General features: G+C 30.5%; 1 protein-coding gene across 1 annotated transcript; it reads left to right on the top strand.

Moving 5' to 3' along the window:
• The first annotated feature begins 12,961 nt into the window (after positions 1–12,961).
• LOC131845018 (prominin-1-A) lies at positions 12,962–39,179 on the top strand. Its single transcript, XM_059194035.1, has 18 exons — positions 12,962–13,946; positions 14,312–14,367; positions 20,829–21,052; positions 22,206–22,393; positions 23,728–23,823; positions 24,501–24,703; positions 25,489–25,624; positions 26,436–26,606; positions 27,354–27,453; positions 28,148–28,229; positions 29,498–29,661; positions 31,363–31,584; positions 31,954–32,069; positions 32,563–32,753; positions 33,452–33,610; positions 36,288–36,427; positions 37,189–37,245; positions 38,946–39,179. The coding sequence occupies exons 1-18, from the start codon at positions 12,962–12,964 to the stop codon at positions 38,977–38,979; spliced, it is 3,324 nt and encodes a 1,107-aa protein (XP_059050018.1). The 3' UTR covers positions 38,980–39,179.
• The last annotated feature ends 27,689 nt before the right edge of the window (positions 39,180–66,868 follow it).

The raw sequence follows: 66,868 nt of genomic DNA, 5'->3' as shown, positions 1-66,868 counted from the left end.
CTGTGGTAGTGCTAAGTAAAAATAATTACCAAATTTAATTGATTTAGTTTAAGCTGTAATGTTTAACTGGTCATAAGAATGTCAAGATGAAACATACGATTTTTAGTGATATCAAACATCAATAGACATTATTAAAATCAATAATGAAGTGCATATATTGAGTTAAATATACAGAATGTAATTTCAGTCAATCGTGATATTTTACATTATCAATGAATATGAAATATAAAATATTAATACTTAAATTACACAACAAGCGTGATATGAAATTCCTTCTATATATTTTAGGCATATAGAGTAATTTTTTTTTAGTGTGAACTATTATGATCGAACAATAAAATAATTAGATCCATTAAACAGAAAATCCGTGTGAATAATACTGGAATTCTTAATTAAGATTCATATTAGTTAAAAAATATATCACAACGATAGTAAACATATTTTGCCTTATCTTGTAACAATATCAGACGTGAACTTCTGAGCGAGCATTTAAATTAAATTGTTTTCAAAACAATGAAGGTTAAAGTTGGCGGCAAGTCTCTCCGACAATAAACCAACCTTCGGCCAGTTGGCACAACTTACTTGTATCTACTTGTAGAACAAGTTGTTAACTTAGAGTTGTTCCGTCGAGCCATTTCCATTGGATTGTTACTGAAAATAGAACATTGTACTTGGTTATCTTAGAACTCGGGCATTCTATTAAGTGGTTCACTATTTAAGAGAGCAGCTAAATAACATTCTGTTTTAAAACAGAATGTTGTCGTCCAGAATTATAGTACACCTTTACCTAGATAAATTCTGCACGAGATTTTTTACGAGGTCTTATTTATTAATTACACAACCTGCTCCGTAAACTGTATTCTGATTTGATTAGAGTTGAGTTAGTGAAATTAAAGAGTACATAGGCTATATACCTATAAATAATGTAATGATAAAATTACGATTTAAAAGTGAACATTCAGAACCTTCAAAAATCTGATCAGCATGTATATTGTTATGTGTGTCTATAGTATTCAACTATGTGATGTCGAGCTCTGCAAAGCATGGAGATTATATCAATATTCTCGCGTGAGAGCGGATTATATCCTACATTGGACTTATAGGCTTCATGGACTGAACGAGTGGAATAGTGTACATCGGTCTGCGTTGTATACTATTATAAGTATCAATTCAGGTGTACCAAAATTACACATTTTCTTCTTATTTATGCATTATAAACAAACAAATGTCCTTAGAATTATAATCTCCGATGAGGTATGAGGCAAGGTTTGCCTTTTTGAGGTATTGACTTTCTGATGAACAATTGACATTTTGCTCATCATACTTTAATGAATCGAGGTAGGAGACAAACTAAATCGTAAAATAAATACGTCATACGTTAGTTACATTCAAAGAATTTCATCTTATTTTTCAATTCCATTCACGCCATGATATAATACATGAATATTAAATTATCTCAAATCGGATTATTGTACTTATAGGATTATCGTCTTGTCTTTGTTTATTCTTTACAAAATCACATAAATATGACCCTAAAACGATTTGTAGCTAAAATTTATCTAATTGGATATATTCCAAATTTTAATCGTTATAGGGCCCTATTAAGAAACATCTAAAGTGCCCATTTTGGACCCGATTACAATCGCCAATAGCGAAGATGGCGCGTGATCGTTATATTGATGCGCTTTTATAGTGTTTGGGAAGCACATAACGTCACAGCAAATTTGTTTTTTTGAAGCAGCTCTATAACTCTGAAAAACAAATGAAATTGCCAATGTAACTTAATTAACTAAATAATCCACTATATAATAAACCAAATAATAATTTCCAAATATATATAAAATAAGTAAGGTTCAATATATTTTTCTTCTAAAAACATTTCTGACTGTAAAAACTGTGACTGTAAAAAACTTCTCTTCAAAGTAATTAACATCAGATTCCATTTTGGATTCAGTTGATATTGTATTCGTCTTTCTTTCAAATATAGATTATATTTACTTGATAGATTATTAAGTATACAATCTATAACTATTGTATTATTTATCTTTAGACTTTAGGTTCATTTTTATCGCTTCTTTATACGAAACGCACAAGAAAAATACTTAGATAAGAGTGTATAGACGCAACATGGCAAGGTCGCCATGTAAGGATGGACATTGGAAGGAGAAATGACTACTCCAGAGTTCGAATATAGAAGTGCTCTTAACACATTTATAAATATGTAATCATATTCGTAATAATTCATATATTTAGTATTAATTATTAAAAGGTAGTTGGTGTATACACATATATATCGTAATCTTGTTTTTTTATTCACTGCTAGTTTTAGCGATAGGGCGCTATTTACCTACCTCTTAGCTTGTATTGGCATCATCTATACACGATGGTAACTGTTAAAAATAAGCCGGACGGGTTTATTTCTTAATTCTTGCAATAAAATTTACTCGATTGAGAAATACAATTTAGTGAAATTATAATAAATAATAACAATAATAATCTCAGTACACTTTACACAGCGCCATCTAGATCTAAAGTTAGGTTAGCTATGGCTTGTGTTATGTGTACTAGATAACTGAAATCGTAGACATATATATATATTCGTAAATACATACATATTATACATAAAAAATACCCAGACAGGCACAAACAATTATACACATGAATACAAAGTTTATGACGTGCGAGGAATCGAACCCGCGACCAACAGAGGTAAGTCAGTGTGTAAAACCGCTTTACCACCGACGCCGTTGTATAAGTTTATTTTGAATATTTTTTGTATTATTGTAAAAATAATTTACTTATTTTATATGTGTGATCTACTATTAATTAATATAACAGTAAATATATAAATAATCAAATCGCAATATTGGTAAGTATATTCACTATAGTTCACTACTTTATAACATGATCACCTCTACAATATAGAGCCAAAATTGGAGAATGCCTGTCATTATCAATGTATGACACATTGTTAGGATGAACGACGATCGAACGGCTGTAAGTGCACTGGAATGAAGGCAAACCACTCCAGTGAACTGACTCGACCATCCGAGAAGTGGTCGAATGACATTAGCCAACAAACCAGTACACACTAGATGCAAGTGACGGGTAGACAAGAATAAAGGGATGGAAAGACCTATATTTGAAGAGAGATGCAACAAGGGCTGCGTTTTTAGATGTTAAAGTGAAAGATTTAATTCAAACATTATTATTAATTATTCCCATTAAATTTCTTATTATTATATATTGGTTTATATCCAGCGATATACAGACGATCGCGGAATGAGATTTATTAATGGTTAAAGTACTACAAGTGACGTTGTACTGAAAAAATATATTTATCTACTACCATCAATATCAATACATAACACAGTATTCAAACCATTGCAGTTGCAAAGTATATGCAAATTACATATGGCTCCATCCTACTCATCAAAATTATACCTAACAGTATGCTATCGTTTTTAACTTCTATGATATTCGAGCCCCGTAGGCTAAAAACAGGGTAGGCTTAAAATGCACGTAGATATCTATCTATTTATCTTCATGTCAGGTCCCTTGAGGACTAGACAGAGAAAATCCACGACGATATAAGATAAGTTGGGCGAATTGGTTTATCTACGTAAATAAACTTAAAAGCAAGTAGGAGTAAGTATAAGTAGGTACATGTTATCTGAATACTTGCCACTTAATATTCACTAATAAGAGAAATTCAGCTGATTTGGATAATTAGGCAAAAGTATATTTTTAATGAGTGTTTTTTGATATACTTTCTTTCAGTGCTCGTACGAGTAATTCGATTTAGGTGATCTTTAATAGTTATTAAAGATCACCTAAATCGAATTAAGTTATTTCTAAAAAATATTGTTATATCATAAAACTATATAACTAAAAACTATATAATGTAATGTATAATGCAATTCTCAGAAGTTTATATAATATTATTTGCCTATTCTAAATTTACAGGCGTTTTCTCTATGAGTAGCAAATTTAGTAAATACATATACATATAATGACGACTCACTAAACGATTACTTAAATGTGCATGGCAATAGTACGATATTTTTTATTTTATGTCACAAAAAAAAGTGAATAGTGTTTCATACTAGTTGTTCTAAACTGAATCAAGCTAAACTGGACTCTAGAAAAAACAAAAATACGAAATTTTATTTAATAGAAGAATTTAGTTACTTAAGTAAGTAAGTCAACTTGACTTGCAAAAGTGTCTAAATTATCCTACAAGAATAATTAATTTTTGTATTTAATTTGACATCCTGATATAGATGAGATGAGCATATACTGTTAACGCATCAATAAAGTAGGTACTTGATAATGTAAGTAGGTATTCAACTCATAAATACGTAAATAAATATACGAGTGGTAACACAATTTTAGATTCTGTAGTTGCATGAAACTTTAAATTAGGTATTTCTGTAGTTTGCAAAAGAAATAGACAACGGATTTTATTCTGCTATTGTTTGTATCCTAATCCAATTATTGGCAAGAACTCTTTAACTGATTAAGAATAGATTCAATGAGGCGTACGACTTCTCTTTGTCGTTATTATATACGACAAATTGGTACGTACTAATTATTTTTCTTGGACGCAATAACCTTTGTCTTGTCTAAGACATAATGACACAGATATTGTTGTTCTATATCTAATTATATTCTACATATACTAGACACTATACAATTATATTATATTAGTGATAACTACTTTTTTCTTATTAAAACAATATAATTATTGATAGAAATAAAAAACAAGGATATCTACTCTGTACTATGATACTCTAGGAAATGTTTAAATTATTATATTGAGGGAAAAGGATAGAAATAATTTTCCTTTTGTACCTCTTTCTTATCTCTGATCTTTAAATATTACGTAAAAAAATTATTAACGAAATTAATCTAGCTGTACTCTGCTTTTATGTAAAACAACAAAGTTATTTATTTAAACAATTTTATTTACCATGATTTATTCATTTTTAGCGGTTCATATCAATTTATATATTAAAGTATAAAGTGTAAATCTATCTTGTAAAGGTATTAAATGTAACATGAATACCATTGTCGGACATCGCCCTGAAGTCTTAGGGAACTAATTAAATCTGTGCGGTGCGCCAGTGGGGGTAGGGTAGTAATAGTAACACGGCGTACTATGGTACTTACTGTGGGTATTGTCGCACTAGCCTTTGTTTTCAACTTAACGGGAATGGTAACATACCACTTCTGTGTATCACGGGCATAATATAATGACGGAACGGCCGTTGTACTGTTACTTATTACTTGTATACATGCGACGGTTGCCATTTAGTGTCATTTTATCAGTCATTTTGTTTGCCATTCCGTTTATATAAAATAAAACAGATTACTTGTTAATTCGTATTATTATCTACTGATTCTTACGGACAATACAATACCTGTATTAAGTTCATTATAATGTATTAACAATCTAAATTATCTATATTATTATTGGTTTTACTGATTAATTTTCCAGCATTGGCAAGAAATAAGTTATCCGTAAAATGTTGTTATTAGACCAATGGAATTATGTTTAAATAATAATTTAAATAGAAGACCATTCCCGTTAGTGAGACTAACGGCAACTCTTATATATAAGAGAGTACATAATTTATTGTTTAATTAATTTAGACAAATTGCACAGCGCTTTTTAGCCTCAAACTAAACTAAGCTTAAAATATGTACAATTAATATATGATTATTTAAATCCTAATAGATACAATTAACATTTTGTGATAACAACCTGCGACTATAAGAATAGAATAGTCTTGTTAATAGAAATACATAGGAATAACTATATATATCCAACCTGTAGTAGGTAATATTGTATGTTCAAATGAGCAAAGCATCTTAGAATTGATTAGAAAATTTGAAAGTGATGAACAATACGATAAAGAACTTGCTGACTTAATACATAGTCTTTTTAACTATTGACGACTGGAAACATCCGCCGGCAAAAGAAAATGCTTCAAAAGGAAATTATAAAAGATATTAAGGTAAGATGAAGGAATCTTTTGTTGTTATCAAAATTATGATTGAAATGTGTTTGAAGATTAAAAAATACCTATTCTACTGGATTTCAATATATTTTTATATTTTTAAAATAATACATGGCTTCAATTTATAAGATGAAAATTTGTACCCTTCTTTCCTATAAAGATTTGTAGAATTAATGTCATACAATTTAGCTAGCTGGTATTAACCAAAAAATATTTAATATTTCATTTATTATATTATCTAATACAGCGAAATTGGATTACCTAACAACGCATAATCACGCATATACCTATAGTTATGAATAATAGGATCTTATAAGAACAAAACTTCAATTAAATAATTAAGATTCAAGTATCAACTTAGAAACAGCTGCGTGACAACTTCAGAAAGAATCAATAAAAAATAAATTCAATATTATACTCTATTACATTTATATTTTTTTATTATGCTCATTTGAGCATTTACTATATGTTATTGTCCATACATATAAATAATTCAATAAAGTCACACACATGTCCAGTCTAAATACGTTACTCAAGAATAGTAACTATAGTTAATACAAGAAACTACTACTAATAGTGATCAGTAGTTTCTATAAATAAGTTGAGTGAAAGAAAAGTTATGTCTAAGCATTAAAGTGTCCGCTTTTCAATTCTTATCCTGTAGGAGTAAAATAAGATATTTATAACAGTGGTATTTATAACAACGCTTTCAGTGGAATTCTCCCTACAAGATTCTTCTAGGCAGACCTCATAATGAGATTTTATGTTTAGAATAAATGACGTACTGCAACGATGGCATTTCTTTTATGTAGCTATTTACGTATTCATGTCGAGGAATCTCAAATGTGAAATCTCTTGTCAATTTTCCTTATTACTTCCTCCTAGATATGCATCAAAAGATGGGTATTGATATTATTAAATTTATTTCATTTGTACAGTTGGTAACAAAAGAAATATGTGGACGACTTCTGATACAATGCAATACAATAGTAACGTTAAATGTATTGAAACCATGAAATAATGTCTTTTAAAATTCTATCTATCTATTATATATTATTAACTGTTTTAATTTCGCTGACATTATTTCATGAAAGATTTATATTTTATGCACTACATACTTACCATTTTAATGAAATTTAAATAAAAGCTTTATCAAATACGAAATGTATTCATATTTTTTAAGTGTTTCATGCAATTAATACACTGATACTTCGAAATTTCTACAAAAATCGTTACTCCAAAGACCAAAAAAGCCGCAGAATACCATTAGTCTTACATAAAATTGCCATGGATTCTTAAATAAATATAAAAATAGAAAACTAAATATAACTCTACAATCTTTGAATAAACTCATCTAATAATACCTGTTATAATATAAACTTTATTTTGAGAACTATTCATGGACTGGACCTTAAATATATAAAAGTTCAATATTTAAAAGAAAAATTATCAAATATTGAATATACTGGAACAGACGTAAGAGATCGAATATGTATCTTTATGTGTAGAACAATATTGAAACAGAGAGAGTACTCAATAGAGACTTGAAGAGAGACCAAGTGGTATGAACAACCACCCGTGTCAGCAGCAGATAATAATTATTACAGTTTAAGTGGCGGAAAAGGGTTGCTCAAGCACTGGTAGCCTATGAGAAGGTATTTAGATACAGTATAATAAAATCCAGTGTCTCGATTCAATTCTGTCTTATTTATTTAGATGAATACTGAAGTAAACCGTATACTGTAAATGTTTATCAACAGATGAGACAATAGTTTTTTCGCCTACGTCGTAGTAAAAAAAAATGTGAGGTAAAGCACAGAATATATGAGATGGCAAAAAAAGTGTAATACCTACCACTAATTACATCAAATTATGAATAACTAACGCAGGTCAGAATGAGTAAGAGAATCTTTGGAACTGACTTGGCGTAGACATACAATAAGTTATAATACACTTAACTGTCGTTTCATTCAGTTAAGATTGAATGAAAGTCGATTCTGCATACTCCGTAAACGTGATTGCACGTAAGTTTATATGTATTATAAATATTTTAAACAGAAATAGTTGAAGCTTTAACATAAAAGCACTCGTCTCACTGTAATATTAACGATACTGTGTCTCCAATGACTTGAAAGGACAATGTAATTTGTAGGGACCAATCAGGAACGTATGTATATTCTGGCATTTAATGTACTTCACCATTTCTGTAAATACTTCTGATACGAGTAGGATATTGTTAATAATAGCCAGTGCATTTCAATTATTCATGTATATTATAACGCGGCCTCTTGGCATTTAAAATAGTATATTAAAAAATCTTTTTGATTTTGGAGCAATATTAATTTGGAAATAAGGCAAATCTCTTCTTACCGAAAATTAATATTGCCTTCTTAATATTACATAACTTGTATACAAAACATAATCTTCTGACTTTTTCAATACTGTATAATGTTAAAATAAAAAGATATAAGAATAAAATGCATAAAAGTAAATATCTTCCTACGGTAAGAATATGTTACGTAGCTGTATTTATTTTCCAATATCGCAAACTCTGTATATATTTTTTATTTTTCTACAGACCTTTACAAAATAAGGTGCATTGAATTCTTTACATTTCTAAAACAGATACTGCAAGTTTTCTTAAAGTAGATTTGCTGTAAGTATCTGAATGCATGTTGCAAGGGTACTACAGAACGCTAGTAAAGGAGTTTCAGATAGGAATCCTGCAAAAATCTATTCACTCTGAGTGATACGTAGCATACATATCTATACATCTTCTGGCAGGTGTAGTACTTCCGAGTATATCCTTGAATAACTTTTTTAATTAACACGTTGTGTCTTTTATACGTGTATCGGGATAAAGTAGAGATCTTTTCATACCTTTAGTATGTACACTTAATGCAAATATGTACTCATTAAGATATATTCAATTTTATTTGGTAGAGTATTCTTAATACGTTTATCTTAATTAATTGGACAAGAACCTCCATCGAGGGTAGTATAGTATGGAAGCAAAGTACAAGACTTTGCTTCCATATAATGAAATAACTTGTGTTGAAGGGTCAAACAGACCCAAACAGCTAAACAATATTTATCATTATACATTTATAATAATCACTCTATTACAGAATCTTACCCATTACGGAGAATAGAGTCCACATTACATTACATTATACGTTTATAATTCCCACTCACATTAGAAACAGGAATTTAGAACTAATATTTTTATATACAATAAAAAATTAACCGATCGTTGTTTTTACATGGACGATACATTATTAAAAATATTATTGAGGGATTATCAACATAACAATACAAACCAATGGTTATTAGAATTTTTGTCTTTTAGCCTCTCTGACTGTGGCTTTGTTCGCGCTAATCTTGAGTGGAGTTTTACTAATTTATCGTTAGTTTTTTTCCAATCAGTTTACAAATTATTAAGTTATACAGATATGATTTCCGAGCTTTAAAAGTGGATAAATATCTCTTAAATAAAAATATGATTACTTTTATTATTAGATACCTATATGTATATATAGAACAGTATGTGTAATCATATAACAATGTAGATGAGATAATTTGCATTGAATCTGTTGCTTTTCACATATGAACATGACACGGCACCGAGACCTGCTGACCTGATTCCCTTCAGCCACCTGTGACTAGTCAATTTACCTTTAAAAAATCTCAGAAAACCTCGGCCCGAAAGAAAAGCAGTATGTTGACTCAACACACATATAGCCAAAACAGCTGCGCGCCCTCGTTTTCTCAGCCACGCGAATGAGATATTTTTCTTCTTTTATGCCTTTGCCTATAAGGGTGAATCTACCGTGATCTTCTACGTGTTGGTTGTTACATTTCTAACTGCAAAATGTAGAGGAATGCTTAGGAATGGTTGAGACCCGACGCGATGTTTACGGTATTCAAATTGCTGTCACGTGCCGCGCACACGATTTATGCATGCAGCTACTATTGTAGGATTTGATAAAAAGTATTTTCATTCATGCATCGTTGACAAGTTCATTCAAGAACCTAACTTACTTTTTCATAAAACGTACTACTTTATTCAGTATTTTCTTTCTGCGTCTTATTATACTATCTATTTCAATAAGAGTATATATCTCATATAATAGGAGAGTAATATATAATATTAAAAGCGAGCTATTAGTGAGACTTCTTTGTAATATACCTACATCATCTACTTTATTTCCTTACAGATTATTTTATGAGCTAAAAGGTAACCTATATCCTGTTCTTGAGATATAATATATCAATATATTGTATCTTATTATTATGGTTTATATCAAATTTTATTACCAATCGTTCAACATTTTCGCGTAAAATCTTAAAAAGAATAAACAAACAGATAAACCCTTTCTATTTTATAAAATTCGTATGTAGTATGGAATTGTGTCGGCTAGTAAGGATTTAACAATTTAAAAATTATGAAGTCTAGCACGTTAAAACTTTAAACCATGGGTTAAAGATGCCGAGGGGTTTTATCCCTTATTAACAAAAAAATACTGTATTACTTTTTTAGTACTATCAAGAAAATACTTAAAATTTACACTGTTTTCACTACACATCCATTCAGAAAATGTCAATAACGCATTTTGCGTTGCAAAAATTCACAGTCATGAATGATTTATTTCAGAATATTGACTAGACGACACTATGCGACTTCGTCCTACATAATGCAAAAATGCATTCCAAATCCGATCTGTCGATTTTGCATAAGCAAATAAGAGATGAATTATTCACGTAAGACTTACTCGTACGTATCGGTGTACGAGTACGAAAATTTGATCAGTACAATGTCCCCGATTTTTACTTAAAATATTGAGCAAGCTTTTTAAATATCCACAGAAATATCACTTCAGGTAACATATTAGTAATTATGTTATGCTAGTTTCACCGCAACTTTGTCTGCAAGATATAAGAGATATATATATAAGAGATTGGGGCCATAGTGCTAGCAGCAGAAATGGTCAAAGCAAAAGATGTCCTGCTTATTGGCGACGTAAATCAACTCCCCTTTATAGATAGACATAACCTATTTGAAATTACCTACGAGCGACCTAACAAATCAGCAGGTATTACTAGGGAGTTTCTATGCACAAACAGAAACCCCTTGGATGTAGCGTATGCCCTAAGAGAAGTATACAACGGGATATACTCGACCAACCTCCGGACTAGGTCGCTGAGGTTCATGGAATACGACAGCAAAGTCATACCATCAGACCAAAGCAGGACTCTATACCTGGTTCAAAGCTAATATCCGAGGGATATGGAATGGACGAGGAGTCTAAAGTGCTGACGATTCATTAGGCCCAGGGACTGACATCGGAGAGGTTTATTATCATCAATGCTAGAAGTAAACCCTTGGAAGTGCATAGCAGCTACTCTCATGCCGTGGTAGCCATCACCAGGCACACAGGCGACTGCGTATATTATACGAAAAATCGAGAAGACGCAGCTGCTCGTTTTATACAAGAGGCCGAAGGCGCGACTCACTCGGACATTAGTGAGTACTCACTGCAAATGGCGATTAAAAATAGAGCCAGGGCGATCGTTGATGCGCTGATTGCGCTAAAATAATCAGCACATAGAAAACCGGAACAGCTGATGCAACGGCGGGGCGCTTTGGACTGGAAAGGCCGGAAAATGCTCGCTAAAAGTATAATAAAAAAAAGGAAAAGAAAAAAAAATTCCCGAATTACGACAAAAAGTGAACTGTGAAATTAACAATCAATAATTAAACAAAACCTGGACTATAACAAATAGTGAACTTTGAAAATAGTGTTAAAATAAGATTTCATATAATTGTATATGCAATGTAAGAATTCATAATGTAACAATACAACACAATGTAATGAAAACTGTGAAATTAGTAGTAGTGTAAGATTTATATAATTGTATATGCATATTGGTAAATGTAACTGGCTCCTAATAAAGATAGGTGATGCATGCATGTTGTCAACTCACCCGGCCGGCCAGCGGTGGTTCTGGGCCAGACGGATAAGGTCTGCCTCGGTGCCACTATTAGGCAAATTGTAACATCTCGGCTGGAGTTGTACAAAAGTGGAAATTAAATAAATATAATAATATTCAAGTAAATTAAAAAAGGCACGGACGAATATGTCTGTGGAAAATTGTATATAAAAATAAAAAATAAAAAAGATATAAGAGAAACTAATCAATTGACCAAAAATATGCATTAGCTTATGTATTTCTCTGTGCCAAGTAAAACACGTAAGCAACATTGCACAACAATAAGATATAAACAAAAAAACAATATGTCGAATATAACATGGGTGTATGAAGAAATATAATCTTTCTACTTTCTGAGATCTTATTTTACGAATAAAATAATTTTATTGTGTTATTTTTCAAACATAATTAAAATTATTGTCCTAATTGTTATTCCAAAATAAATATACACATACATCCATTTACATAAAAGTAATTATGTTTAAAATACTGTTGTGTAACGATGTTATAAATCTTATGGTGATGAAATCCGTAGATACCAAATTGAATAAAATATCATGTAATGGTTACTAAATTATCTCAGTAATCAGATATTATTTTCTTTTAATTTTAAGTTACATTATTGTCAATGTATGTATACACGTGCCTGACATACAAATTATGTCTTGGTTCTTAGATAGATGTGCAAATTATAAACAAAATCTCTTCTTACATACTGCAATATAATCGCTAATAGAATTGACGTCCTTCATATCGTACTCTTCACTTATAATCCCGTAAAGGCGCCGCTGACTCGTGATACGAACGTACAACGCAGCCGGGCAGACCACTAAGTGCCACAAATCCCCTGTACAGCACCCGCACTCGATAATTCAGTTCTTACCAACACCTACCACTGGTAAACACGTTCCATTCGGGATAAATACAAAGTTGAATATTTTTTGGATATGGCCGTGATAAATCTATTTTTTTCAATATTACTCGTAAATCGAGTAACGTCACAAACAAGCCAAACGACATTACATCCAGAGAGCGCCGTAAATACATTACAAGAAAACTCAAGAGAAACAGTTCTTGCCTTGCAAAACCGACGAATCCGTGCAACATCGGAAACGCCGCCTAAGGTCGGCGCCGGAAACAATCTGAATGCCGTGGAAAGTACAGTGTCGAACGACCGACATCTACCGCAACAGCATTACCAAGCAATCTCCGCGATTTACTCAATCAACACTAAAGATAAAAAATATGACGCAGATGTAAAAAATAAATCTATTCCATCAAAAGAAATGTTGCTAGAAAATCAAATTGCAAGAAGAAGTATTTTAAAACCACTAGCATTGATTAGGAATAGTTGTTTAGAAAATAATTTTACAGATAATAACCTTACTTTACTTGAAACTTCTAAACATATTAATGATCATAACAATGATATATTAATTATTCAAAATCGTAAAGAAATTGGAAATATATTGAACAAACGAGAAAATAATAAGGTAAATAACCCGACGACAATAAATACATGGTTTGACAAATACGATAGCTTAAAAGACATGAAGATGGAAGAGAGGAGACAACAGAAACAAGATTCGATTCTAATTAAGCGAATCACACAACCTACCACAACTACAGATATCATAACAAACAAAGAATCAACAACTACAGTTAAAATTACACCAATGACAAAAGAAATATTTAATGAAACAAGTGAAATAATGAACGTAACTCAAGGTACAACTTTAATTGGAAATAATATGAAAGCAAGTTATACAGAAGATTGGTTCGAAATAAATGATAAAAGTAAAATAAGATTTAATAGTTTGCCACATAGAGATAATTATTTGATACCAGAACTTAAACTAGAAAATGGATTCTATCCTTTCGCATTCATGTCTGATTTTTTTACACTGATTTATCCCTTCGATTTTCCAGTTGGTAAGTAATTTCGTTTATTTTCGTTAATATACGAGTATCTCATAATATATAGTAGACACTAACTAACATGTTTTCCGCAAGCTCATGGGATAAAATAATGAAGAAAATGTTAGTGCTCCTTGACAACATAATTACAATTATGAATTCATAATAAATATTAGTGATGCGAATAAAACTGAATAGTTAACTACGAGTACTTACTTATTTTATAAGTCAAGCTTATTACTATGTATGTTGTCCTGTATGCTGTTAGTGGTGTATAAAACATCATAATAAATTATAGCCTTACAAGAAAAACTAACCATCCTATCCCGTAACGGGATCCTGACGTGATTATACAGTACTTGTTGACATTTTATTTTCAGGGCTTATAAAGGATATAGTGTGGGGAAAATTCACATTTCCATATTCATTTTTACAGGTAATATTCATAAATCTTAATTTTTAACATCTTTATTTATGTCTTCTTATTTTCATTCCTTCAAATAATACTTTGAAAGAAAAGAATCCTAACATACAATTATTAATTTTTATTATATTTTGATAACAAATAATTAATAAAATGTAAATGATTAGGATTATATAAAACATAGGTACTAATAGTAGGTAAATAACATACCATTTAGTATTTTTAACTACTAACTGAAATATGAAATTTTTGTAGTTTTTTTAAACATCACTTTCTTATCACACGTATGTCGCTTAATTGTCTGGAATCAATAAATATTTAGCATTTCTTTCAAAATCATCATATTGCCATCTAAAACTTTTTCAAACATAATAATTTTCAGCGAAATCAAATGAATTCTATTTCACGTCAGAAATACAAGAAATCTCAAAATTTATATTTTCTTAAGAAATATTGCAAATAATACACGATTTAAAAAAAAAGGATCTTCAAATAAATACTACCTTCTCTGTTTATAGAAACATTTTGTTACATCTATTATTTTCCCAGGCGTTTAATTATGTTAAATAGAATTTATTTAATTGAATTTAACAAAAAAACATCCAATATTGACACATTTAATAATGTTTTTAATAATTCAATAAATTGTTAAAACATAGTTTCTAATATATTTTTAACTTGAAATAAGTCGTTTATTAGAAAAAAAATACGATAAATTACAATGAAGTAGAAACGTTCATTTGCATTATTTATTAACTATATATATATAATCAAACTACAAAAAGTTCATCTTTGGGCACCATAACAAAGAATTTCTTCACACTATCACTGACTCGATCTGCAGCTCTTTTTACAAATGGATCTCCAAATTCTTCAGCAATTGTTTTCCAATTCTCATTCATGAAAGAAAGAATACTGTTACCTAAAACAAAAATAAAATTAATAATGTCAAATATTTAGGAACAATGATTTGATGTATAGTATTATAATATATACAATAAAATTACGTATTAATTGAACATATTCTATGTTGCCAAAATCAAATCAATCATATAATAATATTCAATAGAATAATTCAAATTATTAATGATTTTTATTAGACTTAGTTTCTTCATTATTGTCATGTAGTTATAACTTTTATTTAAATATTTTTATTGCAACTAAAGCATACTTGGCATGTGAATAATTTTCATTAAATAAAATAGGCATTTAGAACATTAAGTTACCACATAGTGTGACAAATAAAATATGTCATAATATAAAATAATATAGTAAGAATACTTACTCAATTCTGCATTTCCTTTAAACAAATTTGTAAGCTCATAATTGATTCTCCCATTGAATTTATGTTTAAAGCTAAAGTTCTTTATTACTCGATAACTGACTCCATCACGTTCAATATCTTCAAATTCGATTTTAGCAGCGCATGATAAATTAACTGTAACAAAATTAACAAATATATTTTCAATTTATTTTAACCCTGCAGAGTTATTAATTAAATTATTGGAATACGATACTGACTTCATCATCGTCGCTATCTGCCCTAGGTACACCTTATACAGAGTCGTCTTCATGTTTGACTTGCTTTTATTGCTTAAACTTGCTTTTGCAAGCTGTGTTTTGATTTGAAGGTTGGTATTTGAGTAAAATTACAGAATATTACAAATTATGAATTTAAAAATGTGTGTACTTAGAATTGCTAAACCATTAGTAATACCACAGTCACCATAATGAGTTAAAACCTTCAGTGCTGTTTAAGACCAACGTCTACATACAGTAGACGTTGGTCAATACTACCATCAAATGGACCAATTTAGTTGATTGTTGTTGCAATTATAACAAGAAGGTGTAATTGATTAAATAACTTCTTACTTTGGTACTTTTAATATATGTGTGTGTTTAATGCATACAATTTTCTCATGTAAATTTTTAATAAACATATTCTACATTAGCTAACCCGCGCAACTTCTTCTTCGTGAAACTTACTTGATATTTACATAAATTATGTCTTAATTATATATATCGGTCAAATTACATACTTTTTTTATTAATTTATATCTTATGTATTATTATAGTGTTTAAACTATATCACTGAGCTTTCATTAAAAATTGTTTAGTATTTTTTGCGCGAAAAAGTAACGAACATTCATCATTCTAAAGTTTGTGATAGATGGATCTATGAGTATCACAAATTTTAGCGTTTATAATATTAGTAAGATTCTATTTAACTTTGCAACACCATGCATCTACATCATTATATTAACCATACTCGTATATGTAAATTTGTCTTACTCCAATAGCAGGAACTGACGGTTTCAGTTTCACGTGCTTACAGAAGCGCAGAGGGGATTTAAGTTTATATCCAAGTAGACATAAAGTTAACATAATATTAATAGAGGATATCGTGGCCTAGTGGTTTCCTATCCGTCTTCGACGCCAAAAGTCGTAAATACAAATGTAGAAACTTAGTATGACAATTTATATTCTGGACTAACTGTCCAGTGATGGAAAAAACCTATAACAAATCATATTACCCGCATAATGTCAATATGTTTGTTGCGTTCTCTATAAAGCAGACAGTCGACAACGCCTCTCACCATTCGATCTGATATAAGGATCGTATAAAACAATGTTGTTATTTCAATATTAATAATACAAATATAAATTCTACACATACCAATCTTGATTTTAACGTCTCCATCGCCATTTATTGGGAACATCATAATTCTTCCATGAGCCTTATAATACCCTTTAATTGATACGTCACAGTGAACTGACATCCGTACGTGGTAATTGTCTACTCTGAAAGTATGAATATGTCGCATGATTAAAATATAGAGTTAACTGATACAACGATAAATTATTGCATATCATTATAAATAAAGTAATTTTTATATTAATTACTAGCTACTCACCCCGACTTCGCACCGGTGTACATGTATTATATATATGAACCTTTTTCTAGAATCAGTATTTAGCGGATATCATAGGGCCGCTATTAAGTAAGTCTATCTATTAAAAGAACCCCTTCAAAATCGTTTCGTAGTTTTAAAGATTTAAGTATACATAGGGATAGATAGCGACAACGACAGCGACTTTGTTTTATAGTATGTAATGATGATGATATTGGCTTATTATATTTTAAAATTGTAATAACAAAGTTAGTTTCTAATGACATAAAACTTCAAAATAATAATAAATAGTATTAATTTCATGTTTTCTTTTTGGAGTTTGACTACTCCTATTTATTATTTATTATATGTAGTGTTTAATTATTAGTCTTTAAAAAAACTTACCTAAACTAACTACTTTTTTAAAATTTATATTCATTCATTTTATTTATTTATCAAACATTTAATTATGCATGTATTATACATATGCAGTTATACACTTTTATTTTATATCTAAACTTGATAGGTAAATACTGAAACAGCTCAGAACTTACTTCAAAGAATCAATAATACAGTTGCTCATTCCACTTAAAGTTGAATTATTTAGCTCGATTTTCAAACCCCCAGGCAACAAAAATTCAGTATGATTATTTGTTATAGGGTCTATTGGAAGGACCCCTAATTCTGGTATACCTTTGGAAAACTGAGGAAGTGTCTCTTGTACTCTCTTTATCAGACATTCTGATGTTAATTCGGGGCACGGATGTATATACGAAGCTGTAAAATTGATAAAAAATAATAATGAATTATTGCTAAAAAATAAGCTAGTCTATTTCAGAGAAACTATCCAGAAAAAAATCCCTATGATGTGATGAAGAAAAAGTAAAAATACAATGCGAAATCAGATATAACCTTTTATGGTGAGATGGTCATGTACTCACATCTACTAAGAATCTAGCAAGATATGTATTTACAAAAGAAGTACAATTTGAGTGTACTAGGAATATTGGTTACTTAAAATTAGAAAATAAAATGTAGTATATAAATCCAGTTAAGACTTTCTAACTTATAAGGCCTCCATATTTATCTAATTGCAAATATAAACTACCCGTTTATCAAATAATTTTAGAGAAGATAATGTACTGGCAAGACACCATAAAGCACGTTACTTTAAGATTATTGAAAGCGGGAAAATAAAATTAAATTAAATGGTTTATTTTAAACAAGATTCTGCAGTAAATATCTAGTAAAACAATTACACAAAGAAAGATTATTGTAATACAAAAATAAATAATATTTTATGTGCGAACTTACGAGACACTCTTCCTAAAGCTTGCCTCCAAGACAGCGTGCTGAATAATGTCGCAAAATATATTAATTTATACATTACGGTGTCTTAATAAACAATAGCAGTACTTATTCTCGTTGTTACTCGTTCGTAACTAAAGACAAAATTTACTATTCAATTCCTTTAATATTGCTTATATTGCTAATTGTTATTCCGTAATATTTATTTATAATATTTTCGACGTTTGAAATTATGGCGCTGTCATTAATTGCCTTTCAGAGTCTATAATGAAAAAATAAAGTCTTTTTCACTTACATAGTTAGTTCTTCAATATTACAAATGAGCAATCATCAAGGACGTATAGAATGCGATTTACTATACACTATATTTACTATTACAGCTACATATACTCTCCTCTTATTGTACTGTGCTCTATTTTTCATGTTAAACAAAAGTGATAAAAATATAATACCTAAAACTCTACAAAAACATTTGGTTTAAATTATATCACATGTTTTATAGAGCACTTCTGATGTAAAACATATAGGTAAAAATAAAAAAACCTATACTTTTACCAAATTATTAGATTTTAGTTAAATACTACTTGATTATGGAACCATTTTATATTTGTATTGATATGTGGTCTGAGATCTGTCCTAACATACTATAATCAACTAAATAGGCCTACGAAATCTTATGTTATTGTTGTTAGCATTGGATCACCATGAATTAATTTATAAAGACAATTATTTTTCATGCACAGTTTCAATTGCTTTTTAAATAGGTATATTTTCAGAATAGTACGTATAGATAGAAATTTGATACTCTTTTATAAACCTGTCGCCCGTATTAAGTTTAATAACTACGACAACCCTTGTGTGAACACGTTATTGACATTTTAAAAGGTCTACTTACTGGAACTCAGTACGTATAACATACATGGAAATGAAAATTTCATATACAGAAAACCAGATTAAATTATATATAAAATTTATACATACTTTTAAAAATTTTGATTGCCTATTATATTTGTTTTCGATAAAAATTTAACAGTTTTATTAATTATTCAAAAGTTTAAGTTCTCAGTATTATTGATATATGAAATATACCACTGCGATAGATGGATAAACAGACTAAGTTATACCATAAGGATCCTCTTCTATCTATTTGATTCAGAATACTAAAAATAATAACCATAACACCGCTAAAGCGTAATAACGCTGAAGGTACCCACGCCTAATTTACTGAAAAGCACATTTCTCTTCCGCTAAGACATATTAGTCATTTCATAATTACATCAGCTTTTTTCGGATTATATTTAAGTCTGCTGTGATTTATTGAACATACTTCTTAAACAACAGCATCGTTTGTCTTAGTCTTCTTAGCAGTATACCCAATGTAAAAGTACCATTCATATAATAAATGTACCACAATAACTCATTATGATTTCTCCACAAAACTTAACATTTTATTAGGCAATATACAACTCAACAATAATAAACAAATGCACATGAGTAGTATAGATTACATTATATTATACACCAACACCTGTGTCAGGAAACATTCTGTTGATAGATAAAATCTTCAGATAATCGGGAACGTACAGACAGACGCCTCTGGGGACATTTTTATGTAGAGATTAGTAAAAATATTACCTGCCTACAAAGTGGTATATAGATGTATAATGTAAAATATTTAGCTATATAACATATCAATGGTGTAACATAAAACTAGATAACTGAATATTTTACTTGGGTATGAATTAAAAGTTATTTTCACGTAACATTTTTGTTACATTTTTGTCACCCTCCCACTTATTTTAGTACATTCATTTTTCAACTAACCAATATTTTGTTTTTTTTTTTTTAATTTTGAACATTTTATTGTTTGTTAGTTGCACTAGTGTTACCCACTACCCACATAGCTATTCCTCACTGTTAGAGATAAGTCCACCTTTGCCAACTTTGTATATAATTAAATTTTCTACACTATTTAAAAGTGCAATAAAGAATATATATTTCAGTTTTATTTAATTTAATTACTGTGTACATATATATATATATATTGTTACTAAATATCTTCACTAAAACATTAAGTAATCTGTGCTAAAATTAAATATAAATCAACGATTGTTTTTTGCAAGTAGGTTTTACCGATAGGTTCAAATTCCTTAATATTGGTACTACTATATATTTTTTTCAGTAATAAGATTATTTTTGTGCAACAATTTTTTTTAAGAGGACAACTTTAGTCAGGAATATCATATTTATTAATTTAATATAATTTCATTTCAGTCAATAAAAATTGAATCAACCTTTCTTGGATTCATAGTTATATTCGCTTGCATAGCGTTAATTATGCCATCGTACCTCCTCATCTTATGTTTACTCTCAGTTTTTTCAAAATCAAGATGTGATGATGAAACAGAAACTGGAGCTCTATTCCCAGACGAACATGATTCAGGTTGCAATGAAAGATCATATACCTCTGTGACACTCTTCGTTGTTCTACTATGTTGGTATGTCAGTTATATACACAACTAGTATATATACAATTCAAGGAAGTAAATTCACATTTTATTTTTATGCAAATATATTTATTTTATTCATGGATCACTGGTTCTTACTAATACTATGTAATATTATGTTATCTGTGTTAATACCTACCTTAGTAATGGACCTACATGAATATTTTGAATTTTAATTTTAATATAATACTAAGTTATTACCTTTTTGTGCCTCAACCCTAGTATTAAATCCATAGCCAAACATCATGTACAGTTAATAATTGGGGCGAAGAAGGACATAGAATACCATATATCCAGAAGAAATAAAATATCTTGGAAAAACTAATTATAAACACATTTAACTTTTCAAATGACAATTTCACATAAAGCGCTATGTGAGAAGAGCTACTGAAGTTACTGTATGTCTGTGGAGACTCTAGTACGTGCAATTAATTTTAAAATATTAAGTTGCATCACATTAAGTTAAAACTTCCTTACTTCATCGTTCCCGCATCCAGTGATGAAGTTACGTATAAACTTTATTTAAGTGCAGAGACAATTTCGTAATAGTTTGTTGTTTCAACTGTAATAGGCACTCTGTAAACTGCCGCATAATTGTTTATTACAAACCTACAATATAACTGGGATAAAGTATTTTTTTAGTTTATTCATATCTGTAGTAAAACCGCTTAGTTTAGGAGTAAACGCCTTTGTGTATGTAATATGTCCAAGATTAGTAATTTATTAAAATAATATGAAAACGTCTGCCAAATAAATCTCGTCACACTCTCAAAGAAATATGATACCTGAAGTAGGCTATGGGCTATGGTAACAGTTTACCATCAAATGGACCTGGATGGAATGTATGCTTGTTTGCCACCTACGTGGTATAAAAAAAATATCAGCCAGCAATTTGATGGTATTGCAAAGGTCCTAAAGAATTCAAGCTAATACATAATTAGATCTGCCTATAAATATACCCTTCTTTATATTTAGTTGAAGTTGATGTTTTTTACGTTGGTTCAGACACAAAAAGTAACCAAATATCGTCAGGACATGATATTTAAAATTAAACTTAAACATAGGTTTATATAATAGTAATACAGCACATGTAATGGTAATTGATAGATAATAAATACCTATAACAGTAATTGTTACTTACCAGCATTTTAATATCCGGAATGGCAATAAGCAATGAGCAAGCGCGTACAGCAGCGGAAGAAAGTCGCAACGTGGTGAATTGCGCTTGCGCTGATATTGCCTCCTGGCTCTCTGCAGCTGTAAGAGATTTACACCACAGTCTCATCCCGCCTGTTGATCTCGTGTTAGATGCTTATGAAGAAGATCTTAACAGTGAGTATGCAATAGTAATTCTTAAACTTGCCTGTTTAATGCACGACACTATTATAATTAATGGGATATACATATATTATGCAGTAGTCGGATATTACGTTGGACAATCTAGTGAGGGTAGTTGGTTGTCAAAACTGCTGACACTGCTGATGATGACAAGTCAAAATCTTTACAGTGAACATACTATTTACTGCATGTATTACAATGGCTTAATTTGATGCACCATCCCAATTGTGTACCTATAAAGATATTGTATATATACTATAAACAATATAATGTAGAGATACACTTAGTACAAAAGTCGATTTTGTGAGTACCTTAGTGTTTTTCGTTGTTAAGTAGCTTTGTAGTATGAGTAGATTTGAGAGGTGACATATGGCAGTAAATTTAATGGCTACAGGGATATGACATATTAGTCCCCCGGAAGTCAGGCGTTCCATGATTACGTGATGCCCGTGGAGATTTTTGTGACAGTTTTTTTTATTTTGGTACAATATAAGTTTTTCCATTTTTTAGAGAGAAACGTTAAGCAAAGGTACCTGTGTACATTGTCTGTAGATGCAGTGCACACCTGCTTATTGATATGATCTTCATCTATGTGATGGGTCTATTTTAATTTTAGTTAACAATTACATTACAATATTTTATGTTGTTACTACGGTAATCATATTTATAAAAGCACATACTTACGTAGTAATATATACAAAATGTGAGCCAAAAATGCTCAACCCAAACCAACTTAATATGTGTTTGTATTTTATATTTCCATACATGTTTTATCACTAACGAGCTCGTCCCGGGCAAGTGCTATATCCTCCTTCTAATGCGAAGGGCAAACCTCGAATTTCCGGGAAGAATTTGATGAGATACATTCAGTGATCCTAAAAAATAAACTGTTATATAAATATATTTTGTACAAAAAATAACAGATATTTTACCACAGAATACTATACTATACTATACTATAATATACTGTAACTGTATATTACTTTTTGTGTAGGCATAAACCATTTCTATTGAAGAATAACGATACACAGTATTTTCTAAGAAAACAAGTTTTTATATAGGCTTAGTAAAATAGATCGGTATTATTTAATATCAACCGATACTTTTAGGTCTGTAAGCGATCTATATATAACCAAAGGTATAAATCCGGTTGGCTAGCGTGGTATAACATTGAACCTATTCCTTCATATACCTATCTAGAGAGACTGTAGCACAAAGTGTCATAAACTTGTTACACTATTGTAAACTTTCAGAAATTGTCATGTTAAAGAACATCTTAAATTGAGACTTAAAATCAATATAATTCTTTATTAAATATTCATTCATAGACATAGAGCTGCTACTTGGTGATCCTATACAGCATTCGATTGCATCTGAAAGTGGAATCGACCTGGTATTCGACTCATTAGCTGATATCATAGAAGGTATGTAGACACTTTATTTTAAAGTACTTCTTCGAAAGGAAATATGTTGATGAGAAGACAATAAACAATTACTTTATTTACATATTACATACGTAATATTATTATAATTTTAACTATGACTGAAGAAGTATAAATTACTATCTACCTGACATATGACATTAATAGTAACGTAAAAGAAATAGGAAGCTATGAATGATAAGGAATGAAATATGTATTGATGACTATTAGGTATACACGATATCTCAAAACAGTTCAAGTTTTATTTATTGAAATCCTTTTTTTGAAAGACATTTTTTATATTGTAGATATAAAAAAAAGTCGACTTTTTATAGTTTAGCTTTTTATATATTTGCCTCCAATCACTTTGTATTGTTAGCTATTTTTGGTAGTGGTCTGTGATTTGGAAGTGAAATTACAGGATAAGAGGCATGATATGTTAGTTCTTTGGAATGGCAACATATGAGTGGTTTTACGGGCGTCACATAATATATGATGTTTATAGTACGGTTCATGCTTACTATTTAGGTAAAAAAAATCCAATAGTTACTGAATAGGATAGAATACCCCAAAATAATCATTCAATTAAAAATTAGTTATTACACAGATTCATTTCTATAAAAAAATACCAACAAAATTCTACCACAACCTTCAGTGTCTAATATACCCTTATCTTTCAGAAACCGAGGACCTTTCTACAAAGATATCGTCTTTACGCGGAGTTAGCGTTCGAGCTGGAAACTTAGCAGCATCTGCGGCGGAGAGGATCAAAGAATTGGCTAGACAAATAGAGAACATGAAAAAAAATTGTATCTTAAAAGATGCACCCTTGTGTGATACAATCAATACAAATTCATTAACGCTCAAATTGAAGTTCGAATTGGTAAGGTACATTTAATTTTTGAAAGGCACATCTACCATATAGAAATGACTTTTCACGTTTAAAATTAAAATGACAACAATTATCTACAAAGAAAAACAAGTGCATTAAATATTCTAAGCAATCGTTCTGAATAAAAATTTCTTTTACTTATTGGACATCAATATAAGTAATTTTTATTCAGAATGATTGCTGAACTCAAAGGATTGCGAAAGGTAGGCTAAGAGGACTATTTTTGAAAAAAAATGTTTAGTTATAAAAAACATAAACTCCTTTTTACATTATATAACAGGATTTTTTATTCAGTGGTTATTAAATGTACCCGCCTGCGTTACTCGCCTATACTGACTGTTGACGGGGCATCAGTGAGGGATGATGGGATGAGATGAAGTCAGGTCAATTAGCCTTACGTGGACTAGGACTTAACTACGATGGCTTCCTGGGGCACCGTGGAAATCAACCTGACATCTTACATTGCTAGCAATAAGGCCAATAATCTATATTACTGACAATCCCTTCCCCTTACCATAGTTATTCCAATTAGACTAAACAATTAATAAGAAAAGAAAACAATCAATATAAATGAACGATCAGTTGGGCTTCAAGTAAACTGATTTTTTCTTGAGAGTCATTAACGTACTCGTATAACAGTGCATACAGGAATATCTAACATTTTCCTTTATATATTGTTCCTGTAACGTATCTATGTTTGTAAATTAGTAATATTGTAAAAGTGATTTCGTTCATTGCGGTGGTGGACATTCAGATTTTTCGTATTTATTTTGCAGATACTCCAAGAGCAACAGTTGTTGCAATTGCGTTCACTAGGCGTGGATAACATGACCAATGCTATCTCCGCTGCTAGGAAAGAGTTCAAAATGTTGCCATCCGCTGTATCAATACAAACAGAGCTAGTTAGAAATGGTAAGGATTATATTTCGATTAATTTTGGGTCAGATATTAAACATATAATTTTCTGTTGACCAACATTGTATCGGTCGATATATTTAGGTATATAATAAAATATTATAGTTCTCTAAAGTTGCATATTGTTTCTAGAATTTCAATTAAGCAAGTTTTTTTTTGAGCTAAATACTTTATGTTATGGGAAATTTTGTACAATATATCACTGCAAACTTAAGAAGCTATACTTTTTGACCCTTTTACAGTTTTATTATATGAATACTTATTTCTTGTGTTCTAATTGCCTTGAAGTGTCACAGAATAATAATGTTAATCTACTATTAGTAAGTATCAAATTATCTTATACAAAATGAATGACCTCCATTTTCTGACGTACGTAATATATACGTCGTGGTATATGTAAAATAAATAATTTTATTTCACATAATATAAATGAAATATAAGTTAAGACATTACAAATTAACGACAGTTGATTGACAAATGACGTAAGGATTATATTATCTGTAAGTAACAGGTACTTAGAAGAATCTGTTGCTGTGATTTCTGACTTTCTTTTGTTTTTGTCCGCTTTTTGGAGTTTCAAACAGTTGGAATTTCAATCAAATTGGGGATATTAACAAAAATAGTGATATTTTGTTATTGGTTTTTAAAATATATTCGTAATAATTTTACTAAGTATATATTCCATTCTATTACAATATATTTAACATTTTAACATAGAAAACTTAGCTAAAGACTTTGCGATGTTTTTTGTTCAACACTGGTCTATATAAATGCATAAACTTGTACATATGTATTTATTTATTTCCAGATATACAACGAGATGTAGAAACTCGAAGAGAAGCCATTCATAGCTCCTCGAAGATACTTAATAATATTGTTCGTTATTTAACATCAAGATTACACGATTTAAAGCGAAGATTGGATACTGGTCTTGATAGAATACAAAAGTACGACTTTTGGCGATGGATTCTTATGTTAGGTAAATAGTTCTATCCTTTTGTATATACATTATATTCATATGTTTCTGTGAAAGTAAATTTAACTTGTAACGACAGTATATACACCTTTATGGCTTTAACGAGTAGATATATTGTAAGGAACATTTTTAATATTAAAATGTATGACATTATTAGAACAACATGCTTTTAAAATGTGTAAAAATAATTAGTATATAGTCATCATATTTATTCTCTATTCTATTTTCTCGTATCAACTGCGTTTTGATATTTGTTTTCGGTATGTACTTTCTTTCTTATACTAATTTAATTAATCGATTTTACATTGTGCGATAACATTAAATATAACATATAATAATATATCTCATAAATATAAATAACAATGCGTAAAAGAATAATATGCCTCGTCATTTCTTGCTTTTTACTTAAGTGTAATGGAAGAACACTGACGGCCCATATGATTTTAGACATCAACAGATGCTTATCAAAACCCGTCATTTCATATTATATAATACTATCCATATTCCTATTCTGGAGGAATATATACCCTGTAATTTCACTGTCATATAAATCTTTCAAATCATAACAGAGGTTAAAAGCCAGCTACATGCAAACAATTGTACTGTATGTACATCTAACTCGATCATAATAAATCCTCCTCTAATATGAAAAACTCGTACCCAATAGTCGCATGAGATAATACCATGTTATAATGATTTCTGAAATAGATTAACGTAATATTTTATATACTACATTTTTTTAAATTACAGCTTGCCTCACAGCTTTTGCTTTTGTAATGCTAATGTTATTACTTAGTATGATTTGTGGATGCACCCACGCAAAGGATCACGGCGTAAGGACATTACAAGTGTAAGTATTTTCTTATCATATTATCCAATATAATTATTATAATTCTAAATTTAAATATTCGTAAGACGCTACAATACTTTTCATTTACATAATGATTCATCAATTGTTTACGATAAATTGATAACTTTAAATTCTATGTTAGTACATTTATGTAAATACATACGAGTATATTATTTTTGATCCCGTAATGGGAATCAACCAAACAACCCGCCTCGTAGCAAATGATATACATATATATGGACAATGAACATATTAAAAAAATACAGGCTATTATGAGTTTCCATTCCTGAGAACTAAAGTATTATGCTTACATACCCTGTTAATTTGACTCCCATATGGCTTTAAACCGGAATACAGCTTGCTGAACAAACAGCTAGAACGAAGTGGAACTTACGAGTACACCTACGTGGATACGCATATATCTAACTTTGTATAAAGTTTCCTTCTAGTAAATTTACGATTGGGTTGAACTTATGTTCTAAGTTTGAACTAACATTTGCACCATCGCACAATCCTAATTTTTGAGTAAGATTAACACAAAACATTCACCATTACAATACGTTTAGCATCACCTGCGTAAATCATTATTCATCCTTTTTGTAATCGATTTGACTATAATCCGTATTATGTACCTTATTTTTCTTGTTTATCAAATATTATTTATAGGTACTTTAATGTAATGATTTTTTCATAGGTCTACAGTATGTCTATGTTTTGTATCATTGGTGTTGTGGACTGTAGTCTCTGCGACATTTATTATTATGGGACATGCTGAGGTAATTAATTTACTTTATTTTTATAAACATACACTCGTAAATATGATGTTAGGCTTTATATATAAAAAAGAATCGTTGTAAAATGGAAGATATAATAGCAAATAATTCAATATAATATATTTGCTCATATAATTGTACAGGCGTTGTATATTATTCTTTTCGTTTTCTATAACGTATGTAACTTTAGTAATATTGAGTATGTTTTAGCATAGATGGACTAAAATTAGACTTCCTTTTAAACTCTTGGGCGTGTAACTTTCACGTAACGTTCCTTATTACGATTAATAATTTAAAACAATGTAAGGACGTACCTACTTGTTCTTCACGTACTTGTATGAAAGTAGATAATATCAATATTTGCATTAAATAATTCGCTGAATACAAATACCACTGATTCATTAATAATTTCCACTTACAATTCTATAAATTGTAATAGCTATGGAATTTAAAATTTAATCCCTTAATTTATTGCATTGAATACCTACTACGATTACGAGTAATAATGTTAAATGTTATTCCAATTTGAGTTTCATTTATTTATACGCTATTAGAACTTAAATAAATCACGAATTATATTTTGATGCTAATTAGTTATTATGAACTCCATTGCTGCTCATTATGATTGCTATTGTTATTATAAGAATATTTTGTTTACTGAGCGTTAATAATTAAATAGCGGTGTGGCTAAAACAGAATATAGGTATTACTTTGATGCTCATCTGTATCTCAGTATACAGACTATTTTGGTCTCTATTTACATCTGTCTATAGCTATCTACATATAATAAGTAAAAGTATAAAACTGTATCTCTGATTGATGAATAATCTTATATACAAAATTCTCGTGTCACAATGTTAGTTACCATAATCCTCTGAAACGGCTTGACCGATTTTTATGAAATTTTATATGCATATTCAGTAGGTCTGAGAATCGGCTACTACCTATTTTTCATACCCCTAGGGGATAAGAGTTGTCCACCCTTAACACTATTTTTTATTTTTGGGCAACTTTTTTTATTTATAGTTATTTATAATGTGACATTAAAAATACAACTCTAAATTTTCACCCTTCTATCACCAATCTCTATTTTTTTATACCGTTATTAATTTATATGGCAAAACAACGTTTACCGGGACAGCTAGTAATCTATAGATTTAAGAAGGCATTAAAATTATTTTACAATACGTAGATAATTTTAGTGTATATTCATTCATTCGTCACAAGACCTTTATACATTGGTATGTAATAAACTTAAAACGTTTTCTCAGGTGTACGTTTGTCACGCATTATGGGACGCACCCCAATATGAAACACTTGTAGCTCTTCTAGATAGACCTTCACCGTTGCTGGAAAATGAGGAGGGTATTTTCGATGGTATCTTTAGAGAATTAGATAATGTAACAGTCGACGTGTCTATAAAAGACGTATTAAGGTAACAAATTATGTAATTTAATCTTTATAAGATAATGAGTTACTTACAGACTATAATGCTCTAGTCTACAACATGTATTTTCTATATGTAGTTAAATTTCTAACTAAATTTTCGAAGAAACTCTAATATATAACTAAAACTAGAAATAGCAGTTTTATCGTGGTAGACTTTGTAGAAAGACTCGTAGATAGACAGAGTTACCCACGTCATTTACGTGGGTAACTCTGTTTATCTACGAGTTTCAGCTGCTATGTTTCGGTTGAAGAGTGAGTGAAGGCTGTGAAATTACAGGATAATAGGTATAATATCTTAGTCATCCAGAATGGCCAAGCATGGTACCACGGGCGTCGCATAGTGATATCATAGTTCTACATGTGCATAAGAGACGGTTACCACTTGTCATCAGGTCGGCCATCACCTTCTCTGTCAAGTAAGCTTAACCCTCCATAATAGAGGACACAAATACAACAACTGAAATATTTGGCCTGTTAAGTTTTACATTTCACTACGACATCAACAGTTTAACTTTAACCACCCTATCTGAGAAAAGCAGTTGTAAATCTATTATAATATCAGTAATTCCAAAGTAACAATTTGTTGACTATGAATAACTCGAAGAAACATTACCGGATAGGGAAATAGGTTATTTACTGACCGGTACAAGCAAACTCAGAGCGTCATTTTAATAAATGTTATGACCTCAAATTATGAATTATAGACAGTCCTTTAATGTAGGTGACTAAGAAACGCCCTTTATAACAACTAACGACCTTCATTTAGCAAAGAGCATTAAATAACTGAAATTTTAATAGTCAATTCAAAAAATATTTGTTCATGTAGTATTTGTTGTACACATATATATTGTGATAAGTTAAGTCTACGCATACATTCAGTTAAATCTCTTTGAGACTCGGCTTTTAAAGTGAATTATTACGTAGTTAAATATTACATACTTGATAATATAATTGTTAAACATGAAAGGCTATGAAATTGTATAAGTAGCTTATTTCGGGTATTTGAACGCACAGTCCTGTAAATTGTTAGCACTTTAAACTCCACATTATTTGACACAATATAAAGCATTTAGATTAATTCAGAATTCAAAATACCAAAATCTAATTTAGAGTTTAATCCCATTCTCTAAATTGGTTTTACTATAAATCCCTAATAATACTAAAATACATACGTTACGCTAAAATACGTAATTAAAATGTTATAGTATACTGCAATTTCAAAGCTATATAATTAAAGTGCATTATATTTTATATTTAATTAAATATATTATTGATGAATTAAACGGCCAACACTAAATACCGTAATGAAAAGGCTGTATGTGAAAAAAAAACTTTTAGTGGAATGATATTCCATTTTAACAGCTTTCTGATGGAAAGTATCAACTATCGACTATATACAAGAACTCCAATACCTTGATAACGTCGTCACGAGATGTCCGTAGTAACCCTCGCCGGAGGAATATAGTACCAAGGCTCACTGTCACACCCCTCAAAGCGAATACAGCTTATAAACAAGCTACTTAGCTGCAAAAGTAGGTGATAAAGACGTACCCACAAAGACACCAAGTCTTCCTTACTTTATGAAATAATTATTATATCAAAAGATTTTAATTTCGTAAGATATAATAATATATTTTTTTCTTATATTACGAAAAACATCTATATAATTTTTTTGTGTCTTGTAAAGGGACTGTGAAAAGGATCGTCCGGCCTATCTAGTATTCCAACTAGATAAAATACTCGACGTAAATAAAGAGACGTCATATTTCGAATGGCAAGAACTACAAACAGACCTAGCCAGACTGTCTTCTATCATAGACGTGGGATCACTAAAGACGATATCCTTGAAATTTAATAAACTTCTGAACAACATGCTTATAGTTTCTAATGTTAATTTAGCTAATTACAGGTAATATACATTTTAGCTTATTTTAATGATAAAAACTGTAACTCTGCTAAAATAAATAAATACCAAATCATAAGGCATTGCGATTTATCATTCGGTAGCGATAGATTAAATATTAGGTCAAATAATGAAATTTTAATAAAAATCCTATATCATGCACTTAATACTGAACTGCATTAACTCAAAAATTTAAAACATAACTTTAATAGTTTTGCACTTAAAAATTCAAAATGTCAAGTCATTTCTAAAATTAGTATTAATTACATAAAATAGGCAGAAGTTTAAATTCAAAAGTATCTATTAATAAATAAATATTTTTAGTACTAAGATTTATACTATATTTTCTTATAAATTTATATTTTTGTACGTAAGAATGGAATATAACGGAGCTGTGGTTGGCAAGGATTTGCCATCATTAGTAGACCAACTTGAGAATATCGCAGCTCAAGTGTCAGACCTCACTACCGCAGGAAGATTGGAGACTTTGGGTGAGAAACAAAATTGTTTACTCGAATAAAATTAAGTTCTGTATGAAAACGTACGGCTCAAGAGTTGTCTTATCTACAGATTATTTTATTTATTCTGAAACTCCATTAGTTCTAAATATAAAATTACTAATAATAATTTTATTAACGTTACAATATTAACAGAGTTTTTATTATTATATATACACATGTTCACAAACTGATGTGATACATAAACATATAACTACAAGTCAATAAATTTATAGGCTCAATTTTTTTAATTACGGTATTACCATATTTATTCTTATTCGACTTATTGTAATTAACGAGCATATAGATTGTTATTACAGAAAATGAACAACTTTGCATTAATTAATTCGAAATATATTTCATTATAATAATATATCATAGTATTAATACGCATTGATACAACTGGACAAAGTATTTTATCTCATAGTCTGTGACCAGTATTAAAATAAATTCTTATATAATGCTCTATTTTTATTTCATGTATTAGCTACAAGAACACAAAGATTGTATCTATCGAATATCAAACCACTGGAGCAATTGCGAGCTGAAATAGTATTTAAACTGACAGAATTAGAACTTCAATTGATGCCATTCAGAAGAAAACTAAACATATCACTCAGTCACATCCACACAGCGCAATATTACATTGATAATCAAGGTGAAATTATTGCTCAAAAGGTGAATATTGTCTTCTAAAATTATTAACGATTCAATGGAATACTCAGTCGAATAATCTTGGCTAATATTGTTATGAGAAAGTGAATATAATAATAACCTTGAACAATTCTCACAGCATCATCTAGTCCCAAGTTAAGCAGCGTTTGTGTTACGGATACTAAACAACTGACACGAATGGTTAATTTTTTTTTTTGTTATTTAATAAATAAAATAAAAAATCACACATCACTCTTTTTTTTTGCTTGAATCGAATCGCGATCATTTGAAATAACGTGGTATTGTACATCGCTGGACCACATAGGCTGTTTTTTTTTACTGCATAAGTACTAAATCAATTTTTTTTTAAATTCAAGTAACATAAATTTTCAACATTGGAATATAATTATAATTAGGCAGTTAATACATTATCGTCTGCGTCTCACTCTCATGTATATCTGCCGAACACCTTGTATTTTAAACTGTGTCCCTGTGTTTGATGTGTTAGGTAGGTATATTTTCAATGCCCTTCTTACCCTAAGAAGGGCATTGAAATTATAGGGCACGATATTTTACCACGGATATCACAAATAAGTTTTGTGACGTCTGTAGCGCTTTACATATCTACGACCATACTTGCCACTTGTCGTCACGTAGACTGTCAGCTTCATAAACGTTTACTGAATTGATGTTGATAAATACGATGGCTTACTCTTTTGCAGAAAGTTTCAATGTATATATCGCGTTTGATATCTCATACTGCTGGTTGGCGAACACACGTTCTTCAGTCGGCTGGCAAACACGCGGCTCGATGTAAACCTCTATTCGCCGTATATTCTGCAGCGAGGACTTTGTTATGCACAAGATATATCGCTTCTATGGTGAGATTTTTATTAAATAAACGGATTTTAAATATTAAAAGTAACCCTTTAATTTTGTCAAGCACCTTTATGTCACAAAACAGGAGGGTAACATTTATTTTGTCTAACAAAAATATCACTTGAAAATATCATTTAATGTTTAATACGGTAGGTATTAAACATTAAACGATAAACAAGTCAAATATTCAGTTCACCTACGACCTCTTGGGTGTATGTCCGAGTCTACCACTCTGACCACTGTGTTCTCAAACAAACCTTTATGGTATATTAAAAAAATATTGTTAATTTTATATTATAATTACTATATTACAGCTAACTTGAATCTATTATTATGTCATTGAAAATATCCATACTAATGTATCATGTGAAAGTTTCTATCGGTCCGTTTGTTCGTTACCTTTTTACGCTATACAGCAAAACGGATTGTAATGAAATTTGATATAAAGATACATACACCTACATGTGCATAACGAGGTCGAATATTGGGTATCTTTTATTTTAAAAAATAATCTGGAAGGGCTGAATATGGGAATAAAGTCTATGCAGACGATGCCACGAGTAACAGATGGTAATTTATACTTGTTCAATTCAATTTCGTCTAGTTTTACGATATTATTATGTTAATCCAGTTAAACATGTGCAAGAAGTTAATTATTGTCGGAGATTCTAGAAAGGTGCCCACCTTCATAAGAGTGATTTAATTTTAATTGCGATAATCAATATGGTATTGGATTATTTATTACACGATTTCTTCTCTCAGCTAATCTACATATAAATAAAATTGTAGTATCTCTATATTATATTGCAATGTATCACTTATGAATGGATTATCTAGTTATGTATTAGTAAGTCGTAGCTGATAAAAGTTTAATACCATGAATTATGCCCAAGAGTTAGTGACTTCAAATCTAGCTGACACCTAATAAAACATTTTGTTACATTTCTGTATTACTCTCCGGTAAATGTTATTCTAATAACAAATGATAAAATAATTCTAATAACGCCATCTGAGACGTTAGATTCAAATATAAACAACCTAAATTTGTGCTTGTCAAAACTGTCTGGGACAACAGTCATGAAGGTATTGTATCTGGCATCTAGTGAAGTGAATACTGGTTACAATTAGAAGTCAATTATAAAAAAGATAAATAGACATATTAAGATACAATAGGCGGTTTTATCGCATAAGCCATTTCATCCATACAATATTTGTGTACAAAAGAGAATACAGAAAGTGATAGTTGGCGTAAGAATGGACTAGAGAAATAAAAAAAGGCATTGCAATACTATATATAATAATAATAACTAATATATACTCAATTAGTAAATGTAATATTTTCTGGTCTACTTAGTGATACTATGACGATTTTCTAGTTTGTGCTGTGACTAACATGCTTTAGGATTCACGTCGAGGAAGTTGCAAAACTAGTTTCCTGATGAAGTATTAACATAAACAATCTTCCACAATTTACTAAATGGTCAGACTAACTGACCAAAGCAATTAGTTATTTTGAATATTTGTTGTACCTTCTAGTAAAGTGTGTGTATAATATTTAGGTTAAGTAAACAATAGCTATGTAAAAATAGACAGTAGGCATAGATATAAATATTTAGAAATACTAAAAATTAGTACAATTAAATGAGAGGGCGACAAGTCCTACATGAATAAATTTTTTTTTTTATTTTATTTCATATAATTTCATTGTTTGCAATTAGTAAATTGCCAAGTCTAGTCCTTACGAATATTACAAATTTGAACTATTTATAACTAATTATGCATTCGACTACAATCCAATAATAAGAATAAGATTATTAGTCAGATGTCCCACTGACACAGTCGACATATACCTGATGTATTCTCACGTTCATAATTATATACAATACATAAAAGACAGGCTTCCTTCGATGTGCTAACCAATTTTACGTCAAGTTTCATTATGATATCGTTTAGCCGTTTTGTCTTAAAATGTAAACAAAGAAGCAGACTAATATTTCAGATATATAATATTACTATAGATTCTTAGTTACTTAGAATATATTAGGTATATATTTTTACTTCAACATCCCATTCAGTAAGTATATAATTCAACTACAGTATGTACATAGATAGCCATCTTTTAAATTTCATCATAACACCAAATCATAATTAATTGGACTTACAAGTTCAAAACAACTAATATCAAAATTCCTTTCGATTCAATGAAGTGTTGAAATTGTTCATAAACTTTAATGTTTAATCGTTTAATACCTGTAATCTCCAATTTATAAATCATCAAATTGTATTCGTGAGTTTTCATTTAACATTTATTTACACTTTGTCGAGTTGATGACTCAGAAGTTAAGCCTGCTCTTAAATTATTTGCCAACAAATCTGAATTTTAACAATCAGAAACAATAATAGCTAAACATCATTACGACTTGAAGTTATATAAATGTTATTGTAGATTGAAATTTTCTTAAATGGTGGAAAACACCCGTGAAACACCCCCCCCCCCCCCCACCTTTTATACGTTAAAATTAATTTGAATAATATTGCTTTTTAATTAATTATGGTAATGGTATAACTACCCCTAATTATGTATATCTTTTTAAAATTCCTTAAAAACCGCTTACATGTTTATAATGTACATAGTATGTGTATAGTGTTAATTATGATTTGATTATGATGATTTTTCAGCACGGCTGGTGGGTGTGTGGTTTACTGCTAGGCCTTATATGGTGTACAATATTAACGCCATTATGTGTGAAACTCTGGCGAACATACAGCTGGAAGATAAGAGAACATGAAGCCATGGCTTTAACAAATTTAAATTCAGGGTTTGTATACGAGTATTCATAATGAACAAAGGATATTACTACCAACACCTTCATTATTGACATAGGCAGAATTGTTGAATACTTCAACATATACATAAATTTTATATAGTCTCCTAAGAAGAAGTTGAGATCTTATAAAAATACTGGTTTCCATAATATCTACAGTAATTTCCAAAAAGGTATGCCTTTAGATTTTAAAAAAATCTCCGAAATGGGTAATGAATCGACAAAGATATCGTATACCGTATACCCGAATACTACATTTTTTATTTCAAATCATTGATAATAATAAATCTGTTAATGCGGCGATACTCGATTCTCTCTTTTGCTTCTGCATATCTTATAACTACATCTAATATGATTACATAGAAGTAACTTACCTATCGACAAAAATATAAATAAAAATATCACTATCATAAGTCATTCAGCGAGAATTTCGTAAGAAGTGTATTAATATTGGACAGTTATCATTTGTATAGTTTAATTAATTTAGACTCTTTATAGATTAATAAAAGCACAAAGATTAATCAATAAATTGTGATATAAGATTATCTTTATCACTTTAAGGAAATAAAACATTTCAAGTATTAACCCAATAAGGCTTTATTAATTAAATACAAACAAATAACCTTGTAGTACTTACTATAAGATTGCTTGATGTCGCCGCCTTTTGTATTTTTAAAAATCGTAACACTAGTTACTTATATTTAAGAAGCTTGTCCGGCCTCTCTCTCTCTAATATAATATTATTTTTATTACAGTCAACAAGAAACACCAACAACTGCGCTTTATGATGGCAGTAACTGGAATACTCCGGGGTATTAAGTTTATATATATATGTTTAAATTAAGCACATATCATATTATTTTACCCCTCGAAAGACTAAAGTAAAAAATAAAATTGGAAACTAGACACTTATAGACTGAGTACATATAAGATGTTATTCCAGCAATTATTTCAAATTTAGAATTTCATTATAAGCAGAACATATAACTGGCCACATAAAAAAAACTTTGTTAATGACTGTCCATGAAAAAAACACTGATAAGAAACCAAAAATAGGTTCAAGATACGGTAATTTCGCCATAGATTTAAATATACTCAACAGAATGTTGAGTTCACTGCAGCATCGACATTTAACAATGTCTCTGACTGTTCCATCCGCAATAAAAGTCACACTTAAACATAAATGATCATTCCTAGAATCATTTTCTTCTTCAAAAGTAATAATTTTAGATAGTTACCTACTTGTATAGACCTCATACCTATATGAGTGTGCCTACTATGAATGGACTATAGACACTTGATCAGATATCTTGTCACCATGACAGTCACATATTTGCCTGCCTCATACACGTCCATCAACTGTCACTCGAATCAGCGTCATTCGACATAAACAATCATGTAGTTAATTAACCATATAATACGAAGTTGCTTTATAGCTACTTATTATAATAATATCTATATTAATTTAAAACAAAAGTCAATTACCTTAACTTGCCAATAAATATGTATTTTGAGAAGTGTGAATTAGTGATAGTTATAAATTTAAGATGTTATAAATCTTAAGATATATGATATCTTAATAAGGTTATAAACGCGAAAGTTTGTAAGTATGGATGTTTGTTACTCTTTCACTCAAAAACTACTGAACGAATTTTGATGAAACTTTACAGTCATAAAGCTCATAAATCAGAATAACACATAGGCTATATTTATATTTTTAACTAACGCGAGTGAAACCGCGTGTACAGCTATTCGTATATAAAAAAATCTAAACTCTTAAGATATCGTAAAACTTTAATCTTTTAGCTGTATTTCAAATAAAAACAAGGCTTTGATTACTACTTTATACACTCCAGGGACGACCCAAATTGAGACCAAATCTAAATAAAAAGAAAAGTAAAGAAAACTTATTTCTCAGAAGTCATTCTTGGAAATTGTATTAGATACGTATTTCATTATCTATATCAGGATACTATACTCAAACTTTTAAAATATACATTTGTCAAAGTGGCTTTTTTAATGGATACATATGAAAATGTTCCGCAAACAGTACTAACGGTATATGCACCGGACACCAGTAGAGAATGATACCATGTGGATTTGCAATCTGTTATCCCATTATGGAGCCTTCACCAGGAATTATTCATGATAGTGAGAGTGATCATGTGAAGGTCAATCTAATTAGTGGTAGTGACAGTAGGTCCGCCTCGGCGAAAGGGAATTGTTAGTAATGTGAACGAATGACTTCATTGTGCTATATTGTGCTATATATGTATATTGTTTTGATAGACCCTAGTTTTAAAGTACTCCTGTATTCCATAGTAAATAAGTAGTGTATTGTATAAGTAAATTAAGGTAACAAGGATGGAATTTAATATATTTATTATTTAAAAAATGTATTTTGTCAGGTTTACCTCGGGTTCACTATTCCGCCTCCATACTCGGTTCATGCGTAATCATACAATATATAGAGTGAGAACGTATGTTAATAAACATATAACATTCTTTTCAGACCACCGCCACCACCCAGATGTGACAGTTGGTGATAACATAAACAGAAGACATTGTGGTACAAAATGAATCTCTCAAGTTGTAGCTATACAAGCTGACAATATTTCAGATAACAAAGTATCTACAAAATTGACATTTCATAGGGAGTAATCTTAAAATATCCAACGATATCAATATAATTGTAATACATAATTAACATAGACTTCACTATGCAACTTGATTGATGTGTATGATTAGTCTGAATAATACATTAATTTATCATTAATAAATGTAATAAAAACATGCACCTAGGTCTGTGTTTTTTATATATTTTTGCATGAAGTCTTTTACATATTTTTGATGTCTATCTATATCGATAATAATACCTTATATTTTTAATGAATTTAATTCATATTTTATATCAGTTGTATTTGTTACTATATACCTATTCTGTAATTACCCACTCATTTTTACATACCGAGTGTCTTATACAATGTAGACACGCAAAAAGTAGGTAGAATATATTTGAAATTCAACAACAACTTATTTCAGTCATGCATTAGACTCTAGACTTGGTTGAATTTCAAATTTTTTATATTGCATTATGTGACTGTGAAACGAAACATGTGCGAGTTTGTTACGACCAATATTACCTACTTACTTGTATACATTAATGAAAGATGTATTTTATAGAATATTTTCGTAGTAGCTTTGAGTGCGACAATCAGGTGGCCTATTTTGTTATACGAAATTTGTACCTAATTCATTTTTTTATGATAATGGCATTGTCGTAGGCGGGTGCCTACGCTAACGGTATGCTCTGTTGGCCACCAGTGAAGGATGAGCATGAAGTCAGGTCGGTTAGCTCAATTCGTTGCTAATTCACTAGTAGGTTAAACTGACGTGGTATATTATTAGCAATGGCCCATTTTCTCATTACTAATAATTCCCTCCCCTGTTATAAATAAATTTCCATATACAACAATAGTACACAAATCTCTATTTCCAGAAAAGGAAAGGATTTAGTGCACAATTGCCACGCTAGCCAAGCGGCTTAGTAGGTTTTACTTCAATTTTCCATCTCATGCGCTGGCGTATTGTACTTTATTCGCAAGTCTGCTCTTACGACATCCTATCATCTCCAATGAAAAGAGTAGTGACTCATATACTCTTATTCAAACACCACTATGCAAATGCTGATATAAAAATATATTTAAACTTAAGTTTAAATACATTATACAAATAAATAAGTGTGTGTATGTTGTCATCCTTAAAATTTTCATTAACAATGGTAACGGATGATATATTATATAATATAAATCCGGATTAACGAAAATAATTTATTCGTATGATTGCGGAATGATTAATGGGAATGAAAGATTTAAACTGGTTTTACTATGGGACACTTAATTAAATTTTTATATAATTACTTTCCGCAGAAAATATTTTCATTTAACACTATTAATAAAAGAATAAGGCACTCTTTAATCCTTTATTAATGGTATTTAAAAAAATAACAATTTCACTGAAATATACACTATTTCAACTTCAATCATTTGACTGACCTAAAAATTTCAATTCAAATCAACTTTGTTTAATAAAATTTATTACTTTGGACTACAAATGTCTATTTAATATACATCGTATATTCAAGTGTAGGCATGTTATTACAGTATGTATATGTTATAAATATACATCACGCCTTTATGTTGTTAACCTTATAATTTGCAAGCCTTACAATTCGGGTTTATTTTTAGCAGTACTTGTTTTGGCATCGATACCGCCCAATGAATAGAAACCCCTTACAACGTTTGTGCAACACATCATAAACCTAATTAGTGCTATAATCTTATCAATATTATTGATCTAAATTTAATGATCTGAGGCGAATTTACTACGTACGTATTATATTTGAAATATTTAATTAAAACGTTGAATGTTCATCTATTACAACCAGATAATTTATTAGTTCTTTCGTTTATTTTCTCGTCATATAAAGTGACAACAGTTTATTATTTTAATATTTTTATTTATAAATTAAAAAGTAAGAACAGATTAATGATGACAGAGTAATGTACTCGTAATTAAATTATAATAATTATTTTCATATCTATTGTAGATCTGCAATTATTTTGAAGTACAAATATTTCGAACCGTTACCTATATACATTGACAAATTAATAAATGGAACCTGTATTATTCCAGAGTAACTATTTTTTATATTACATATTAATATATTAATAGATACAAGTCATAAAGTTATGAATACCCGAGATAATCCACCAGTGACTTCCACAATATTGACATAAATATTAAAATATCGTAATGGGCTAATATATAAAAGGTAAATATTACTTATTGGGGCATAACGGTAAAGCACACATATCACTAAAAGGAACCGGAAGGTGTAAAGAACATAATAGCACACCATCTGACATTTAAGAAGTCTGGCATTGAGCCAACGTTTATTGGGCACAGGGCATCAGGGCTGGTACTGTAATATAATCATATCTTCCTGTGTTTCAACAATACACTATTATTTTGCTTCATTTAGATAGGATTCTATTCGATCGTCGTGTAGTTTTAAACAGAAAGATTAATATTATAAAGAAGGGGGGTATCTTTATTTGAGGAAATTTAATAAATTTTCACCTAACTAACCTCACTCACAATGAAGACGAATTTCTTGACTCTCGAATAATAATTGTCATGACAGATGAAAATATAGTAAGTGTATTAAATTCCTTATATACCTACTATATATTGTTTATATTTTAATAATAGGTTACAATTCCTGTGAGTTACATTGAGTTCATATTTAGTAATTTCACTGGCTTGAATTATTTTAACGTATCTAAATCTACTATATAATAATAGAAAGAATAGACATTTCCATATAAAGAATTCTGACAACCCTGATTGACGTTGTCTACCTCATTCTGTTTACTTGGAGTTCATATTTTATTCGTTGCGATAGCCAAATGGTACAAACAGGTATCAGCTATTTCCACACATGTACAGTTAATTACGATATAATGGAATTAAATCCGTAGAAGTAAACAAATATTGCAGTTGTGACAATAATTAAAAGTGCACCATAATATATGATACAATATTTTAAAAAGTTACATAAGTAGTATTGAATCGCCCAATTTCAATGTTTTCTTCGCTATATTTACGTGAAATTTAAAGAATAGGCTTGAAATACAGATAATTAATCAAATCCAAACTAATTTGATCGTTACTTGTAATTAGTTTAAAATGGAATTGAACATAGAAAAGTGTTTCATCACAACTGTTATTACACCAGTTATTTTTGTGATACTTTTCTATTTAAGATGATGACATACTCAAATAATAGAACGTCATTTAGACTAAATAAAAATCCACTTCAAAATTTGCAAGCAATAAAGGACACACCCGGGTAACCGCGACTAGTGACATAAACATATGCAAATGTACAATTATAGTTGCGCAAGCGCAGCTCAGATGTAATGATCCATCGCCAACCGGTTAACATTTCTCGTGGCCTTAACATCGCCGAATATGTTTCGACACACACAGAGATCAACTTGGCTTTATTGTTGGTCATTCTCGTCTGCAAACCTCTGTAACCGCGTCAGCTGATCGATACAAATTTCGTGTAGAATTTTCATTGTAGGTATTAATATTAAAATCAATGTCACAAAATTATTTTTTGTAAAGCGTTTTTGCGTAAATCTACTCAAAATACAAAATTCTAAGGAAACACTCAATAATATAATGTAACATTAGATTAAGTAAGCAAGTTAATATTAAATGGACACTTTATAAAAAAAATTACAAAAAAATATCACTAGTAAATAAATAAATTCCGAAATAAATACTTACCCCTAAAAATATTACATTATTTATTTTTTTACTTATGTACATGTGGTAATATCATTCATAATTACATAGTACAAAATTTACACATGTTTACGAAATAAAAATAAGAATAGCAGAAAATAAGATAAATAAAAGCCTAGTAATAAGTCATATTGTAAAAAATGCAAATATTGTAAATTTTTAAAATTATAATATCCCTGTTAGATTAAGTGTAGTATTTAATAAATATTTTTGTTCAATATTGTGTGTATTCCGTAGTTACAAGTGAAATGTACATAAAACAAAAATGTAGCAAGTGTGGAACTACTCAATTTATTTTCTTGTTTTATTCATGAAGGAAAACAGGCCTATTATATTATTGTAGTCTCTATTATATATATTATTCTAGTATCTAATACAATTATACAATTATGTCAGTGAGTTCGTGATGTTAATAGTTCAAATTTATTTATATTAAAATGGACACAATAACTACAATACTAATTCTAACTATATAAAGAAATTTCATAACACTTTTGACCGTTGTACCTACTGAGTGCATCACCTTGGCATAGAATTTTAAACAGCTAGTTATTATAAATCTGACCATTATTATTATGCTAATATTTCTGACCCTTGTAGATAATAGATGCCTACAAATCATACAATGATGTTCGAAATTACTGATATGAGAGGGATAGAGGGGATTGTAATGGGGACTAGTGGTCCCAGGTCCAGACTTGACGTGAACCATCATGTTATTTATTAGTGAATTACGACGGGCTAATAAACCTAACTTAACGCTCAACCTATCATCTTCCACCATGGTTCTCCATACCAGCGTATAACTATTGTTAGCGCAGGCCGTTACATTATTTAACTAATCACCCATTAAAAATATTGTCACTAGTCTACATCACATTAAGTGAATTATAAAAATATTAAGAAAAAGGTTCCCTTGAATCACCAGTTTCAACATTATTATATTTAAAAAATCGGTCCAACGTTGGCTACAGTATTTTATGGAGTCATTTAGGAAATATATTATACTTTACCGCCTTCTGCAAGTTAATAGATGCCAATTTCTACACGAGCGGAAATCCTAAAAAGCTCTACCTCACGCTTACAATGTATTGTAAATAGGCATTTATATTTTACACGTGTATGTAATATGTGTAACAAGGTTCTAAATACATAATTTACTTAATCAGGCAAATAACAGTTGCGAAGTAGCAATATTTTTTTACCATTGATAAAGTACATTATTCGATATTATTTTATTATATTTACCTGCCATACTTGCAATTTTTATTCATGAAATTACTGATGATGTAATTTTTTTCTAATAATTAAATCTTTTTACAGTTTTTCTACCACTACTCTATATGTTCTTTGCTCTGCTCCTTCGTCTGACCATATCCTAAAATCTTTTATAAAAGATATAAATTTATACAATAAAGTTTTATTTATTATGTATAAAAATATGTATAAACAAACGATAACATACGATATATAAACCATGCATTTTAGAACATTGACCTCAACACGTGCACGATAATTCATATTCTAAGATGATAAATTGATGAGTAGAAACTACCTTGAACTCATGACTCAGTGGCACAGTTACAAGTGAGTGCATCTCCAGGCTACTAAACAATTGCTAGACGAGCTAGCTTACTAAAACAGCCATTCAATATAAATGATAGTAAATGAAATGGATATGGTAATAATATAGATATAGCAGCACATTCGTCGTGTTGCAAATTATGAATTATTACAATATGTATTTTGAATTTATTTAAAAAAATATATCTATATACATCATTTATCTGTAGTACCCCTAACACAAGCTCTGCTTAGTTAGTGCCATGTGAATTGACCAGGTTTATTATTATTAATAAAAGTCATTGTGTCCAAAAACAATTATCAATACTCGTTAAGAACGGTTTAGCACACCACTTTACTTCCGATGGTCGCGGGTTCGATTCCTCGCACGGTGCAAACTTTTATGTTCATGAGTATGTATGTTGGTATCGGTTGGATGTTTTCGTTAAGAATTGAAAATTAATAATACTGTGTGGAGAATCTGGGACTTTTGCTTTTAGTAGCTGATAAATATAGCTTCAATAAATATTAAAACAATAATTTATATTACAGTTCTACGCATTTAATATTGTTATAAAAGGGATAAGTTTTCTGGACATAGCAAAATGTCACTGCTTACAGTTGAATTGATTACGTAATAGTATGCCGTATCCATAGATTATACATATTACCTTATTCGTTGAATGAAGATGAGTAAGTACCTACCTTGAACCGAAGTGCGGCTAACGACCTGCTCCCGCACATCAGTTGCATCATAGGCTAATGATCTATAGTTACTATACGATGGCCGGTCAACGCACTTATAGTATTTGATTCAGTATGAAGACGATTAGATTATTAAGATCATAAATTTGATAGTATAATTAATTAACAAAATAAATGGAAGCTACACAAGAGAACACTAAATTAAATTAATAGTTTTTAATTAGACAATTAGACCATTATCTAAATCAACTGTAAAAGATATACTTTAACTGTATAAGCATATTATTGCGGATGTACACATATAACTTTTAAATTTTATCAAATGAAGTTGTAAATATTATTTATAATTACGAATAAATCAACACTTAAATGCTAAAGTAACGATGTCTGTCATACATCGACAAATGTACATAGTTACGGGATAAATAGATAAACACATGCATTGAATTTTTTTCACATATTGGATTCCGCGCGAGTACGAAACGTCAAGAAACTGCTAGTAATATATATGTATTTACGTATAATTACGCTAATATATAGTATACAGACAATGTACATAACATAGAATATAAATATTTCTTTTTTTTATTTCTAATACATCTAAATATATATTAGACAAAATATGTAGTTGGTACTCGTGGTTCTAATGTGTTGGGAATATTTAGTGGATGATATTTAACTTTTATAAAAAATATTTCTTCTTTCTTTCTTCTTTAAATCTAACATTTCTTATAAAGGAAGGATTTTAAAATTTCCTAAGTACGTTGAGTATAACTATAGCTTGAATATAAACTTACGCCAACTTACTTATACACCAGCTGCATTTCTATTTACTGCACCCGCTACAATGTTACTCAGAGTCGTTCAGTGCATTTTCTTTTATTTCCTTATTTTATAACTCCAGATACCTATTGATCCCTGTTTATGGAGCAGTGCCATTTTGTTATCTGTTTATTACATTGATCTTGCCAAAATGGATAAGTTTTAGATCGGGATTGAAACACCGATGTGAAGCCATAAACTCTTTAATGATAGTAACTATGTTCTAGAAAATATAAAAGTCTAACTACATATTACCTGTAAATTCTACCGTGATAATCAATGAAATATTAAAGTCTCTCATTCATTGTTAGGAATTCTACCTGACTTAATACAATGAATCAATTTATACCTCATCATTCACTCAATTAGTTCTGACAAATCATGCACAAGTTTTTCGTTGGACTTGCTTGGAAATCTCCATTTCAAATCTCATTATTTTTACATCTGTCCCTTCACGTAGTCATGCCAGCGCTGTATTACACAACAGCTAGACGGGCTTGTCTGACCTTTCGCTACAAAAGTCTACGTACGATCTAGATTGGTAGATAAACACATGTGTCGGGCCCGCCCGGATAGCTTACGAAATTGCATTTGAACTACCTTATGTGGATTCGATGTAACACAGTGAAATTGTATCTGTTTATGCATATAGATAATACGTATATGGAACATATTTATGGATAGCAATAAATTTTTTAGTAGTAATTAACCTAAAGGGTAACAGTTTGTAATGTCATGATATTTATTACTTTCCCTTACGTGAACCAGCTTCTTTTATTATTTCAAATCGTATAAAAGTACGCAAGTACGATCGATTTGACATCTATTTAGAGTCCAAATAATCGGCCAAAATAATGTGTGAAAAATCAGCCAGACCAATCGGATCCCACAACTTCAAGAAATACGCTATTTATATTATATATTAGACGGTTTTTAACTGATATCAAAAAGTTATAAATTCGTCTATATCTTTCATATCCACATATGTCATGTTACTCTATAATATCATGACTGCTCAATATTTTTGAAGTGAACGTCCTTGATTGTTCCGAAATATATTTTTTTATTCTCGATTTTATTCAAATTTATTACGATTAAATTAAGTTCGATAGCTCTATTTAATACATACATCCCTATTTCATCATAATTAAATTGCAACCGATTAAAACTGGATCACCAGTGGTTCATAAATATTTTAAAGCGTTTGTATGCGATCGTAATCGCGCAGCTGCAATAATCTTATACTAAATATTTAACACAAAATCTTCAAGTCATTCACACAAATCATAAATTGCTCGATATGTACGAATCAACTTGATAATTAATGCAACGTAACGATTAATAGACTTGTGAAATAATTATAGAGATATATAGTTACCTATATATTTGTCATGTAGGTAAGTGACCCACTTGCAACTGTGGCTGGATTTAGATAAGTAATAAATAAATTGTCTAGTATAATTCATCTTTTGACGGCCACAGTAGTCTAGCGGTTTCACACATCCCTTTACTTCTGATGGTCGCGGGTTCGATTCCTCGCATTCCAAGCATTTGTATTCTAGTCATGAGTATGATTGTTTGTGTCGGTCTAGATGTATTCAATGTATATTAAGATCTATTTACAAATATCTAAGTATTTATATTAGTTGTCTAGTACCCAAAAAACAAGTTCTGCTTACCGTGGGACTAGATGGCGCTGTGTGTGTGTGTGTGTACAGGCTTATTTCTTTATTTAATAAATAAATAAAGAGCAAATCACTGGTTACTATAATATATTAACAATATGCTGTCCCAATATTTTGTAAACTTTACCTCATAGTGTTCGTATGAAAATATTTAAAAATAATACTTTTTGAATAAATTGGTCATAGATGTACCACAAAAATATCAACAACTGTTGTATGTTTTGCTTTAGATTTTTTAAATAAACGTCACTGTACTATTAAAAATAAATGAGCACATTAATTTTGTCATTTATAAGAAATATATAACAGAAATAAACAAATATTGGAGATAATTAACAAAATCTATTTTATCATATTGCATTATTTAACAGTGAATAAACCCTCTTAAACAACAAATTTAACATAATTAATGTTTATTTTATTAATCTATTTCATTTATCGAGTATAGTATAGTAGTATTATATACATAGTACTAGTAGTAAGTAATAATTTATTCTATTTAACAAGTTAAATTAATACATTTATTGAGACCCTTTCTGTTAGAAAATATAACACAATACAAGCTTTCCATGCAGAATATTATAAAGTTGGAGTTATGATAGTTGGTGGTTATGAACTAAATTAATACTCACGCAAATGTAGCTCTAGGCATTAGGATCTCATTATTAGACTAAAATAAACTGTGAATACTGTATAAAATAAATTTAATAAGAATGTTACTATGGCTTTATGCTACATACAATGTGCATATTAATGTTTTTAGGTATTTTGTACCTATTTTATTTATCCCGAATATGAAATTATGGATACATTAATTTTATTACAGTTTGAATATAATATAATGCGAAATTTGCTTTGTTATCAATTGTATTATAAAAAGGTGATTATTCAAAGAATATTAATATAAGCACATTTGAATAGTTTTTTATTTTTATTTAGCGCCAGAATAATGAGGAGGAACTGTTACAACAGCGCAAAATGCTGTTCAATAAATTATTGACAATCAGTACTGTCTACCAAAACTATGTACATAATAAAAAATTAAATAACAATTGTTAATAATAATATATTTTAATAATAGTTTCACCATTATTTAATGTTAAATATAGGGTAATTGATACAAATTACGACATGATTTTAGTAAGTATTAAGGAAGTAAATATACGAAATTACAAGATCTAAGGCATCGCACCTAAGGACTCTGGAATGGCAACTCATGCGTGGCATATGATTACGTAATGTCCGTAGTGCTATTCAAGTGCTTACTATCGTAGGATTGATTTGCCATTCCAATTGCATATTATAAAAATACTATTTTACATTTAAATTTATAAATCAATTATGTAGTCAGTGCAAAATTAAGACGATTAAGAAAATAAGACGACAAAATCTTATTTACATTTACCTATATAGTTTTCACAATATAAATTAGTATTACTACATTAAAAATATGTTTTGAAAGCACTATTGCTATGTAAATTAGACTTATATTTCTACAAATTTATACAAGATGTCTGTATATTGATATGGTTTCTCTTAATATACGTTTGCTATATATTATGCTGACTTCAAGTATATGTATTTTATGTAAATTTATATAATACATCTTTATATTTCCTTTTTATATGCACATAAATATGTTAAAAAATTTTTTTAGTATCTGCATTTTTTACATAGTAGTCACCGTTTAATGTAGGCTATTTAGAATTTTAGATAAGTACCAGTCTCATAAAGCGTAGGTATATTTGTATTTCTGTGATACTTTTAATATTTATTTTAATTAGTGGCATAAGAACCAAGTTATAATTTATACCTACATATATTTTGTTTTGTACTCATGCGAGGTCATTCTTTGTTGTCATTTAAATATAGCAATTAACTATTATGCTCAGTAGTGATCATCATGTACTTATATAATTAACAATAATACCAAACAACATGGTAATTATTTTATTTGTATAATTTTAGGCGCTCAATCACGGAAATACCTTATTATAGCTAGAACTATCTTCAACAGATATTATAAAGAAATCCCAAATTCGAAATTCAATAACGAAACTATTTCAAATACAATAAGGTTTATATTTCATTGATATCAAGAAGTCCTATGGACGGACTATTTTTTTTTTGAGTAATTTTGTTAGAATTCTAATTTTGTATGTTTATTCTATTGATTAGAGGAAATAAATGAGGAATGCAAATTATATTTTATGAAAAATATATCTATATACAATGATATAGACACATTTATATTATCAAATACAGTAGGTAATAGGTGTTGTATTACGAATCCTTATAAAGTAATAAATAAAAATAGAGAGTGGACTATATCATTACAAAAGAAAATAAGTAATGGAAAAGGTAGCAAAAATAAGATTTCGACCTGGATGAACGTCTTGAACGATGAACGCTCCGAACACCCCAAAGTAAGCAATGTAACACCAAACTTACTCACCTTTGCTCAGAAACGTCCCGATGTGTAGTACTGTTTAGTGGCCACGCACTTTAGAGCGTATTATTTCATATTGTAATAATTAGATCAATATTTTTCTTGTTTTATATAGTTAAAAATACGGGGCGTCCTTTTTATTCCAATTCTTATTTTCAATTGTTTTTTTTTTCTAAATTCGAAATTTAAGTGGTCACATGCGTTTATTTGTGGCCAGTATTACCAAGCGGCCTTTGCTCTAGTAAGCAAGCCGGTGATACAACCTGCTTAGACTAAGGAGGTTCGGAATACGGAACAATATGCAAAAATAAATTTGTTTGTATATTTGAAATAGACATGAAGACAAGAGCAATATGTAATACTTTTATAATTGTGTAAATTCATAGTTACTGTATAGTTATTGTAATATATTAAATTACATCATAATTTTGAATTTTTTAATGTTAATTATATATGTAATTTTTTAATGTTAATTAATTATATATTAAATACTTATTTCGTATTAATAAGTCATTTAGTGACTAGCGATTTTAAATTTGTTTTACACATCTATCTAGTCTAATCTAGCATGTACAATTCTAAGCAGAAATATATGTGTGCGTAATACATTTCATTCACTGATTTATGGCAATTATAATTACTGTAGTATATTGGCCACCAGTGTGTAGTAAAAAAAAATATGTGAATGTTCTTTTGCCAATAATAATAATAGAGAATAGAAATATTTTGTTTTAATAATATAAATTATATACGTATTTCATAACTATGTTAATTCGTATGTATGTAGATATATCTACTTTTGGTTAAGTACGTATTTAACTGCAAGGCTTTAGATATATTACTATTAAAAATACGGTCAAAAGTGATCGATAGAACTGATAGAACTGTATTAAATAACAGTTAATATATAGATATTTACTAATATTTAACACAGTTCTATCGGATAGTAAACAACACCTTATGAGTGATTAAGAATCAAAAACAAAGATACAATTATAAAAAAAATCATAAACATTGTTATTCCAGTACGCAAAGGAGGAAACTGCAACCTATAAGGATGCTCTCAAATCGTTCCGAGTGGGGATCCGACACACGGCCCCAATGACGGACGAAATGATGAGCATGGTGCGCTCCTCAGTTCTCCGGGAAGTTGGCAAGATCACGGAAGCTGGGAAGGGCCCTCGATTTGTAGGTTGCAGTTTCAAACCTGGTTGGCTGCTAATCACTTGCCAGAATGAGCCGACCAAAATATGGCTGGAGAGCATAACGCCCTCCCTAAAACCCTGGGCCGACGCAGAACTCTCTGTGTTGGACGAGAGAGCGATGCCCAAACCAGCCATTGGAACGGCCTTCATCCCCAGTTTGGAGACAAGGTCGGTCGATGAGGCACTCAGAATGCTGAAGTCCCAAAATGACTGCCTAAATTCCGAACTGTGGAAAATACTCAACCGTAAGGCTGAAGAGAACGGTACAGTCCTGACCGTATCTCTGGACGAGCCTTCGGTTGACTTCCTCAGAACACAGGACTATAAAGTCAACCTTGGCTTTAAAAAGGTCCTGTTCCGGGTCAAGGGGATCTCCACGCCTACACAGCAGCCTACTTCGGACGGTAATGGAAGATCTGCCACAGAAATACCCACACCATCCGAAGCGGCGAAGGGCGTAGACACCAACGCCAAACCCGCCAGAGGCAGCTTTCCCCAGCCAAAGGGGACCTCGCAGACGAGGATCCCCAGTTTCAAGACGGGACGGAAAGATCGCGGCAGGAGCGCCACAGCTTCCAATCGCAACCCAAAGGGACGCCCACGTCCCACAGGGAAGGCGAAAGGAAGCTGCTAACACGCCCACACGCAAGCAATGTATCAGAGCCAACATTGTCCAGGTCAACTTACATCATGCTATGGCAGCAACAGCGGTCATAGAAAACCTCTTCCGCAAAAACGACCTGGACCTTGCTCTGATACAAGAGCCATGGCTCAACAAAGCCACGCCTTTAGGCCTCAATGCCTCAGGTAATATTCTTTTTAATACCACTGGCACTAAACCTAGAGCATGCATTCTTTTTAATAAGAAACTAGATTTTCTGACTGTTCCAGAACTATGTACAGATGACCTAGTGACAGCCTTCGTCAATTTCCCTGGATGCACAGGGTCAAAAGTACTGGTCTGCTCTGCATACCTACCTGGACATGATGAAAACAACAAAATCATCAAAGACCCGACAACCGGCCTACAGCCTGTGGTGGAATACGCCCGTAAGCACAAGGCCGAACTCCTCGTGGGCTGCGATGCAAACGCCCATCACACAAACTGGGGAAGCTCTGACATCAACACCAGAGGTAAGTCACTTGATGATTTTATACTAACCAACTGTCTTCAAATCCTAAATACAGGGTGCACACCGACGTTCGTCACTGCCACAAGACAAGAGGTACTAGATATAACACTCGCGACCGACAAACTGGCCGAATATATCACTCATTGGCATGTCAGCAATGAGAACTCCATGTCTGATCACAAGCACATCAGATTCACAATTGAGGCTGCAACAGACTCAAACCCCATACTCTACAGAAACCCAAAGGCTACAGATTGGCCTAAATACAGAGACAGTCTTACAAGCCTAATTGCGGACCTTCCGAAGAGTATCAAATCTCCTCTAGAACTAGAACTCGCTGTGGACATACTTCTAAGTGGCATAATAAGTGCCTACCAGAACAACTGTCCCATCAAAACCAAAACCGCCAAATGTAAAACACCCTGGTGGAATAAGAGTCTAGAAAAGCTGAGGAAGAAAACTCGCAAATTATCCAACAGGGCTAAAAAGGGACCTTTCGAATGGGCCCAATATAGTAAAGCCCAAACGGAATACTACTGCGAAATTAGGAAAGCCAAAAGAGCATCATGGCGTGCTTTCTGCGAGGAGATAACTCAGACTCCCCAAGGATCCAGATTACACAAAATGCTTGCCAAGGCGCCAAATAACCAAATTGGACTTATGAAAAGGCCCAATGGTACCTATACGACATCAGAGGAAGAAACTCTACAGCTGCTATCTACAACCCACTTCCCTGGTTCGGTTCATATCTCAAGAGATAAGGAGAACCCTCCAAGCTCACATCTATTATCTATTATAATCTTTCAAGCCATATAAATCATCGGGAGAAGATGGAATTTTCCCGGCCCTGTTACAACAAGGGCTTGACATCCTATCTCCCTATCTGGTAAGAATATTTAGAGCCAGCTTTGCCTGGGGTTTTATACCAGAACCATTAACGAAGGTCAAAGTTACCTACGTACCGAAAACCGGTCGAAGAGACTACTCGCAGCCAAAGTCTCACAGACCTATAAGCCTAACCTCTTTCATAATAAAAACCATGGAAAAGGTTCTGGACCAACACATTAGAGCTACAATCCTCGAAAATGCTCCCCTGCACAGGAATCAACATGCCTACCGCAAGGGACATTCCACAGAGACCGCCTTGCTCGAACTCACCGACAAGGTCGAGAAGGCCTTTGAGGACAAACAAATAGCTCTATGTGCATTTCTCGATATTGAGGGTGCTTTTGATAACACGCCCATAGAGACCATCTCACAGGGACTCATCCGCAAGAAAGTGGATGAAACCACCACTCAATGGATCAAAGCAATGCTCTCAAATCGAACCATTAAAACTACTCTTCACAACAGTACGTTAGAAATCCGACCTACCAAAGGATGCCCTCAAGAAGGCGTTTTATCGCCACTGCTGTGGCTACTAACGGTAGACCAGCTCTTAGATGTTATGACCAAAAACCAATTTGTGGTACAAGGCTACGCAGACGATTTAGTAGTCATGGTCAGAGGGTTCTGTGCAACAACAATATCAGACCGCATCCAAAGAGCACTAAACATCATAGTTAAATGGTGTAAGGAAAATGCATTATCAGTAAATCCTGATAAAACAGTAATTGTTCCGTTTACAAAAAGGAAGAAACTTGACAAACTTGTCATGCCTAAAGTAAATGGAAGAATATTAGAGTGCTCCAAAGAAGTCAAGTACCTGAGCGTAACCTTCGACCAAAAACTGACATGGAACACACACATAGACAACATAACTCAAAAGGCGAAAACATCCCTAGGTATAAGCCGACGGGTAGCGGGGCCCAGATGGGGAATCAACCCCAAAATTGCCCTATGGCTTTACACAGCAGTGGTGAGACCGCTTACCACCTATGCCTGCGCAATCTGGTGGAGGAAAACCCTCCAATCCACAGCTGCCACCAAGCTAAACAGCCTACAGAGAATTGCTTGTCTGATTATTACAGGAGCCATGAGCACCACGCCGGGAGCAGCTCTAGACGCATTATTGGACTTGACGCCCCTTCCTCTATTCATACAGGAAAAGGCGAAAGCCAATATGCTCAGAATAAGTTCCCAAAGGAGGATATCTTGGCATTCCCTGGCCATAAAAACTATACAAGACTCGATTATGAGTGATCCTATTCTGGGAATGCCTGAAGACAACATGGCACCAGAGTGTAACTTTGTACAATATTACAAAATCGAAATATCTGGAAGAGACGAATGGCAAAATAACCATACACCGTCTCACTCAGAGCATGACCTAGTCTGGTTTACAGACGGGTCCAAAATAGGAGATGATGTAGGATGTGGAATATGTGGTGTAAAACCCAAAATCTGCAACTATATAGGCTTAGGAAAATACGCCTCAATCTTTCAGGCAGAGACTTACGCCTTAATTAGATGTCTGGAAGTAATCCTAAGCCTCAACTACATCAATCAGAACATATACATTTATTCGGACAGTCAAGCTGCTCTACTAGCACTTAACTCGTACGAAATCCGTTCTAAACTTATTAGAAACTGTATCCTGCTACTAAATGAAGTAGGAAGCAGAAATATTATTATACTGAGATGGGTCCCCGGGCATTCAAATATTGAAGGCAATGAGAATGCCGACCATCTGGCAAAGTTAGGGGCAAAAACCGTCCAACTGGGCCCCGAACCCTTCTGTGGTGTGCCTCGTTGCCTAAAACTGGGACATCTCAAATTAATAACCAAACGAGAAGCACTGAATCACTGGCAAGAAATGCCAGGATTAATACATTCAAAAGACCTTATATCGGGCTTCTCGACCAAATACTCCAATAGATTACTGCAATTGAGTAAAAACAACATATGCATGATGACTAGGGCCCTCACAGGACACTGCAAATTGAACAAGCATATGGCTAAGCTAGGCCTATGCACGACAAGTATCTGCAGATTCTGCCAAACTGAAGAGGAAACGCCGCTTCACATCCTATGTGGTTGTAGCCCACTCATGCATAAACGAAATATCTCCTTTGGAAAGTTTACACTCTTTCCCGAGGAGATAAAAACGATCGCTCCTAAGAATATCCTTCAATTCTTGTCCCTGACGGGTCTAGGTAGCGAACTCTGAAAAGGGCGAGCATAATAGATCTATGTAGGTCGCAGTGCTACAGGTGCTACACATCTGACAATAGCCCAAACAACCCAATAAAAAAAAAAAAAAAAAAAAAATATTCCAGTTACATAAAAATTAAAAATGTTATTACGGCATACAAAATAAGGGCCTACTTATTGTTCAAGATACGAACATCATGTCATCATTTAGAGCCCGTAATAACGCACTTAGATTGCCATTTCGGATGATTAAAAAGGCTGTATATCAAGTTAAAATGTGGTAAAATTATAGTTTTATACCACTTGTTCATTATCATTTATCTCCAACGTGATACCCTTATAAGTGTTATTTCATTATAAGGCAAATCCATCATTACCTACAGCAGATTCATTTGCCACACAGAATTCTAGAAATGTCTCATCAATATGTATGCACTCATAATCTGCTGATAAGATCCTGTATTTACAAACATACTTGAATTGCGTCAAGGTATAAAGCTAATATAAATCATTATTTACACCATAGTGGGAAGAAAACTATGTTAAAAATGACTAAGCCGTTTGGCTATTAGGGCTAACTCATATTAAAGCTGAAATGTTGTACCGCCAAAATTGGCGACACTGTCCATCGTTACATTTGTCCAAAGACAAGTCCAATTTTTATATGCTGTAGATGACACTTACAGCTTCACAACACCAAAATGGAGGCGAATGCAGAATATACTCCAAACACGTGGAAGAACATAGAACGACTGAATACCAACTATTGTCTGACATATGCGGTCTAAGAGTATGGTTAAGGATAAGAACCTTGACTCATGCAGTAGTAATTGTGATTTCATTTGGAATAGAAGAGATGATATTTCATAGGAGAAATAATCGCATATAATATATGTACATTAAAAGTTAGCTTATTTTTTTATCTTCGCAAATTGAGAACTGTAATACTATTTTAATCCAATGTATTCACTCAAATAATGTTTTTGGTGTTAATTATAGCGTTAGGTTTTATAATTATGTACGAAGTGGTACATTACCTACAAATATTATATAATTTGTAACATTACCGATATTCCATCATATCGTGTCGTATCGCGTCGCTCTTATGCGTATCAACTCTATGAATAATACCGATTTGACCCAAAGCGGACTTGCAATTTCGTCGACCTAAAATAGCATCCGTTATTACAATTTCGCACGTTTTGTAACGTTTTAGTCCTTCTTTTGTAACGTTCACGGTTACTTAGAAAATTCACAAGTAAGTATCACTGTGAAGTCTAAATATGGCTGCATTCATCAAGAGTTTGCTCCAAATATTAGCAGTCACGCATTACATTGTCACGATTTGCAACAAGAATAAACTGACGCGATTCAGATATTAATTTTACGGTTTTTTTTTTATTTATGCCGTTAATAGTATCCAAATAATAGTTGTAGTTGTTAATTAAAAAAAATATTGTTATATTTCAATAGAAATATTATAAGCATTAAGATTGTAATATTTCATTACTATATTCTTACTGACCAACAAATATTTATTTAAAAATCATATTATATAATAAGCTGTGCACTAAATCCGTACATGAGATTAGCTGTGCTACCTACTGCCTAACCTAAAGGTCAGATATAGTTGCTTTATATAAAGATTGTTACTTACATAATGAGATCATAAAGATTATAAGAATAAAAAAAATATGTACCTAATCATCTAACTGTTAATTTGAAAATGGAACTCAAGGTATCTGTAATTTATTACAATAGACTTCGTTAAATTACTTCTTATAGCTATAAACGTAAAGTATGAAATACAATAGACATTTTTTTAATATATATTAGGTCTTAGCAGCAACTTCGTCTACATTTTTTAAGTGAATTTATAGCCTGTATAATGCGTTACTGTAGCGACTGCTTGAAAGTTAAACACCATATCTATCTCTATAATATTCTAAAGTTAGTAATGTACAATTTTTAGATAATAAGAATAATTCTACAATGCTTTTAGTTACTTAAAACATGTAAAAAAATCATTTAATAAATTTACAAACCATATAATTTTATTTAATGATGTCTACAATTTTCACTTACTTGTACTTAAGTAATAAGGGGTTAGTAAATCAGAATAACATTTTATTAGTATCGAACATCTTTTGATCTTTAATTTAATTAAATTATATTGATAAAGTAATTAAATTTAGCCCTTCTAAGCTTGTGCACAAATTAATAACTGTAGTACCAAATAGCCTAAAGAGAATAGACGGTCGAAAAATAGTTGGATGGACTATATGAAAAATGGTATCCAGAAAAGGAGCTAACTCAGAGTAAAGCTAATGGAAACCAGTAAAAGAAGATGAGAGACTACATCGACCAAACAATAGCATGAACACAAATCAATAATATAATAATATACCAAGGAGTCAAACGTTTAGTTTCAGATTAAAAACCAACAAAAACAGAACGTTAAAGACAAAACTGTATCGGAACATTAATTCTGTTGGAAAAACTTCAAATTCTCGTTCTGCCTAATGGTAAAGTTTTAACGAAGAGAGGTTTCAACTTGTTGGACTTTCAACTTCTTTATCGTTTAAAATTAAACCCATGTTAGCTCTCGTGCCGTCACAAAACTAATTAATTTACCAATTCCTAATTTACTTGATATACGTAAACTGAAGCTTGTTAGCATAATAAATTTAAATTAAAACAATAATTTACAAAACATAAACATCGCTTGTTATATAGATTATAAATTTAACAATTTTTTTACTCAATAATATTTATTGACTAAAATGGAATTGGTTTGTCTAAATATTATTAAGAATCTTTTACTATTATTATCTAATTTACTAATACTACTAAGAAGGTTCGCTGGTAGAGAATGTCATATGGCATTAAGTTTGCTAAATTGTACAATTTTATAATTGGAACAAAAGAATAAGTAAAAAAAATCTTTAACATATATATATATATATATTTAGAGCTACGCCACGCGAGCTACGAGCTATGCGAATAACTTTAGGCTATGTAAAAAGAAAAATGTAAATTATTAGATTTTTCTTTAATCGTTTGATACAGTATTGTAAAAAGTCCTATGCGTGGGTACTTTGATCACCTATCTGCCAAGATCCGCCAAGCAGCCTGCTTTATAAGCTATGTTTCAATCGAGTAAAGCAGTTAAATTACAGAATATAGAGACGTAACTTCTTTTACGTCTCTATATTCTGTATCGTAATCTTAGTCACTGTATAACGTGTTGTCCGTGTTTCTAATCATGTATATATATATATATATATATAGACAATGGTTACGACTTACCATCACGTGTCACCAGTTTCCACCAAATTCTCATAGAACACCACATACTAACGAATTTATTCAATCAATAGGTATAAATTTCCCAATTTATTAAGTGAAGAATTACCAACTTTAACCTTATAGAATTGAAGAGGGTTACATTTTTAATTTCTAATAGAAAACCTAGACTATTAAGAATACGTTCATGAATTTTCATGAACGTATTCTAAATAGTCTTTGAAATCATAAAATATATCGAGCACTTAGCTATAATGATTACGAATAGGACTTGATCTACATTCATATGTATATGCCTATTGAAAAGGACTGTATGAATTATCAAGTAGTCGGCTACATACAGCTAACGATTTATGACTAACCCCGTCTAACGATCTTGACTTCTTTATTATAGAAACTATAGCTTCGTAATAAAAATGTAACTGTCTGGCCATAAAACCATAAAACCATTGAACTATTAGATATTATGTGATAAAACTATAATGAATCCTATCATACATACTCATATATAGTAAAGTAATATGATTAGGAGTTATGCGATATGTAATACACGTTCTATATAAAATAATAAAACGCGTATAATAAGATTTTGAAATTTGTCTTCATATAGGTACTGTGTTTAGCGATAAAGACCAAAGTCAGACGATTAGCAAACCATCGCACTGCATACATGAGGTGTATGTGATGGAAGTCATATAACTTATTACACAAATGATTTTTCAGGAAAACATTCTCGAAAAGATATTGAAAAACGAATCAAAATCTCATGAGTAGTTTCGAAAAAAATAGAGCGAAATAATATACATATGAAAGCATTGCATTCATGTACAATGTAAAAAGTAATAATTAGTTATTATAAGTCCCATATTTCACTCTCATTACTTATATTCAGTACATTAATTTTTAAATTTGTTATCTATATTCTAAGAAAATAGTTTAACTGTCGTACCATCATTGACCGTAATCTATCATTTAACGATGGGAAAGCGTGATTATGCCTTATAACTATCATACATATCATCAAACATCAACACGACAAGCTATTAATATTCGCCCACCATGACGGAGCTGGTTCATTTTACTGGAATATAGTTCAAGGCAACACACTCGAGACCGCTTGTGAAGTTCGACCATACTAGCCTATCGCATAACATATAACTATGTACCTACTTCACTTCAGATCTGTGGAGTGTACATCCAAACACAGAAACAAGAAAAGAAGAAAGGGTTTTTTAATGGACGATAATGGAATGGTGCACTCGTCTAACTAAACAGTTTATACTGGCGTGACACCAGTAGAGGATGGCAAAAATGAATATGAGGTCAAATCAGTTATACCATCGTGACAAATTCACCAGGGATTTATCTTTATGGGGGAACCGTGTGGAGGTCAACCTAACATAATGAATTATTAGCAATGTCCACATTCCTAACAACTCCCTTCTCCCTGGAAAAAAGTGTATAAAAATTAAAACTGAGTAAAAAATTTATACAAAAAAAATCACTCATATGTTATAAAATGTACAAATTGTTATATACCCTATTTCTCTCAGAAGAGAAATAGGGTATATAACAATTTGTATATTAAAAACGTTTGTGTATTTGACTGTACATGTTAATATATATTTATAAAAAACGAAACACTTCCCAAAGAATACACCGCATTCTGTGTGAATGTTATAGTACTCCATATACTGTCTTAGTAGTGCTTTTCCCTGATTATATCTAATTCGATTTACATAAACTCAATAAGGACTTTACGACGTGACATAAAATTATCCTTTTTGTCAATGAATCTACATTAATTTATTTAAATCAAAATTATAGTATACAAGTGCAATATCATTTAACACAAAAGATTAACATATTTTATTTTATAAGAAATTAATAAATAACAATGTACATATATTACGACACAATAAAATATAGTAGTTAACTATTGTTTTGACTAATTGATTTCAAACACAAAGACAACACGTTCTTGAACTTAAACATGATCTATAATATTGATAGAATGTGATTATTGATATAATGAAAACTTTATAAGTGTATCGTTAATTATAGTGAGTAATTATATTATCTGCAGTTGGTATAATAATTCAGTTTTAAAATTATTAACAAAAGTTTTCATTTATTTTACTTTTATAATATTCCTATTATTTCATTTGTTAACCAAAGCAAAGAATGTCTTATTCTCTACGTCATAATAATACTATAAAGTTGCATACTTATCTGGTATGCGGTTAACCGGAAAATATTATCTAATTATTTTTAACGAGTTTTTCTTAGAAAAAATTATATCACAATGAATTCATTTAATTTTTTTTTCTCTTATCTTTATTATATGATAATTACTATAGAACACGTTCTGCCTATCCAATAATGTATACATACGAACACATATATAATCATATATATAATATATTGAAAATAAAATTAAATATCCATAATAGGTAACTAATTATGTGAAAAAAGTATGCATAGTCATTTTTTCAAATTTTTTTAGAATTTAATTGCACTACTATTTTATTCCACTTGATTTTATTATATTTTTCCGAATACTTATGTGTATAAAAACATATAATAACTATATTATATTCACTTTTTTTTTCTCTGCTCTCTGTGTGTCTACATCATTTAGTTTCCATAAGGTGTATTACAAAAAATGCGGAAAACATTGGCGCGATATAAATTCGCAATGCGGATTTACTCCTGGAACTTGTCAGTCAGAGCAGAACGTAATCATTTGTCTTAGTTATGTCAGTCACAATTATCCTCATCTACGACCGGCTTCTGCAAGCAAGTCTTATGAAAATCACTATTTTTGTGTTCGAAATAGCAAAACTCTACTTCAATTTATCCGTATATTCTTGCCTAAATAATCTGTAACTAAATAATTCCTTGCCTGCTTTCCTACGTGTTTCCCCTTCCTATCTTAAGATATTTAAGTGGGACATTAAAAAACAGTATAGCGACTGCTGATGTGACAATCGCAATATTTAGACTATACATATCATATGCAATGAGGTGGATCGTGATGACTTTGACTATCTACTATAAAAAAAATCGACTAAAAAAAAGTAGTACAGATTTCCGAATATAAAAAAGTACCAACCAGTAAGGTACAAGATTAGTAAAATAAGTATGCCGAGACTTTACATTCATAGAAGTAAAATGTTTCCTCAAGAAAGAAAGCGCTAATCCCATAATATTTTTTGCACCTATCATATTATCATGTCTGTTAAAATCACTCAGTCTGTAAGGAAACCTCTAAATGTATTTCAGGATTATCACTTTATTTTCTGGTTTAGTATTGAAATAACTTATTCATTTTAAGTAATACTGTTACTTACGCTTTGTATAGCCAGTATATCTAAGAGTATTTATCAATACATAGTTAGGTACACAAAATACAAGTAAACATGAATCTAGGCAAGTTACGCAAATACAGCACATTTAAACTTTTCAAGATTAGTTGATGAGTTGGCGGATCCATTCACTCTGCCTACACTTAAGTTGACAATCGTATTTATAGTAAATTTATACATAGGTCAACTCATTTGCATGGTAACCTGTTTAACATACAAGGTAACAACAAGAACTTAATACACATATTCAATATTATTTTTAGGGTGTCGAGCCAAATTTATATCTATAGAAAAGGTTATTGGGTATTCGTTGGTTCATTTATTAACCCAGAAACATTGTATAAAGATTTGTAATTTATTTAGTTACTAAATATTAAAGTTTATACAAAATAAATATTAAGTATTTTATTTGGAAATGTAGTAAAATTATACTATGATTCCTATGTATGGCATAGGAATCAACAACAATACAAAGGCACCAACTTGTTTTGACTTCTTACACTTAGTTTGTACTTATTCAGTGAAGAACAGAACTTTTTCACCATTCGTGTTGATTACACGGACTATTTTCCCGAATGAATCATTCTTCTTTATCGGTAAAAAGAATTCGATTCATCGTTACAATGAAACTCTAATATCATATTTTATGAGTCTCGAAGTACATGTATCTTTGTAGGTTCGAATTATAAGTATAATAGTTTTTACCTGTAACATCGTCTGCACAAACTTTTATCCCGTTAATCACCCCCTGATGGATTGTGTTTAGGTATATGATACAAACAATATTATACCTATTAACATCAGAACACAAATGTATTCATGAGTTTGATTTATATGTATGTATATCAGATGTCTAGTATCCATAACACAAGATCAACATCTGCTTAACTTGGGACTAAATGAAGCTGTGTGAATTGTACAGGGATATTATTATTATTATTATAGGTATAGATAAAATATAATCATTAACAGTACTCATAGTACAATTTATAATCATTTAAAATTTCCTTAAGATCCGTACAGCATAGTTTAATTGTAAAAAGATAGCAAACTCTTAAACAGACACACCTTCAGAAGTCTAATATTAGTGTGGATCTAAATATTATAATGTACCATAGCGTGTACTCAACATGTAAATATTAAATACTTAAGCTGTACACAAAATGCATATAATTTGCTCGATTTAAAAAATAAAGTGACGTTGTCGCCTCACATTGACCCACATGAAGCCGAAGGCCGAGCAAATGTCAACGGGACCTTTGCGATGAGAATCGGAGCACCTGTTCGGTAGCAAAACTGTAAAACTCGATTCTATAATATTGCATATATGATGTTGTAATGTTATGGCAATAGCGACTATTAAAAATACAATATGTGAACGACTGTACTGTATAGTTTAGTCATGAAATCGCACTTTCTGTGAGTACAATGGTTTTTTTGCCATGAAAATCAATGTCGTTGTATTTACGATTTAAATGATTTGCATTAACTCTGTATAGATGTATTACCAAAAAATTTTGAATAATTTTGTTGCGACGGAAAATTTGATGGTATGAACTGTTTGGTTGGATATTCAAAAGGAATCTGTGATTAAGCTGTCTGAACACTGTAAATATCCGATTACATGGGATATGTGTATTTTAAAATTAAATCGATGTCTAGATTTTCTAACAGAGAAGCTGGCTAAAGAAACTGGAGAAAATGGCTAGCGACACAACAGTATAACAGTAGTTCAAAACAGTCATCACTAGGACTACAGCTCTTATTCCTATATACTTACTTACATTTATGCTTTTTTATCTTCGTATGCGATACGATCTATGTAATAATAATATTCCATAATTAATTATATTATATAATAGTTAGGTACAGTTTTTTATCTCTTTTCTTAACTTTACTGTCTCTACCTAGTCTGGAAGAGATTTTTTGCGATTTTTAGCGGTAAAAGCTAGTTTAAATTACACCTCTGGTTTAAATTGTTTAAGATTGCACAGATGAAAGAGAGTAAATAATACAATAGGTTACAAGTATGTTCACTCTAAATTAAAAGATAATTAATGAAAAAATCTGTAAATTTTCCGTTCTTAATGTTCGTAAAAATATAATTTTGAATACGTATATAATTTGAATATTAGATGAGAACTATTTCAAAATTATTATAGAGTTACGTAAATAACCTGATTTGTATTAAGGATATTTATATTTATATTTTTGTAATTATATAGTTTTATGGCAACCAGGTGTTACTATTTAAAAAGTGTTAAAAGGTATAGTATATTTCATATATGCCGAGTAATAAAGTTAACACAATTTCTTATATAATATATTATAATTACAAGATGAAAATATATGTTTGTTACACATTTTAGTAGTATAAAAATTTATATACATACATGACATTTGTAACATTTAAAGAAATTAAATAATCTAACACACATGTAGATTATTTAATTTCTTTAAATAATTGTTGGAATTAAATGTTTAAAAAATATTTAATACAATTAGCTATTTTAAAAACATCACACATCCAAATAAAATCTACGTAAATACAAATAACATTTTGTACGACATGTTATCCCGAATTTTCGACGCGACCTGACATAAAGAATTGAGCATACAAATTCAATCTTGAAATTATTCACGCTACTTTAGCGTTTTCTATTTTTTCCGATCTATATTTAGAAGACAGTGAAATTACATATGAGTGTAATATAATGTCAGTTATCCTTAGAAAAATCTTATAATAAAAAATACCTATGTTGAGATGAAATATTTAATGTAATAAATGTTAAAAATATCAAAGCATTTTGCAACAGAATTAATATCACAGCGTGGTATCAAAATACAGATTTACTTCCCAAAGTCTTCTTGTTTAATATTTATTTTTTAAAAATATATTACTATATGTATTTAGTAAAGTAAAAATATGAAATGTTGTTTCCATAAAAAGCATAAATTTTGTTGAAATTTAAAATAGTAAATTACACTAAGAATTAAATTCAACTGCCAATTTATTATAGAAATAGGTTAACATATATTTATAGAAGTATTTTAGCATACAGCAAAATTGTCTGTCTCTTTATCTGATTACATCTACTAAATGTCTTTTATATTGTTTTACTATCATTTTGAAAATTTCTTCCGAATATGAATATGAATAATACACGCACGTAGTTATTTATATACACTATACACCCGTGCGAAGTCGAGATGGGTAGATAGTGGTGCTGTCATACTAAAGGAAAACAAATTATATAAATATAAGTCACAAGGGTAATGTGACTTAGTATTTAAAAAATATGTACATAATTTTATATACCTTTAATAAATTAATATAATATTATGTACATCATAGGGTATATTTGTTCCAAAATTCATATGCCCTATGGATTAGTAGGATGTCACACATTTAAGCTAGCTCAAACAGTCAGAAAATATGTAATATTTTAAGTAAATATTTTCTAACAATATAGATTTCGAATGATTGCTGTAGAACCTCACTACTAAAAGAACTGAAGAAAATTAAATATTCAAAATGATTATATTGACGAACCATTGATTTAAGATTTTGGCAGTCACTAAAAAAATACTCTTTATTACTTTTTAATACTACTATTTAATACTTTTCTATTAGTAAGTAATATTAGAGAATTGAGTTTTTAATAAGGAATGGTATATCTGTAAGTTCCTAATTATAATAGCAAATTCCAAATAATGTTGCAAGTAATGTTGACCTCATCTCTGGCCAATTATCCTAAACATGAATATTAGTTTTAACTCCAAGAGTCATTAAAATATCAAGACAGGACACTTACAAACTGCATTGTAATAATAGTGTAAGAAAATTATTCAACATAATTATTTCTAATGAATGAATCACAGAAGTTTTTTAACCAAATATGCCAAATTTTTCGAGACAATAAATAACAATTAACACAGCGCCATCTAGTACCACAGTAAGCAGAGCTGTTGTTATGGATACTAGACAACTAATAAAAAATACATATTTTTTGTAAATACCCACAGAATATACATAGAAAACATCTAGCCCGATACAAACAATCATGAGTACAAATGTTTACACCATGCGAGAAATCGAACCCCCGAACATCGGATATAAATAGTATATGTAAATATAAAATACAAGCTGCTACCCCCGGTTTCACCCGCATGATATTTGTAGCCTTTACTGTTACTACTTACTAATCATTGAGTTATTCTGATGTATAAACGACTATTACTCTAAGTCTCATCAAAATCCGTTTAATAGTTTTTGCGTGAAAGATTAACAAAACATCAATCCATGCTCACAAACATTCGCGTTTATAATATTAGTAAGATTAATATTAACTTTTGTTGTACCGTTCCCTCTAGACTTCTCTGTTACTTTGATTATTAGGTATAACGCTTTTGTAATGCAATTTATAGATTGCAAATCTATCCATTTATTGTGATAAGATCCGACTACTACTAGATATTAAAAACTGAAGACTGTAATCTTCTTTATTGGTTCGCAATAAAAACAATGGGTATGAATATTTTTAGTACAGGTAGGTATGTATAATAAATATATATATCATAATAGTACATGTAATATATATGGAATTACGTGAAGTTTATTTTCTTAAATGACTGCATACGTTTCAATATATATTCATTTTAATATAATATAATTTTGATAGTTTATAACTAGTATTCAAAAAACTTATACAAGCTGTCGGCCCGCCT

This window comes from Achroia grisella, unplaced genomic scaffold (genome assembly GCF_030625045.1).
Source record: "Achroia grisella isolate CSIRO2021 unplaced genomic scaffold, CSIRO_AGI_Agris_v1 utg445, whole genome shotgun sequence".
Taxonomy (NCBI): Eukaryota; Metazoa; Arthropoda; class Insecta; order Lepidoptera; family Pyralidae; genus Achroia; species Achroia grisella.
This window is presented reverse-complemented; position numbering and strand designations above follow the sequence as displayed.

Coding starts and splice junctions, on each gene's coding strand:
- LOC131845018 (XM_059194035.1), top strand. CDS start 12,962: ATGGCCGTGATAAATCTATTTTTTTCAATATTACTCGTAAATCGAGTA. Junction 21,053..22,205: donor TTCGTTGTTCTACTATGTTG/GTATGTCAGTTA, acceptor GTTACTTACCAG/CATTTTAATATCCGGAATGG. Junction 36,428..37,188: donor TTAACAAATTTAAATTCAGG/GTTTGTATACGA, acceptor TTTTTATTACAG/TCAACAAGAAACACCAACAA.